Genomic DNA, 72,089 nt, shown 5'->3' with positions numbered 1-72,089 from the left:
AGTAGTAGAGTTATATTCTTGACATCGTTCAGATTTGATCTATTTTACTGTTTTGAAGCTATCTATTTAACTTGAAAGCATGCCTACGTTTCTGCACTATTATTTCTATTTTTAGTTGTGCCAGTTGAGTCTGTCACTACCTTTCAGTCTAAAGGTTGGATTTGTTACTTATTGAGTTGGTTGTACTCTCGCTACACCCTGCACCTCATGTGTAGATCCAGGTGCTTCCGGTCACGGCGGCTGCTGATTGAGGAGTCGGGATTCGGAGACTATCGAGGTAGCTGCATGGCGTTTGCAGGCCTTAACTTTCCTTCATTATCTCTATCTACATTTCAGTTCTTATTCTTTAGACATCATAGTATACTGTATTCTAGTATAAATGGTTATGGACTCGGTGATACCCCGGTTTTAGGATAGATTGTACTGTATTTCAGATTTATTTCTGTTTCAAAAGGGCTTTTTCTTCAATATTAATTGCTTCTGTCTTTATTTTCAAAGTTGTTTACTGTGTTGAGATATTGAGTAGTGGCTTGCTTAGTTCCACGATAGGCGTCATCACAACGGTTTGGGTTATGACAAGTTGGTATCAGAGCCTAGGTTACATAGGTCTCACGAGTCATGACCAGGTTTTGTAGAGTCTTGTGGATCGGTATGGAGACGTCTGTACTTATCTTCGAGAGGCTGTCGAACCCTTAGAAAACTTCACATTCTTGAATTCTTGTCGTGTGAATTTGTTGATTCTAGTAACTAAACTTCTGTTATTCTATTCTCTTACAGATGGTTAGGACACGTACTACCGGGCAGGATGGACATCCACCAGTACCACCAGTTAGGGCTGCGAGAGGTCGAGGTCGCGGTAGGGGCAAAAGTGCAACTCATACAGTATCTAGGGCAGCACCTACAGATCCACCAGTTGCCCTGGTTCAGGAGTAGGTCCCAGTTGTGGATGAGCCTGTGGGGCCAACTTAGGCACCAGCTGTGCCCATCGTGATTCCAGGCCTTCAAGAGGCCTTAGCTCAGATTTTGATCATATGTACTAGTCTTGCTCAGGCAATCTCTGTTCCATCCGCAACAACCATTTCTCAGGCCGGGGGAGGTATTCACACTCGCGTCGCTCGTACACCCGAGCAGGTGATGCAGGGGCTCCAGACACTGGGGGCACTATCAGTCCAGTCGGTGGCAGCTGCTCAGGCCCATGTGGTTCTTATTATGACCGATGATGAGCAACAAAGACTAGAGAGGTTTGGCAGACTCCATCCTCTATCTTTCAACAGGCAGTGTCGGAGGATGCCCAGGGTTTCTTGGACAAATGTCAGAGGATTCTTTGTACAACAGGTATTTTAGAGACCAGCAGGGTCTCGTTCACTACTTTTCAATTTACTGGAGCTGCTTTCAACTGGTAGGAGGCTTATGAGAGGTGTAGGTCGGTCGGTCGGTGCAGCACCACTTATATGGAAATAGTTCTCTGTTATCTTGTTGGAGAAATACATACCACAGTCTCACAAAGAGGAGCTGCGTAGACAGTTTGAGCAGTTACGTCAGGATTATATGATTGTGACGCAGTACGAGATGAGATTTTTTGAGTTAGCCCGTCATGCAATTTGGTTGGTCTCACTGATAGGGAGAGGATCAAGAGGTTCATCGATGGTCTCACATTTTAGTTGCGGGTGCTTATGACTAGAGAGAGGGTGTCAGGTGCTACTTTCGATGTGGTTATCAATATTTTCGATAGATAGAGCTGGTCTGCAGCCAGGAGCGGGTTAAGAGGGAGGCCAAGAGGTCTCGTGGATCAGGTAGTTTTAATGGTGTTCCTTTTGGAGTTCAGTTCTACCACGGTAGGGGTCGTCCCTATAGGCATGCTCAGACGGCTCGTCTAGTTCACCGTGGTGCATCATCTGGCCATGGTTCACACAGTTCTTAGTAGGGTCACTCATTTCAGTGCCCTTCTAGCTCAGAGTTCGTCTCATGCACCATCAGCTCAAGGTTCATCTATGTCGGGTTCTTCTAGTAGTTATCCCAGTTCTCAGGGCTCCCTTCAGTCCCCACCGCCATTCGCAGGGAGATATTGCTTTGAGTGTGGAGATTTGGGTCATATCAGGAGGCATTATCCCCTTCTCTCAGGAGGTTCAACTCAGTAGAGGAGTTATCCTACGACTTCAACACCCGTTACTTCACCACCCACCCAGCTAGCTCGGGGTAGAGCTTAGTCATCTAGGGGTCACCCTAGAGGGGAAGGCCGATCAGGTGGCGGCCAGGCACGATTCTATGCATTCCCTTCTAGACCAGATACTATTGCTTCATACATAGTGATCACATGTATTGTCTCAGTATGTCACCGAGATGCTTATGTATTATTTGACCCTGGTTCTACCTATTCATATGTATCATCAAATTTTGCTCATTATCTGGATATGCCCCGTGAGTCTTTAGTTTCATCTGTTCATGTATCTACGCCGGTGGGCGATACTATTATTATGGATTATGTGTACCGATCGTGTGTAGTGACTATTGAGGAATTGGAGACTATAGTTGATCTCTTGTTGCTTAGTATGGTTTATTTTGACGTGATATTGGGTATGGATTGTTTGTCTGCATGTCATGCTATTTTAGATTGTCACGCTAAGACCGTGACGTTGGCGATGCCGGGCTTGCCACGGATTGAGTGGCAAGGTTCTTTAGAGTATGTTCCTAATAGAGTGATTTCATACTTGAAGTCCCAACGGATGGTTGGGAAGGGTTATCTATATTATTTGGCCTTTGTGAGGGATGTTAGTGCTAAGACCCCTACTATTGATTCTGTTCCAGTGGTGCGAGATTTTCTGGATGTGTTTCCTGCAGACCTGCTGGGCATGCCGCCCGATAGAGGTGTTGACTTAGTGTTGGGCACTCAGCCTATTTCTATTCCAACATAGCATATGGCACCAATTGAGTTGAAAGAGTTGAAGGAGAAGCTTTAGGAACTCCTTGAGAAGGGGTTTATTAGGCCTAGTATGTCACCTTGGGGTGCACCTGTTCTGTTCGTGAAGAAGAAGGATGGTACTATGAGAATGTGCATTGATTATAGGCAGTTGAACAAAGTCACAATCAAGAACAAGTATCCTTTGTCGCGTATTGATGATCTATTTGACCAACTTTAGGGAACGAGGGTATTATCCAAGATTGATTTGAGGTCTGGGTATCACTAGTTGAAGATTTGGGACTCGGATATTCTTAAGACAACTTTCAAGACCTGTTATGGTCATTATGAGTTCCTTGTGATGTCTTTTGAGTTGACCAATGCCCCAACAACGTTCATGCATTTGGTGAACAATATATTTTAGCCTTATCTTGACTCGTTTTTTATTATGTTCATCGATGATATCCTGGTGTACTCTCGTATCAAGGAGGAGCATGCCTAGCATTTGAGGATTATGTTGAAGCGGTTGAGGGAGGAGAAGCTTTATGCCAAGTTCTCTAAGTGTGAGTTTTGGCTTAGTTCAGTAGCGTTCTCTAGGCATGTGGTATCAAGTGAAGGTATGCGTGTGGATCCGAAGAAGATAGAGGCGGTTTAGAGTTAGCCCAGACCATCCTCAGCTACAGAGATTTAGAGCTTTCTAGGGTTGGTTTGTTATTACAGTCACTTCGTGCAGGGTTTCTTGTCTATTGCATCACCCTTGACCAAATTGACCCAAAAGGGTGCTCCTTTCAGATAGTTGGATGAGTGCGAGGAGAGCTTTCAGAAGTTTAAGACTGCCTTGACCACAACTCTAGTTCAAGTTCTACCATCAACTTCTGGTTCTTATACAGTATATTGTGATGCTTCTTGGATAGGCATTGGGTGTGTTTTGATGCAGGAGGGTAGAGTGATTGCTTATGCTTCACGCCAGTTGAATCCTCATGAGAAGAACTATCATGTTCATGATTTGGAGTTGGTTGCCATTGTTCATGCATTGAAGATTTGAAGGCACTATCTCTATGGTGTGTCTTGTGAGGTATTTACTGATCATCGTAGCCTCCAACACTTGTTCAAACAGAAGGATCTAAATTTCAGATAGCGGAGATAGTTAGAGCTGCTAAAGGACTATGATATTACTATTCTATATCATCCGGAGAAGGCCAATGTGGTGGCTAATGCCTTGAGTAGGAAGACAATGAGTATGGGTAGCCTTGAATTCATTCTTGTTAGTGAGAGACCTCTTGCAGTTGATGTTTAGACCTTGGCCAACCAGTTCGCGAGATTAGATGTTTCGGAGCCTAATCGGGTTCTAGACTATGTGGTTTCTCAGTCTTCCTTATTTGATCGCATCAGAGAGTGCCAATATGATGATTCTCACTTATTTGTCCTCAAGGACAAGGTTCAGCATGATAATGCCAGAGATGTTACTATTGGAGATAACGGGGTGTTGAGAATGCAGGGCCATATATGTGTGCCTAATGTAGATAGTCTATGGGAGTTGATTCTTGAGGAGGCCCACAGCTCGCGATATTCTATCTATCCGAGTTCCACGAAGATGTACCATGACCTAAGGCAGCACTATTGGTGGAGGAGAATGAAGAAGGATATATGTTGGGTTTATAGCTCGGTATCTCAACTGTCAGCAGGTAAAACATGAGCATCAGAGACCGGGTGGATTGCTTTAGAGTATAGAGATTCCAGAGTGGACGTGGGAACGGATCACCATGGATTTGGTAGTTGGGCTCCCACGGACTTTGAGGAAGTTCGATGCTATTTGGGTGATTGTGGATTGGTTGACCAAGTCCGCGCACTTCATTCCAGTTGGTACTACTTGTTCTTCAGAACGGTTGGCTAAGATTTACATCTGAGAGCATTCGCCTTCACGATGTGCCAGTTTCCATCATTTAAGATTGAGGCACGCACTTTACATAGTAGTTTTGGAGAGCCGTGCAGCGAGAGTTGGGGACTCAGGTTGAGTTGAACATAACAGGTTGAGTTGGGGACGGACAGTCCGAGCACACTATTCAGATATTGGAGGACATGCTACACGCTTGTGTCATTTATTTTGGAGGTTCATGGGACCAGTTTCTGCCGCTCGGGATTTTGCTTACAACAACAGTTATCAGTCGAGCATTCAGATGGCTCCGTACGAGGCTTTATATGGGAGGCGGTGTAGATCTCCGGTGGATTGGTTTGAGCAGGGTGAGGCTAGGCTATTGGGTACTGACTTGGTTCAGGATTCTTTGGACAAGGTTAAATTGATTCAGGAGCGGCTTCGCGTAGTCTAGACATAAGAGCTATGCTGATAGGAAGGTCTGTGACGTGTCTTACATGGTTGGGGAGAAGGTTCTACTGAAGGTTTCACCCATTAAGGGTGTTATGAGGTTCGGGAAGAAGCGCAAGTTGAGCCCTGGTTCATTGGGCCTTTTGAGGTACTTCAGAGGATTGGGGAGGTGGCTTACAAGCTTGCCTTGCCACCTAGTTTGTCGAGTGGGCATCCAGTATTTCATGTTTCTATGCTCCATAAGTACATCAGCAATTCGTCTCGTATTTTGGATTTCAGCATAGTTCAGTTTGATGGTGATTTGACTTATGATATGGAGCCAATGGCTATTTTGGATCTGCAGGTTCGAAAGTTGAGGTCAAAGGATATAGCTTTAGTGAAGGTGCAGTAGAGAGGTCAGCCCATGCAAGAGGCTACTTGGGAGACCGAGCGGGAGATACGGAGCAAATATCCACACCTATTTGAGACTCCGGGTATGTTTCTAGACCCATTTGAGGACGAACGTTTGTTTAAGAGAGGAAGGATGTAAGACAGTCGTTTCGAGAGTTGTAGCCCCATTCCCCTATTTACTGCTCCTTTTGTTCTCTACGATTTTTATATGACTTACCGGGTTAGTTGGTTTGGGTCTAGAGAAATTTCGGAGTGAATTGAGATACTTACTCTCCTAATTGAAAGATTAAGTTAGAAAAGTTGACTGGATATTGACTTATGTGTAAATGATCTCGGATTTGAATTTTGGTTGTTCCGTTAGCTCTGTTAGATGATTTTGGACTTAGGAGCATGTTCGGATTATGATTTGAAGGTCCGTAGTAGAATTAGGCTTGAAATGACGAAAGTTGGAATTTTAAAAGGTTTGACCGGGAGTGAACTTTCTGATATCGGGGTCGGATTGGATTTTTGGAAGTTGGAGTAGGTTCGTGGTGTCATTTATGACTTGTGTGCAAAATTTAAGGTCAATCGAGGACGTGAGTTGATAGGTTTTGACGTCGTTTGTAGAATTCGAAAATTTCAAAGTTTATTAGGCTTGAATCCATGTGGAATTCGTGTTTTTGATGTTGTTTGAGGTGATTTGAGCATTCGACTAAGTTCGTGTGATGTTTTGGGACTTGATGGTATGTTTGGTTGAGGTCCCAGGGGCCTTGGGTGAGTTTTGGGTCGTTAACGAATCATTTTTGGACTTAGCTTGTTGGCTAATAATTGTTGGTGTATTTCTTCTGATTTCCTCTTACGCGTTTGCGTCTCGCGTTCGCGAAGGGTGTCTGTGGTCTGAGAAAGTTTTGTTCTTCGCATTCACGGAGAAGAGGATGCGAACGCGAAGGTGTGGACTGTGAGTGCATCGCAAACGCGAGAGAGGTGTCGTGTTCGCGAAAAGGAGTTGAGGTAGCTAGGGACCCAGTCTTTTGGTCTACGCGTTCGCGGGGCAGTGGACGCATTCGCGAAGAGTGGGATTGGCAAAGCTTTGCGTTCGCGAAGCTGGGGTCGCATTCATGAAGAGTTAAATTGAGGGGCAGTCAGAATGGTCTACGTGAATGCGAGAGGAAGGTCGCGTTCGCGATAAAGGTGCATCTGGGCAGATTTAAAAGATTCAAAACGAGGGTTTTGAGTTCATATCATAAAATTGAAGGGGGAGGTCGGTAAAAGACGATTTTTGGAGATATTCTTGCATGGGTATTTGGGGTAAGTAATTCCTATCTAATTTTGGTCAAATTACATGATTATGCCTTTAATTCCATCATCTAATTTGTGATTTAGGGTGAAAAATTGGGAAATATGAGGAAGAGTTTTTAGGCTAGAATTTTAAGATTTTGAATAGGATTTTATTATCAGATTTGAGTAAATTTGGTATGGTTTGACTCGTGAGTGAATGGGTTTTTGGGTTTTGTGACTTTTGTCGGATTTCGAGACGTGGGACCGGGGGCAATTTTGAGCCGATGTCAGATTTTGGCTATAATTTTGTATTTTTCTTGTGGAATTAATTCCTTTAGCCTATATTGACTATATTGTACTGCTTGTGGCTAGATTCTGGACGTTTGGAGACCGATTTGAGAGGCAAAGGTATTTTGGAGTAGAGTTTTGCCCGGATGGAGGTAAATAAAACTTTCAAACTTGGTTCTGAGGGTTTGGACCCCGAATTATGTGTTATGTGATTGGTATTGAGGTGACGCACATGCCAATTGACAAGCATGCGGGCGTGCACTGTGAGAATTGTGACTTGGTCGATTCCATGGCACTATATAGTGGTTCTATCTTGTTGATATTCGTGTTTTCATCATGTGATAAAGCAATTAAGTTGTCGATCATGCTAGATATCATGTTTAGGCTTTATGCCGGTACTGTTGGGACCCGTAGTGGTCATTTCTTGCTGTCATCTTACTGATTTCATTGATATTTCGTACTCAGTCATATTCATTCACTTCATATTATATCTCTGTCTCAGTTGTTATTTATTGATACATCATATCATTGTTTCGGGCTAGTTTTCATAACATTGTGAGTCCGTGAGTGAGACTGGAGAGATTGATGACTGAGTGAGGCCGAGAGCCTGATTATGAGTGACAGTTATGGGATCGGGTTACAAGCTAATCACGTCCAAATACACGCCTCTAACGAGGTATGACATGGTCGTTTGCAATAATAAAACCCTACAAGGACCTTTGGAAAGAGTCACCCGGTTCACATAAAAACTACCTTTGGAAAGAACCGTGGCATTAAGAAAACCAAAAGATTATTGACCATTTAAACATGAAAAGAAACTACTAGATTAAAAAGAAGTTATTAGAGTAAACAAAAAGCTATTAAATTAAATATTGACTACTTAAGAAAACAAAATAAAAAAGCTACAAAGCAAGCTACTGAAAGTATAAATGAATATACAAAATGAGAGAGGAAGAGAGAAATTTATACATCAATAGAGATATAGAGAGAGAGAGAAAGAAGAATATGTACATAATAAAAAGAAAAAAGAAAATGTTATCAGTTATTACAAACCAAGTGTCAGATCATCCAAATATCAAATAAACTCCACCCCTCCTCCTCCCCCGAATAAAAATAAGCATTCTACCCAATGCTTAACAAAATAAGAATAAGGAAGGGCAAGAGTAAAGAGGACTCCCTATGTGGCCTTGGACATCTCTGTGTCCATAGCACCGTCACCGCCCTCAGGCTCCTCTAACAGGATCTCATCATCCTCGGCTCTGGGAGTAGCTGGGTTGGCGAACATCTGTCGCACCGCTTCAGTAGTGTCGGCAGCCAGGTCTTGCTACTCAGACTGGCCAACTGGTGCCACTGGTGCTGGTGGTGCCATTGGTTCTATCTCCATCAGCTTATCAAATGGAAGGTCTCCAGCGGTTGCTATCTTGGTGACCTCTCTCCTCAACCTGTCTACTGATTTCTTGGATGCCTAGGATTTCCTCATCTTCTTTACCTGCTTCTAAAGATCCTCAATTACTCACCCATGTGCCACCTAAGTGTCCATGATGGTCTTCTGGTTCTCCAAAATCCTCTTCAAGGTGTCCTTCACTATCGAAGGAATCTGGGGTGCCGGGATAGATGTTTGTGCTACAACAGCACTGGATAAGCCAGACAGCTTTGCAGTAGCTGTCAACGTCCAGTTGTTGAGGCTCGCCAGTGTTTGGGAAACTCGCAGTGCAGAAAGTGGATGAGAAGGTATAGACACCAGCCTCAAAGTCAAAGTGGATGGAACTAATGCTGAAGGACCTGAAGATGGAGGTGGAGGCATGGTAGTTGTACTAGTAGAAGGCCCTGCTGCAGTGGAAGGCATGTCTGCTAAATCTACAACTACCACTGAAGGTTCATCAGACTGGCCTATGGTAGTAGTCGGTTGACCCTTATAATCCAGGTTCCTCGGGTCCTTTAGAGAATACCAAGTGAAGAGCTTATTTGCCCGAACCTTCATGTCAAAACTCTTCGACTCCACCCCCGCAACCGTAAGGTACTCCGTGATAGTATTAGGATATATGTAGGAGCTATCACATTGCCTTCCAACCAAAGATATGTTGGCCTATATCACGGCACCCACATTAATTGTGTACCCAGCCATGATGGAAGCAACTAGAACTACCCGGCGGATTGGGAGATTGGTTTCATTTTGGCATGGGTCTAGGTTGGTACACCCAAATTTCTGCCATAATTTTGCCTCAAAATTGAGGTTGTTCTGCTGAATAGGAAACCCTGCTGTGATTCATGGTGGTGGTGGTCCCGGAGCTGCTAGAATCTCAACTAGCCAAGGGCGAGCGGCATCACCCAGTGCGAACTTCTCCAGGTATTGTACTGGCTCCTCATCCTCAAACCCCAAATATGCATTCATAGTGCTCTAACCAAACCTCACTTTCAAATTCCTCACTTTCGTCACCTTGGTCCCCTTCTTTATATGTGCCACATTGGCATAAACTTCCTGTACCAAGTGCTCTTTGGCATCCACCACACTTTGAGTGAACCATGTCCATCTTTTTCTCTCCCGAAATTGTCTAAACACCGCCAGGTTGTATCTATCCATATCTTTCAATAAAAACTGACGCTCAAGAGTGAGTGATCTCTATGGCCATCACTCTTGAAATCTATTGAATGCAGTCAGGCTAACGAACCTATCTTCCCAAACTTCTTTCTTCATTGACCTCTCAAGGCCGGCAACTCTGGTATCACCCCATCGTCCATCGGCCGAGATATCATCCTCATAGACTGTAGTAGCTGGTACATCGGGGGCATGTATAGATGAGGGTCTTGAATCCTGAACGTCGCCTTCCGAACCCTCAGAAGTGCTCTTTGAGGTGGAAGGCTCATCTCAGAGCTGAAATCTCCCCTGAAGCTGATGTGGATGTGGTTGAGCATCAGGCTGCTCTTGCACAGAGTCGCCATCTGATGTTTCCCTAGACATGACATATGAACGATTCAGCGGGCTCTGCGGCTATACCTCTCCCAACTATCGCCTTTTTAGATATAGCTCTTTGTAAGGCAAGTGGTAAGGTACTCTTTCCTCGGCCTCGAGAGGGTTCAAACCTCCCCTTCGATGTATCGCCACGACCACGTGACCTAACCATTTTCTGCAATAAACAGCAACATGAGTCAGTTCTAGTTTAAGTACGGAATAGCATACAGTTGTTGAACAAAGTATGTTGCATGGTGGGGAAGTATGGTCTGCACAATTGCAAGTGCATGGGATTGTGCGGACCGGATAATTTGAAAGTGCGGTTGCAATGATGAAACTGTGGTCCACATAATTTTGAGTGTGGTCACACAATGGGTATCTCAAAGATGACAACTCACTGAAGATAAAGAATGCCTTGATCTGCGGCCGCGGTTGAATTTCTACGAACCGCACAATTTCAAGTGCGGTCCACACAATTTTGCTATATCAAATGCCCTAACCTAAACATGTGCGGACCGCACAATTCCTTGTACGGTCGCACAATTCAAAATTCATCGGGCATAATTCTTAGGGTATCAATATTTACACATAAATTGGACTTGGTAGTATAGATTAATCATGATAAGCAAATAACAATTTCCCCCAATAACAATTAAGAGTTTACCTTACACAATCTAAAGCCCATATGAATATGAATTTGACAAATGGTCTAATAATAACTTAATAAATTATAAACTAAATTAAGAAAATTAAAAAATTCTAGAGATGATTTGAACATACCACTGGTGAAGTGGTGTTAAGGAAGGATCAAAGATGTTGAATTAAGTGGCAGATAAGTGAATCAGTTATGCAAGATTTTAGCATGTGTTTTAATTTCTCAGAGAGTGTAAAGGTTCAACAATAGCATGAGGGTTGCTATTTATACGTAACGAGTTGGGCCAAAAGTTCAAGGGATGAGTGCGGTAGCAGAATTCCTTCTGCGGTCCGCACTCTGTTACTTGTTGCCTTCACTGACATGCGGTCCGCAGAATTACCTGTGCGGTCGTAGATTTTGGTGCGGACCGCAAATTTCCTTGTGCGGACGCACTTTGGCCATTTCTCTGACAAGCAAATTTTAGAGAGTTTGAATTTTTCCATCCCAAGTTGTGCGGCCGCAATTCCCTTCTGTTGTTGCATTCAAAATTGTGTGGTTCGCACTTTTTTCATACTTAGCCAATTTTTCCGAGCGCAGTTCTTGTAAAGCACAATCATTCTTGCAACACACTTCAAAATCAGTTAGCACAAAATAAGACCTATCTAAAGAAGAAGAAAAATAAAAATAAAAAGAAACATGGGTTGCCTCCCAAGAAGCACATGATTTAATGTCGCGGCACGACGTAACTTACCCTCACTTGAAATGAATTACCGCCACGATGTGGCCATCACCAACTCTTTAAAGATAATGTTTCACCCGGTGACCATTGACTCTAAACACTTCATCATTTTTATTCTTCAAGTCCAATGTACCAAAGGGTGTCACACCCACAACCTCAAATGGGCCACTCCATTTAGACTTTAACTTTCCAGAAAACATCTATAACCAAGAATTGAACAACAACACAAGATTACCTTCTTTAAACTCTTTGTTTTGAATGTACTTGTCATGGAGGTATTTCATCTTTTCTTTGTAAAAGGATGAACTTGTGTATGCATGGTACCAGAACTCATCCAACTCATGCAATTGTACCACCCTTAAGTTGGCGGCGACATCCCACTCAAGATTCAACTTCTTTAAAGCCCACATGGCTTTGTGCTCAAGTTCCACCGAAAGATGACAAGCTTTTCCGAACACCAACCTATATGGAGACATTCTGATATGTGTTTTGTAAGCCGTCCTATAAGCCCATAAAGCATCATCGAGTTTCTTTGACCAATCCATCCGGTTAGCATTCATTGTTTTGGACAAAATACTCTTTATCTCCCAGTTGGAGACTTCCACTTGACCGCTTGCTTGTGGATGATAGGGGGTCGTGACTTTATGAGCTACACCATACTTGGTGAGTAAGGTATTAAAAGCTTTGTTGCAAAAATACAATCCCCCATCACTTATGATAGCCCTTGGAGTACCAAATCTTGTAAAAATATTCTTCTTCAAAAGCGCCACAACACTTCTCGTTTCATTGTTGGGTAAAGCAACAACCTCAACCCATTTGGACACATAATCAACCGCGACCAAGATGTAGGTGTTTCCATAAGAACTCACAAAAGGACCCATGAAGTCAATACCCCACACATCGCAAATATGAATCTCCAAAATGGTAGTGAGGGGCATTTCATTTTTCTTTGAGATTCCACCGACCCTTTGACATTTATCACAATGCTTGACGAGATCACTTGCATCCTTATAAAGAGTGGGCCAATAGTAACCGCAACTTAACACTTTGGTCGCCGTTCTTGCTCCACCATGGTGACCACCATACGGCAAAGAATGACAAGCCCCAAGAATTTCACATTGTTCCTCCTCCGGTACACATCTTCTAATCACTTCATTCGTATAAATCCGGAAAAGGTACGATTCATCCCAATAATAGTCTTGACAATCTCGTTTGAGCTTCTTCCTTTGGTTTGAAGAGAACTCATCCGGGATGATACCACTTACAAGATAATTTGCTAGATACGCGAACCATGGCACCTCTTTTATTAAAATAGCCAAGAGTTGCTCATCGTGGAAGGAGTCATTGATTTCAAGGCTATCATGCGGCCTCCCCTCCTCCTCCAAACAAGACAAGTGGTCTGCCACTTGGTTTTCACTTCCCTTTCGATCTTGGATGTCTATATCAAACTCTTGAAATAGAAGTACCCATCTCATCAACCAGGATTTGGAATCTTTCTTGCTCATAAGATAGCAAAGTGTCGCATGATCCATATGGACAATTACTTTTGCACCCATCAAGTACGGGCGGAACTTCTAAATAGCAAACACAATGGCAAGAAGCTCTTTCTCTGTAAATGTGTAATTGACTTGGGCACTATTCATGGTCTTACTTGCATAATAGAGCGAATGAAAATTCTTATTGATGCATTGTCCCAAAACAACCCCTACCACTACATCGCTTGCGTCGCACATGAGCTCAAAAGGAACACTCCAATTTGGAGCGGTGATGATGGGAGTAGTAGTCAACTTGAGCTTTAGCAATTCAAAGGCACTCATGCAATCATCATTGAAATGGAACTTAGCATCTTTCTCCAAAAGCTTGCACAACGGGTTTACCACTTTAGAGAAATCCTTGATGAAAAGCCGGTAAAATCCCGCGTGGCCTAAGAAACTTCGCACGCCTTTCACTGAAGTTGGAGGTGGAAGTTTAGAAATCACCTCAATCTTTGCCTTTTCGACGTCAATGCCATTCCTTGAGATCTTGTGGCCAAGGACAATGCTTTCCTCGACCATGAAATGACTTTTCTCCCAATTGAGCACCAAGTTTGTTTCTTCATATCTTGCCAACACTTTATCCAAGTTTGCTAGACAATCATCAAAAGAATTCTCGACCGCCGATAAGTTATCTATGAAGACTTAAAGGTAGTCCTCCATCATGTCCGTGAATATCGCCATCATACACCTTTGAAAAGTCATCGATGTATTGCACAACCCAAATGGCACTCCACGAGACGGCAAAAGTACCATAAGGACATGTGAAAATAGTTTTCTCTTGATCCTCCGGAGCAATAAGAATTTGGTTGTAGTCGAAATACCCATCAAGAAAATAATAGAAAGCACGACCGACCAAACTATCAAGCATTTGATCTAGGAAGGGAAGTGGAAATGATCCTTTCTTGTGACTTTGTTGAGCTTACGATAGTCCATACACACTCTCCACCTAATCACTGTTCTTGTAGGAATCAACTCATTCTTATCATTGGTGACCACCGTCATGCCCCTTTCTTTGGGACACATTGAACCGGAGAAGTCCAAAATTCTACTTGCATGTTCATCAAACAAGAGGAAAGAATAACCGGTAAAGTAGAAGAAGGGCCAAGAAATTCATACCGAAGATGTGGAGGCAATGGATTCAACTCCAAGAATGGAGGCTCCTCAATTGAAGGCTTTGTTGGAGGAGTTGTTCTATTTTCAAGATCCAAGGACAATTTTTGAGGCTCATAAGTGTACGACCCCTTCCCGTGCAAAGAGTTCACACATTTTACGTAACCCTACATCCCTTCATCATCACGGTTGAGCAAGACGACCTCCAAAGTATCATCAACATTCATCACAACACTTGTTTCATCCACGATCACATCGGTCACCAAGTCCACGAAAGAGCACACCTCATTACTATTGTGTTGCCTATGGAAAACCACTTTTTTATCACCAACCCGAAAAGTAAGCTCTCCGGCTTTAAAATCAACTAGAGCCTTCCCCGTAGCAAGGAAAGGTCTACCAAGAATAAACGGCACCTCATAGTCAACCTCACAATCAAGAATTACAAAATATACCGGAAGAATGAATTTATCAACACGAACCAATACGTCATCAATTACTCCCAGCGGACTCTTCATGGTACGATCATCCATTTGTAATCTCATAGATGTGGGTCTTGGTTGCCCAATTCCCAAAGTCTTCAAAACCGAATAGGGCATCAAATTGATACGTGCCCCATAATCACAAAGAACTTTAGTAAACTCGGCACTTCCAATGGTACAAAGGATTGTGAAAGCACCGTGATCTTCCAATTTAGGAGCCATTGAAAGCACAATTGCACTCACTTGATGAGTCATCTTTATAGTTTCACAATTCATCGACCACTTCTTTGTCATAAAGTCTTTCATATACTTTGCATAATCGGGCATTTGCTCCAAAGATTCAACCAATGGCACATTGATATATAGACTCTTCATCATGTCAATGAACTTTTTGAATTGATTCTCGCCATTTTGCTTGGCAAGCCTTTGAGGATATAGAGAAGGAGGCTTGCGCATTGGTGCCTTAGATTTTGCACTACCGGTTTCGGTATGTCAACAATGTGCTCTCTAGACGGGTTCACTTCCTCTTGAGCTTCCTCCATATTGTCATCAATATCAATCTGCACTTCATCATTTGCTTGCACCACATTGTTCGAGGTCTCATCTTCTTGTACTATTTGCTCATCATCCACAAGTTTCCTTTGACTTGAGGTGGGTGCATCCCCACCTTTTCTACTTCTTGTAGTAACGGCCATGGCATGTCCCGTGTTGTTCCCACCTTTTGGGTTCACCACTTTGTCACTTGGTAGTGCCCCCTTAGGATGAGTGTTTAGAGCTTGAGAAATTTGTCCCAATTGAACTTCCAAGTTGCGAATTGATGTGTTGTGTGAGGCTAGTTGAGCATCGGAGTCGGCATTCTTCTCCATCATTTGTTCGAACATATTCTCAATTCGTCCCATCTTATTGTTGGAAGAACTTGGACCATGGAAAGGATAAGGAGGCGGGTTGCTCGGTTGTTGATACATCGGGGGCATTTGAAAGCCCGACCCCCTATTGCCTTGATTATTGTTCCATCCCCCTTGGTTGTTGCCTCCCCAATCTCCTTGGTTGTTGCCACTCAAATTGCCTTGTTTATTTCCACCACTCCAATTTCCTTGATTGTTGTTATTATTTCAATTCCCTTGATTGTTACCACCATTCAAGTTATCATGGTTGTTAGAACTCCAATTACCTTGATTACCTTGAGGTCGCCATTGTTGTTGATTTGAGCCTTGAGAGTTGTTTCTTTGCCCTTGGAAGTTGTTCACGTATTGCACTTCCTCCTCTTGTTAATTGTAATATTCATCTTGATCAAACTCACTATCTTCTTACACATAATTCTCTATGCGGTTTTGCACTTGTGGACCTTTTTGCCTTCTCTTGTTTATCATCATACTAACTCCCTTCATTGCATTGACTTGCTTAGGACTTTGCACTTGTTGAGTTGAGCCTTGGCTAATTGATTCATTGTGGTGGTCAACTCAGCAATGACTTGCCCATGATCATGTAATTCTTTATGTAAGTAAATCACGTTTGGATCACCTTGAGGAACATCTGCTCTACTTTTCCATGCCGATGAAGTATCCGCCATCTCATCTAAAATCTCACAAGCTTCCGCATACAGTGTTGTCATGAAATTTCCACCTGCAAGTTGGTTGACCACGCATTGATTGGTAGTATTGATCCCCCGATAGAAAGTTTGTTGAATCATAGCCTCTGTCATGTCTTTATTGGGGCACTCTTTGACCATTATTCGGTACCTCTCCCATAGATCATTGGGATCTTGTTTGAATACTAGAATCTTATCTCTAAGAGTAGCCATATGCCCGAGAGAAAAGAACTTGGAAATAAATTTCTCCGCCAATTCATCCCAAGTATGGATGGAATGGTTTGGCAATCTCTTTAACCAATCCAAGGCTTTCCCCCGTAGATAGAAAGGAAATAGCCTCAACCTTAAAGCATCCTTAGAGACATTCGTCTGTTTACTCCCCCAATAAATGTCCACAAATCCCTTCAAATGTTTGTATGCATTTTGACTCGAAGCCCCAGCGAAGAATCCCCATTACTCTAGCAATGTGAGCATTACATTCGTGATTTGAAAGTTGCTCGCCCTAATACAGGGCGGGACTATGGCACTTGCATATCCTTCATTCGACAATACCTATTGTGGAGCCGCTCTTGGTGGAGGTGGGGGTGGAACTGGGACATTGTCTTGAGGCAGTTGACCTCTTCTATTTGTTTGAGGTTCAAGAGGAACCTCTTCAACTTGGTCATCATTCACGTCCGCATCCCCCAAAGGAATGTTTCCGAGTTGATCATTGTTGAAGGCTATTGTTGTACCTATAATTGATTCACAAAAATCAGTAACATGGAAGGAAAAGAAGACAATTCACACATAAAACTAAATATATAGCTAAATCTATTTTTAGCTCTCCGGCAACGACGTCAAAAATTGATCACGTCCAAATGCATATCCCTAACGAGGTATTACACAGTCGTTTGCAATAATAAAACCCAATAAGAAGTCGGGATCGAATCCACAAGAAGCTAAGATGGGAGTTAGTAGTATATATTCGGAGTACGTACATGAAGTATCTAGATTGCACTTCCATAAACATTGCTTTATTTTTGCTTCTAAAATTAACTAAGGATTGCAAATCTAAAGGTATAAAACTAGAGATGATTGTTTTTGAATATTTTTTAAAGATGTAAAAAGGCCTAGGGTTGTGATGATGACCTAGGTATTTGCCTAATGGGATAAAGACTTTTATGTTGTTTTATTAATTGGGGTGCATTATTGTTCACAACACTACGTTGTCCACTCAATACCTCTCGGTCAGAGAGTGGTTTGGCCAATTTGGCTTTCTCAAGTCCCAATGGGTATCTACCCAAACGGTTGATAAGAGCTCAAGTCGGGTTATTACTATCTCTAGATTGAACCCTTTAATTGGGTTAATCAATCTCTCAATTGACCTAATTCCTTGTTAGCTAAGTTAACTTAGACTAGGTCTCTCTTTCTCAAGAAGAGACTAAGTCAAATAGGCATGAATCAATGTTTGCAACCATTAATTCCACAATTGAAGCATGAACCTAGCTAAATAACAAACACCCTTTCATAAACAAGCATAAAATTAATCACCTATAAGGTTTACACACTAGGGTTGGGTCACAACCTTAGTAAAAACCTAGCTACTCATAATAGGAGTAGAAGAAAATAAAGAAGAAGAGATAATAAAACTCATATTAAAAGATTAAAATATAGAAATCTAATATTAAATCACCAATAAACTAATGTTGCCTAAAGAAGCAAAGAGAAACTGCTACAACACTTTGAATATTCAAAATTTGACATAAAAAAGTGAAACTATTTTATTTATACAAATCTGGAATTTTTGGATTAAAATGCCCATTTCGGAGGTTCTGTGACCGCACAATTCCATGTGCAGTCCGCACTTTGCTTCAGCTTAACATGACTTGGATCTTGCGTCCCTCTCTCATTTTTTGCGGTCCGCATATTTTTGGGAGGCCACACAAGGCTCTTACGCAGACCGCACAAATGCAATTGCGACCGCATAACCTGATCTTCTACAGCCGCACAATAATTATGTGGTCCGCACTTCCGTTGAATTGGATATGCAAACTCTCTGAACTTTTGCTTTTGCTTAGATTTTGCGGCCGCACTTTGCACTTGTCTCTGATAAGCTTTCCATTACAATTTGCGGTCGCAGATGATAATCGGTGGTCCGTATTTTGAGCTTCTGTGCCTATTTTTGTTCTTGAGTTCAGATCACTCCTTCTTGAGTAGGATTTCATCTTAGTAGCTCATTTTTAAATAATATTTCATCAGTTTTCAAGAACATAATTAAACGCTTTTGGACTAAAACGAAAGCTAAAAGGCACTAATAAGTAGTCAAACTCTTCACTTATCACACGCCGCAACAGTTATACTGATTTATGATAGCGCTTGGGCTGACGGAGCCCCTCCGGAGTCTGTACATACCCCTAGTGAGAGCGGTTGATATTATTGAGGGAGGTATCTTCCCTGGACATGGATCTTGTCCGAAACATTATATACTTGGAGATGGATCTTCTCCGCAGGCTGGATTAGCCCTACTTGGTACTGGGTGACTGATGGTTAGTGATATATATATTTTGGGATGGATCTTCCCTGGGCCGTATGTGCCATATATAATATCGAGTGATTGAACATTTGAGAGTGTGAGCACATGAGGTTGTCAGCATGGTGCATCACATACAACATGTGCATTGGCATGTAGAAGTAGAAGAGTTATATTCTTCACATCGTTCAGATTTGATCTATTTTACTATTTTGAGCTATCTATTTAACTTGAAAGCATGCCTACGTTTCTGCACTGTTATTTCTATTTTTAACTATGCCGTTTTAGTCTCTCACTACCTTTCAGTATAAAGGTTGGATTTGTTTCTTATTGAGTTGGTTGCAGTCGTGCTACACCTGCACCACGTGTGTAGATCCAGGTGCTTCTGGTTACAGCGGCTGCTGATTGAGGAGTCAGGATTCAGAGACTATCGAGGTAGTTGCATGGCGTTCGCAGGCCTTAACTCTCTTTCATTATCTATATATGCATTCCAGTTCTTATTCCCCTAGACATTGTAGCAAACTGTATTCTAGTATAGATGCCCATGGACTCGGTGACACCCCGATTTTGGGATAGATTGTATTGTATTTCAAATTTATTTCTATTTCAAAACGGCTTTTTCTTAAATATTAATTGCTTCCATCTTTATTTTCAAAGTTGTTTACTCCGTTGAGATGTTGAGTAGTGGCTTGCCTAGTTGCACGATAGGCGTCATCACGACGACTGATTTTGGGTCATGACAGACCGGTACCTAGCACATCACCAACCCGTGTGAACAACCCATATGATACACTCTACCATATAAATAAAAATCAATTAAATTATGGAAGCTCTTCAAATAATATATGTATATATATATATATATATTCAAGTTAAATCATGGAATATTTTTTCCAATTCGAAATCATACATTAAGCCTTTTATAATCATGCTGAGACTAAGTAAAATAAATATCTTTACATATATGTCGTATATCATCCGATTATTACAAATCATCACAAATATCTATGGAACCTCTAAACCAAGGAATATAACTAAATACTTGGGCCAATGCCCGACAAATATAAAATAAGTAAACAATATGATAGCTATCACGAAATAGGAGTGATGATTCACCATATATCTGTGACGATCCGGCCAGTCGTCTCATGAGTTACCGCTCCGTTTTTCCTCATTTCTGCTTTTTTATGCTTTGTTTATCCGTGTTATATGGTATCGGGTTGGTCGGATCGAATCCAGAATGGATTTGGTAAGGTTTGAGACACTTAGTATCTAAAAGTAGCTTTAGAGTTAGAAAAGTCAACCAAGAGTTGACTTAATGGTAAACGACCTCGGAATGCGGATTTTATGGCTTGGATAGCTTCGTTAGGTGATTTGGAACTTAGGAGTATGTCTGGAATATTTTTGTGATGTCCGGTGTAGAATTAGACTTGAATTGGCGAAAGTTAGTTTTTGGCAATTTTCGGTCGGCAGTGGAAAATAGGATATCGGGGTCGGAATGGAACTTTGACAGTTAGAACAAGTTCATAATGTCATTTTGGATATGTCTACAAAATTTCAGGCCAATCGGAGTTGTTTTGGATAGTTTCGGCGTCGTTGGTGGAATTTAGAAATTTCAAAGTTCATAGGCTTGAATTTGATGTGAATTTGGTGTTTTAATGTTGTTTTTGGTGTTTTGAAGGCTCAACTAAGTTCGAATGATGTTATGGGACGTATTGGTATATTTGTTGAGATTTCCGAGGGCCTCGGTGGATCTCGAAAGGTTAACGGATTAATTTAGACTAGAAGAAAAGCTGCGTGAGCAGTAACTCGGGTGAACAGTAACTCGAGTGAATATTAACTCGAGTAAACAGTACTCAGATGAACAGTAAAACTCATGAGCAGTATTTAAATAAACCCTTCGCGACCATTAAATCCTTTTACACCATTTTTGAACGGGAAAAGAGCTTTGAGGCGATTTTGAAGAGAGGAAATCATTGTTCTTCATTGAGGTAAGGATTTTGGACCCTAAAACTTGATTATTTGTGATTAAGGAACAAAATATCAGTGTTTAATTCATGAAAATCAGTAGAAAAAGGTGGAGTTAGGGCTTGAGATTATGAAACCTTCTAGGGATGATTTGAGGGGTCAAAGAAACTCCGATTTTCGAGTTCTTTATATGTACGGACTTGTGAGATGATGAAAAACATTTTGGTATAAAGTTTGTCCAGTTCTGGGATGCAGGCCCGGGGGTCGGGTTTTGACTGATTTCAGGTTTTCTACTTAAAATCGATATTTTTCAATTGGAATACATTCGTTTAGCATAATTTGATGATAAAAATCTGAACTTGGTAGATTTGGAGCACTCGAAAGTTGGTTCGAGAGGCAAGCGTGTTGCAGAGTAGCTTTTCGGGCTAGCTCGATCTGAGTAATGATTTTAAATGTTGTTATGAGGGTATGAAACCCCGGATTATACAACGTTAGGCTGTGTTGAGGTGATGAACACACTAGATGACGAGCGTGGGGTCGTACACCGTTGGGGATTGTGACTTAGTCCATCCCGAATGACTATTTTTCTGTATATTTGGTAGCTAATTGTTTGATATTATTATACTTTGGGCTAAATATTATATTTGGGCTTCGTGCCAACTGGTTGAACCCTTAGGGGATCGTTAATGATATTTTTCTCAATGTTTGATTTCATACTTGTGCTCAATCATGCCGAATCTTTCAATATTTTCAAAACTCAGCTATGTTAATCTGTTTTAGAAACCTTAAATGATATTTTAAAGATATTTTGAGTTGGGCTGCATATTTTTACTATTGCCCGAAGGGCTTATGAGATTTTGACTGAGTAAGGCCGAGGGCATGTATTGTGAGGATACTTTTGGGTCGGGATGCACGCTGCAGCAGTGATACACTAATTATGATAATGGGGCCGAGGGCCTGAGATTGTACGCCACGAGGTGGCTTGATGTTGATATGAGGCCGAGAGCTTGTTTATGATACCACGAGATGGCTTGATATTGCGCTTGGGCCGTAAGGGGCCCCTCCAGGAGTCTGCACACCCTCAGTGAGCGCGAGTCCCCATTGTGATATGAGATATAGCCCGAGGGGCTGGTATTGTTCTGTGATATTGCCCGAGTGACTGATTTGATGTTATTGTGCCCGAGGGACAATTCTTATATTTTTACCATTCCTAGTTGGTTTTCCTATCTATTGTTGACTTCTTAAAAAGGTGCTTTTATGAGATTTCATTGTTAAATTGTGTTACTGATTTTGTTATGTCCCTAATAGCTAAATGTTGTGTTTAACGTGATTTTTATCGTTCAGTCTTCATTTATTGTTATTACTCACTAAGTTGGAAGTACTCGCTTTACTCTCTGCATCTCTATGTGCAGATTCGGGCGCTACAGGTCCTGCTACCGAGGGTTGACAGTTCCAGCAGATCTTCGAAGGTTTACTAAGTAGTTGTTTGGCGATTCGCAGCCTAGTGCAACTTTCATCTATCTTATTTCTTTTTTGATTCAGTTATTTAGTAGTGGAGTAGACTTTCAGACTGGTAGTATTGTTTTAGATGCTCATGACTAGTGACACCCCGGTATCGGGTTGTGATGGGTTGTATAAATCATGCTATTATATGCTTAGCTTTGAATTATTTTATCACGTTTTAGATTTATTCCTTATGGTTTAACTGTTAATACTTGAAAATGGGAAGTGTCAGCTGGCCTTGTCTTCACGAGAGGCGCCATCACGACCGGGTTTGGGTTTAGGATCGTGACAATATCTCGGGAAGAGAGTCATCTTAGCCGTGTTTGTATATCACATATCATACTTCATACTTCATCCTGAAATATGTAAAGTAAGCGGGACCCTAGAGAAGGGCCCCTAAGGGCTTTGTACACTACCATGGTACTCAATAAGTGTCATAGACTCTTTCTAACTTCCTAGGACAACACTTTATAAATATAATGTAACCAACATTTGATACAAAACGACAACAGTTATATCAATTCATGCCCTTTAACATTTTAATAAAAAGACGAGTGAAATGTAAACCATGATATAAACTTCTAAAATATTAATATCAATCCATGATCTTAACAAAAAGCATTTAAAACCATTTCAATAACATTAAGTCATTAAATCACTTTCGGCTCCTTAGGCCTAAAAATAATAAAATTATTCTTTATCTTTCACCGGGAGTACTATACCATCACTGACACAAAAAAATTTACTAGGTTATATACCTAACGGCAAGCATCATATACCCTACTTACTTGATCGTCTCATCGTAGTGACATACGAGTCAACTCAGCCATAATAATAATAGTACAAAATAGTATCCTCTCGAAGGAGAGCACTCTACCACAGTCTATGCCACAAAGTGACCATCTATGCCTGCATCGGCACGCGTAGTTTCATAACGACGAAAAAGATATATCCGAAGCCAATCTCGGTAAATACAAGTAACTCCCAAAATATTTGATATTCCAAAAATAGTTTCATAGCATAGTAGTCTCAAAGGATCTATTTTTCTCAAATCATAGCTCATGGCCAAACTAAATATTATTTTTTTCATGTTAAATCCTTTAGCAATTTAACATATATCTTCTAAAGATACAACGAGTGATATCAACTAATCAAAGTCCAAAAGAAATATTTTTCATGAAAACATTTAATATTCTTTCCAATATAAGTTATAATAAAACTTATAACATTTGCCTTAAGGGTTCACTTACCATAAAGTATTTGAAAACAACATTTACATTTTATAAAATAACAAGATTTATTATATGTAACGCAACTCAAACACATGACAATTTTTTCGCTTGTCCCCACGAGTAAGTACGTATGCAATTTCAACGTTTATGATCCATTTCAAAGATGATTTACCTATATTCAAGAAAATAGTTCATTTTCATGTATGTATATTTTCAAGATATATTTATGAGAATGATATTGGGTTATATATTTTTCGTTTGGATTTTTGGTGAATATTTGTGATTTACAGGGAATTTTAAGTTCTTTTGTTTAGTGCGTTGTGTAAATTATTTTTTAAATTTTTTTCCCTTTAGTAGGGGTTGTGAATATTTGTTTCCCCTCCTTTTGATCAATGAGTTATATAAATTGGTTCTCTTTCTAATATTATAACAATAATAATCATATATATATATATATATATATATATATATATATATATATATATATATATATATGGGAGCAAATCTAGAAGAGTTAGAGATTAGAAGAGAAGAAGAGGTGGTAAATTTGTTAGTATCTTCACTGAGCTATTCTTTAAAGCTAATATCTATCTTGTTTTTCCTCTTTTTGCTATCTTTATAATCATGAGTTATTTTTTAAGGCAGAATAGCCTAATAGACACCTCTACTTGGTCGGTTTTGACATCCCGGTCCTTATATTTAACGAAATTTCATTTAGGCACATCTACTCGTTCAAACATAATATTTTAAACCCTTTCGACTATGCGTGTTCTTCAATCGTCTTACTGTTTTATCCATGTCAGATAAAAATATTCCACTTCATTATTTTATTCACAAAATCTATTTTTGAAAAAAAAAATGGATCCTAAAGTTTTCTCTCACATTCACGCCTTCCTCTTTCTAAAAATCAGTCATCAGCCATTTGAGAACCAAAATTCATCATCTCTATTCTCTTTCAACACTAAACTCAAATCTATCATTTCTCTTTCTTAATATTTGCAAAATTAAATTTGCCGGTTTTCCATAGAAATCCATTGAATATTTCATTTTGTTCATTTCCATTGAAATCAGAAATAACAAAAGTATCCAATTCAATCTGTGTAAAATTCATATCACAGGCAATACTTTCAGATCATGACCTCTAAAAAGAAAAAAAGAAAAAAAAGACCATAGACGAGACGATCCCTGAAAAATGGCTGGAAAATCCATAGCAACCCTTCCTCCATTTTTCTCTCTTTCGTACTTTCCAGAAATAATGCCAAAAACCCAACTCCTCTATATAGTAGACCTTTAGACTAGTTAAAAAGAACCTTCAAATTAGCGAAAAATCAAAATCACATCTCCTAAATCTAGTCACCAGAAAATTCACCATTTTTAAAACCCCAAGTCTCTTTATTTTTTACAAAAAATCTCTTTGTTGCCCATGTTCGACTTGATTTAGAGGCTAATTAGAAGAGACAATGAAGAGGAAAAAGGGCAGAAAGAAAAGAAAATTTGGAAGGCGTAAGAAGAGATAGGTTGATGTGTGTGTGTTTGGGGGGATGGGGGAGGAGGGTGAAAAAGAGTACACAATTTGGAGCGGGAAAGGACCTCGGTGGGGGTAAATGTTTTGTGCATTTTTTTTAATATTTTTTCTTTTCTCTTTAATTTTTTGTATTTTTAATTAGAATCATCAAATCTTACTCGCTTCTTAAAGCGTGTAATCACACGTTTTATCCAACTCAGCAAAAAAATGCCACATAGGCTTGGCCAATGGTCAGAAGGATTTAAAATATTACGTTTGAACAATTAAATATGTCTAAATGAAACTTCATTAAGTATGGGGATCAGGATGTCAAAACCGAACAAGTAAAGGTGTCTATTGAGCTATTCTATCTTTTTTAATAATTTATCAAGGTTAAAGTTATAACCACTTCATTTTGTACTTAGTTCAACCTTTTTGCTCTCTCCCCCAGCCCAATATATTCATTCTATGTGTTTCTTTCGTCCTGTAATTTTCCTTTTGACATGATTTAGTGATGATGGATGATATCAAGTCATTATATAGGATCTATTTTATAATCCCATAATCAGTAGTTATAACTTATATAATAATTTAATTTGTGTCAATGTATAATATATATTATTTAATTAAATGAACATTGTAATTATTCCGATATTAATTTTTATTATACATAGTTCATTCTCATTTTATACACTTTATATTGATAGAATAAAATATAAGTGCAATACATATATACTAAAGTTACATACTTAAAATTAGAGAAAAAGTTTAATCACAAAAGTTAGGAGGTGCAGACGATTCACACCATTTTTTTAGCATGTGGGGTGTGTTTGGTACGAAGGAAAACATTTTTCGGAAAATATTTTCCAATTTAGACTATGTTTGGTTGGGTCAAATAGTTTGGAAAATATTTTCCTTATAAACTCATTTTCCTCCAATTGGAGGAAAATATTTTCCTTATCAAGATAAGGGAAAATATTTTCCAAAACTCCTTCTCAACCTTCCACACCCTTACCAATTCACCTGCCCCATCTCTCCAAAAAAGATTTTTTTTTAAAATTTCAGTTTTTTCGTTACCATCCACCCTACTACCCCTCCACCCCACCCCACCCCACCTCCTCTCCAGCAAAAAATTATTTTACAACAATAACAACAACAACAACGACCCAGTATAATCCCACAAGTGGGGTTTGGGGAGGGTAATATGTACGCAGACCTTACCCCTGCCCCGAAGGGTAGAGAGGCTGTTTCCAGGAGACCCTCGGCTCAAAAAAAACAATAGGAGCCAATATATTAGTACCATAAAAATGCATAATAAAATAACAGCAGTATAAGAGATATGAAATACAGAATACGAAATACGAAATAGATGGCTGGTATAGTAAAACTAGCAGGTAAAGCCCTGCATCAATAGCCGACCAATGACATTCTTAGTCTAACTCCTAACTGGCTAGTCTCACTCTATTGTGTTGTAGAAATATTCACAACTTTCCCCTAACCTACAATCTTAATGCTCGACCTCCATAATTCCCTGTCAAGGGTCATGTCCTCCGTAATCCTAAGTCGCGCCATGTCCTATCTGATCACCTCTCCCCAATACTTCTTAGGTCTCCCTCTACCTCTCCGCGTGCCCACTACAGCCAGTCGCTCACACCTCCTCACCGGTGCATCAGTGCTCCTCCTCTGAATGTGCCCGAACCATCTGAGTCTCACTTCCCGCATCTTGTCCTCCATGGGGGCCACACCCACCTTCTCTCGAATATCTTCATTCCTAATCTTATCCATCCTTGTATGCCCGCACATCCACCTCAACATTCTCATCTCTGCTACTTTCATCTTCTGGATGTGTGAGTTCTTTACCGGCCAACATTCAGTTCCATATAACATGGCAGGCCTAACCACTGCTCTATAAAACTTACCTTTTAGTAACAGTGGCACTTTCTTGTCACACAAGACTCCCGACGCTAACCTCCACTTCATCCACCCCACCCCTATACGGTGTGTGACATCCTCGTCAATCTCCCCGATCCCCTGAATAATCGATCCAAGGTACTTGATACTACCCCTCTTGGGAATGACTTGAGAGTCAAGCCTCACTTCAACTCCCGCTTTCGTCAGCTCAACTCCAAATTTGCACTCGAGGTATTCCGTCTTCGTCCTGCTCAACTTGAAACCTTTAGACTCAAGAGCATGTCTCCAAATCTCTAGCCTCTAGTTGATGCCGCCTCGTGTCTCGTCAATTAGAATAATGTCATCAGCAAATAGCATGCACCATGGCACCTCCCATTGAATATGATGAGTCAGTGCATCCATCACCAGGGCAAATAGGAATGGGCTGAGCGCAGACCCTTGGTGCAACCCCGTAATAACTGGGAAGTATTCAGAGTCGCCTCCTACTGTCCTAACCCGAGTCTTAGCTCCAGCATACATGTCTTTAATCACCCTAATATAGTCAATCGGTACCCCTTTATCCTCTAAGCATCTCCATAAGACCTCCCTAGGAACCCTATCGTACGCTTTCTCCAGATCAATAAACACCATGTGGAGATACTTCTTCCTATCCAGCAAAAAATTATTTTATTAACTTAATTTTTTTTTTCGATTTCAAATTTATGTTTTTTCGTTCTTCTGAACCACTCCCACCCACCCCAACCCCCTCACCTGCCCCCCATTTGTTTTTTACTTTTTTTTGTAATTTAAATTTCTATTATTTTTTTTCATTTACTGTCACGGCCTAGACCCCCCCCCCCTCCAGAAAAAAATATTTTTTAAATATATTTTTCAGCTTTAATTTTTTTATTTATCGGTTAAAAGGTTCAAAATTTTACAAATTCCAAAATTATGAGTTCGGAGGTTTATGTGTTTGGAAGTTTACGGGTTTAGGAATTATAAAGTTTACGTGTTCGAAATTCCGCTATTTTAAAAGTTTAGCGGTTCGAAAGTTTATGAAATTTGTTGGTTCGAAAGGCTGTTGGTTTGAAAATTTATGGCTGTCACGACCCAGACCCCGATCCGGTCGTGATGGCGCCTCTCGTGAAAACAAGGCCAGCAACCAACCCATTTCGCCTTTTCAGAATAGTTAATATTAATAAACAGTTTTAGCATAATTAAATAACCACATTCTAAACAAAAGTTTTCTTTATTAAGTTCGGAATACAACCCAAACACAGCCCCAACCGGGGTGTCACAAGTCACGAGCATCTATTAGAGTATAAATACAACTGCAAGGCCTGAAACATATGAAATAGGACTGATAAACAAAAGGAAGAAATGTGGTGCTGTGAACGCTGGCAGTCACCTCACTAAACTCCGATAACTTAGCCTCCGACCAGCTAAAAACCCGCTACCGGGTGAACAAATACCTGCATCTGCGCACGAGGTGCAAGGAGTAAAGTGAGCACTCCAACTCAGTGAGTAATAAAGGTAAATAATAACTGAGCAGTAAGAAATCACGGAAAATAAACCATCATGCTGTATAGAGCAGTCTAAACCCCTTTGAGTAAAAGCAGTGAAACTGTAAAATCCTTGGAAAAACATCTTAGTTCAATTTAAACCTCTTTTAAAAATGACTTTTTCAACGGTTACGCAAATGAGTGCAAAACAAACAGTGCAGATAAGCACGGAAATCCGCCCCTCGGGCACAACACTCAATTAACAGAAAATGCCAGACAATCAGATAGATATCACATGAAGTAGCACAAACAACAGATAATGGCAGACAAATGTAATAAAGTAAACACATAGAACAGTACCAGCACCGTTACAGTGTGCAGCCCGATCCATATATCGCTGCGGCGTGCAACCCGATCCATATATCTCGTCGGCGGCGCTCACTGGGGGTATGCAGACTCCAGGAGGGGGCCCTTACGGCCCAAGGGCAATATCAAGCCATATCATGGCATCAAAATCTAGGCCCTCGGCCTCATATCAGTATCAGTATAGCACTGCTGCGGCGCGCAACCCGATCCCTTAGTATTCTCACATCTGACCATCGGCCATACTTAGTCCAGAAATCACATAAGCCCCTCAGGCATTAGTAAAAACAGTAGTTCTCAAACCAAAATATCATTTACTATATCATTTTAGTTTCAAAACCGAGTAAAAGTGGCTGAGTTGTAAAACAATAGAAAACAGTACGACTGAGTTCAAGCAGTAGGTCAAAACAGTGATAAAAATTCCCGGAGGGTTCAAATAGTTGGCTCGAAGCCCAAATATGGCAATCAGTCCAAATAATGATGATAACAAATAAGTTTCAATCAAATACGCGCTAAAAGCGTCAATCGGGACGGACCAAGTCACAATCCCCAATAGTAAATGACCCCACGCTCATCATCAAGCGCGTGTCTCACCTCAATATAGCACTACGAAGTGCGAATCTGGGGTTTCAAACCCTCATGATATCATTTACAATCATTACTCACCTCGAACCGGTGAAATCTCTAGCTTGCGACGCCTTTTCCCCTCAAATCGGCCTCCACGCGCGTCGAATCTATCCAAAATCAGAACGAATACATCACAATATGCTGAGGGAACAAAACCCAAGAGAAAACCATCAATAACGGGCACAAATTCCGAAATTACCAAAATACGAGCCCGGGTCCACTTCTCGAAACTCAGAAATTTTTACATCATTAGATTACTTATCACCCCATGTGTTCATACATACCAAAAGTTCTCAGTTCCGACCTCAAATGGTCCCTCAAATCCCAACTCAAAAGTTTAAAATCCCAAACCCTAGTTCTTCCATTTTTAGCTTGAATTTCATGAATTTCTAGGTTAATTTCACAATAGAATCACGTTTTAGGTTCAAAAATCTTACCTCCAATCAATTCTCCATGAAACCCTCTTTAATTTCCCTCAAAGAGCTCTCAAAATACTCAGCTATGGAGGAATAATGGCTCAAAATCGCGGATGAAATGTTTTATAAACTTTCTGCCTAGCTCTGAACTTCCTTTATCGCGATCGCGACCAAGGTCTCGCGATCGCGAAGCACTAAATTCCGGCTTCTCAAAATAACACTATGCGAACGCGATGCTTTAACTTCCCAGAGCTGCGCGAACGCGACCCCACATACGCGAACGCGAAGAGCAATTGCCCTGCGACCTGATTCCTTATACGCGAACACGAACTCTCTCCTGCGAACGCGAAGCACAAGCTGCTCACTCTCCGCGAACGCGAGACCTCAGACGCAAACACGAAGCACAAACTCAGGCCCACCCAAATTCCTTTTACGCGATCTCGAGGGCCTTCACGCGATCGCGAAGGCCAAAAATCCTCTGCAACTGCTGCTCAAATTCTGCAACCTCTCAACATAGAAATTGGTCCGATTGACCATCCGAAACTCACCCGAGGCCCCCGTGACCTCAACCAAAAGCACCAACACATCCTAAAACCTCATTCAAACTTGTTTCCAATCATCAAAACACCACAAACAACACCAAAACCACCAATTCACATTGAATTCAAGCCTAAGTTTTCTAAATACTTCCGAAACACACTTTTGATCAAAAACCCAACCAAACCACATCTAAATGACCTGAAATTTTGCACACACATCCCAAATGACATAACGAAGCTACAACAACTCTCGGAATTCCATTCCGATCCTTGGATCGAAATCTCACATATCAACTGGAATTCGCCAAAATACTAATTTCGCCAATTGAAGCCTAATTCTACACCGGACCCCCAAAACCAAATTCCAATCACGCTCCTAAGTCATAAATCACCCAGCAAAGCTAACCAAATCATAAAAATTCCGATCCGAGCTCATATACAAATAAGTCAACTCTTGGTCAAACCTTTCAACTAAGACTGTTCTTTCAAATTCATACCGATTTCCGTGAAAACCAAAATCAACGATTTACATCAGTCATAATACATCATACGGGGCAAGTCATGCCCGAGAACTGGCGATCAAAGTGCAAAAGCTCAAAATGACTGGTCGGGTCGTTACATCCTCCCCCACTTAAACACATGTTCGTCCTCGAACGTACCCAGAGTTGTTCTAAAAGCCAACCCGTAGCTGAATAACTTTACCATGCATATACCCGGGGGTGATCCCACATCACCCTATCTCATATAGGTCTGATAGCACATTGCAATTGAAATTACACAATCCAGTCTGGCCCATAAGCCATAGAACCACATTTCCACTTTTGAAACCATAAATACGATCAAAACCTCACACCTATACTCTGAATAGACCCGAACCAGCTGTAATAACCCATGCCTGCAACCTCGGGAGCAATCCCATGATATACCACATAACTCAAACACATGTAGCGATAACTTCTATTCACAACAGCTGCCCACAACAACCGAATACTGGTAGAAAACCTCTTATCAACTAAAGTCTCATTCCAACACTTTCATATACTGCCAACGATAAATGTACGCACTAAACCACGACCATTCTTTAGGTCAACCATTCATGAAGTTACTTCTCCCCTGACAAATACCATAGCAAATTTCTGAACCGAACCTCGATCTTACCCTTCCAACATGTTGAAATTGAATCCATTCGTATTCATTAATGATCCTAACGATATCCTCTAATCCAACACACCACTATGGTGACATGACGCATCAATAGAGGCCTAAGCCACAACTAGCATAATACGCGCACCAATAAGCAACAATCCTAACATACTCAAATCATGAAAATGACTCAATGAAAGAGTTGTACCCCAAGCTCACCCGTACCACCACAACACAAGACTGAGGACCCGCCTCACATCATAGAAATAGAACACCCGAATCTAACCCGCAAGGTCATATCTCCACATAGTTTCGCTGCAAAATGCGCGATCCTATCCAAACACTGTTCCACATGAAACACCTCAAGTAACTATGCTCGAAATTGACAACCACACACAATTTGACGCCTGGAACCAAAGCAAATCACTATACCCATGGTGAAACAAGGAACATATACCACGCAGACCCGATAGGACGTAACCGATACGTCATCCACCGAGCAACACCCAATTACTTTTCCCGCTCGACTTCCACTATGAACCCTAATAGAACCGCACCATATGTGCCCATAACCAACAAATCATAACGTCTCGCAACACAGAAAGACAACTCATAGATCTCTCAGATCACTAGTAAGCTCAATAACGGTCGAATCAACCTGTCCCTCATAATACAGTTTGGGGCCAACTAAGCCGACTCAGCTAGAACACGCATCCACATTGGCCTGCCAACGAACTCCTTATCAAGGAAGCCTAAAGCTGCTCCTTCCATTACTATAACTCATGCTGGAGCCATACGATACGGTGCTCGGCACCAAATCAATACCGAAATCAACAACCCTGCCTGACGACATGCCCGACCACAAGAAACACATTCGTAGAGTCCCTTAACACCGGAACTGAATCAGTGGTAAAATCTTCAGCACTGACATCCATCACGAAGGATTAATTAAGAAAGACAATCCTTCCCAGTCGTTCGTTGGGTCTTTGAAATATAAACCACTATACTAGAACATAATCCGCCGCACCTCGCCACTCAACCCGTGGCATATCTGGCATAGCCCATAGCGTAATAGTCCAGAATAACCCAACACTGAGACAACCAGTCTGAACTCCAACATCACATCCAACATCTAACATACCAACAAAGAAAGATCCACTCGAGCCTCCAAGTCCTGATAGTCGCTAAACAGTGCCGATACACACGATCCACAACCACAACATAGCCTGAATATGAGAACTTCCATCTCCAAATCCACACGGCCCATGAATCACCATATCCGATCCCAATTTTGTCGTCCGAATACATGTTACGCCTCAAATACCCCATCATTCCACGATATATACTAAAAAAATTCCCTGTGCCACCAAGCAAACTCGAATATCACCAGTCGTTCTAACAAAAAAGTGTCGCAATACTACCGAAGTACCATCAACTTAATCACATTGTCTTTTCTGAAACATATACCCTTGTCAGATCACCCCAATTAGCACTACCACTTCCTTAATCATCTGAAACTGCCCGTGCTGCCTAAGAATTCATGACTTTCCGTTCAGAACTGAACCGTAACCTTCCACATGCAGTTGTCAATCCTCTACAACCTACCGCATATACCATACCATCTCAGGATAACACGAGAACTTCATCTTCCTTCCGAGCCACAAACATTTACGTACTCAATTGGTCAAGAACTTTCTATTGGTCCCAATCTAGAAGAAAAATCACTATACATCCCATGCTCCGCATGCCCATAGAAAATATACATCTCCAAAACGTGGTAAAAACCATCAAGAACTCTCCGAGTTCCCTTTGCACAAATCAGACATGTTAGGACTGAATCCTTCTAACTCGATCAAGCTAAGCAAGCCATCAAAACCTAAGAGCATCGTCGCAAAATACCTGAAAGAACTCATTACCTCAAACACACACAAGGAATTAATCATATCCTTACCATACCAATTCGGTCTACTATCAAACTATTATATCTATCTAAATTTCCTTCTGATTCATTTTCAACTTGATATTCTCTCTTGCTGTAGCACCACAATTTCTCAACCCAGGCTCACCACACGAGACCCAAGCACAAGACCACACTATCTAAGACCTATAAGTTGCTGAATACTCACTCAATTACTCCCAGAAACACCACATTCCAGAACACTTTACTCTAAGGAACTTCCTGCGAATCAAAATCTGTTACCTTTGCTTTCCTGATACTGATACATAGAATCCTATAATCAATATAGAAATATCACAAGTCTTGACCTCTTCCAATGAAAGCACAGTTTCTAACCACATATACAACTTTAAGATACCCAATGGTTACATGTAGAACCTCGGACACATTAGAACCATTCTCGAGAGTCGCTCACTCTCTTCAAATTGCAATTAGCCTGATCAAATGAATATAACCACCCGTGCCTCATTAGTACTCTGACACTGCAGAATGAAATCCTCATCCCAACACATCCAAGCAACTTCCTGCTCTATGCACCGAACATTCTTTACCAACAACAACTTAAGACATCACGTGATTTTTCTTACTCTATGAAGCATAATATAACCTTTGTCAAAAAAAATTTCCTCTACTCGAGTCATCCTCAGTCTCAATTTTCGCAAGCCATAATTGATTCGCCCCCACGCCTCAAACTGGAACCAACATAGCGCCTAGTCGTGCAACCAACTACTCACAGCAGACTCCCCCACTAGGCTAGGAGCCATAGATCAAAATACACTCGATAACTCATAACACTTATACTCTATTGATGCCACAATACCATAGTGAGCTTAAGATCAAATCTTTTTGTAAGTTTGTGAAAACATAGATCATCTAGTACTTTAAATCTTCTGCAAATCTCGCATTCATCCCCGCAACAGTTAAGCCCACTCTTTTAAGCGACCCGAAATTTCAAATTTCAACACGTACTTTTCACTTACACATGAGATCTTCTAACATAAACATAAGGATCACACCACTTCAGAACACTCCACCGGAGATAACCCACCCACTTCGCCTCAATCTAACATTTCTGTATACCTTCCACTGTCATACACATTACACAGTCGCTTAGTCTTCCTGAGTCTGAACTCGTACCGCAACATAAAATTTACTTCACTCTCGATTGGAAAACATGAAAAGATCCTTCACGCGCCCATAACTCAGGGCTATACTTCGAATCAAGATGGAATTCAAGAACCAAATAGTTCTTCTATCCTCCAGCCAGCCTTCCTCGTTACTTCCAAGTTGTATAGATATATCTCACAGTACTAACATACTCACCACAAAGTTATCCAGTCGTCACTTCCACTAATAGGGACAATACTGAATATATAAGTGCAACACACTTGCTCACACAATCAGCACCTAGGTGCTCAAGCCATAGGCAAAGATCCGGCCTCAAGTTCTCCAGACTGGCCCAACATCAAACTCACAGAGATCACATCTGGAATCACAAGCCATCAAGGCACATCTGATACTGAGCGTTCATACGCGCATGCGAACGCGTGGAAGGAATTTCAAGAGTTACTTTTTAAGCTGGATCAAGGACACACGATAAGAATTCAAGAATGTGAAGTTTTTCCTAAAGGTTCTGCAGCCTCTCGAGGATAAATACAGACGTCTCCGTACCGATCCGCGAGACTCTACTAAACTTGCTCATGACTCGTGAGACCTATGTAACCTAGGCTCTAATACCAACTTGTCACGACCCAGACTCCGATCCGGTCGTGATGGCGCCTCTCGTGAAGACAAGGCCAGCCAACCAACCCATTTCGCCTTTTTAGAATAGTTAATATTAATAAACAGTTTTAGCCTAATTAAATAACCGCAGGCTAAACAAAAGTTTTCTTTATTAAGTGCGGAATACAACCCAAACACATCCCCAACTGGGGTGTCACAAGTCACGAGCATCTATTAGAGTATAAATACAACTGCAAGGCCTGAAACATATGAAATAGGACTGATAAACAAAAGGAAGAAATGCGGTGCTGCGAAGCTAACAGTCACATCACTAAACTCCGATAACTTAGCCTCCGACCAGCTCAAAACCCACTACCGGGTGAACAAATACCTGCATCTGCGCACGAGGTGCAGGGAGTAAAGTGAGCACTCCAACTCAGTGAGTAATAAAGGTAAATAATAACTGAGTAGTAAGAAATCACTTAAAACAAACCATCATGCTGTATAGAGCAGTCTAAAACCCTTTGAGTAAAAGCAGTGAAACTATGAAATCCTTGGAAAAACATCTTAGCGTAGTTTAAACCTCTTTTAAAAATAACTTTTTCAACGGTTACGCAAATGAGTGCAAAACAAATAGTGCAGATAATCACGGAAATCCGCCCCTCGGGCACAACACTCAATTAACAGATAATGCGAGGCAATCAGATAGATATCACATGAAATAGCACAAACAACAGATAATGACAGACAAATAAAGTAAAGTAAACACATAGAACAATACCAGCACCGTTGCGGCGTGCAGCCCGATCCATATATCGCTGCGGCGTTCAGTCCGATCCATATATCTCGTCGACGACGCTCACTAGGGGTGTGCAAACTCCGGGAGAGGCCACTTACGGTCCAAGCGCAATATCAAACCATATTGTGGCATCAAAATCTAGGCCCTCGGCCTCATATCAGTATCAGTATAACATTGTTGCGGCGCGCAACCCGATCCCTTAGTATCGTCACATCTGGCCCTCGGCCATACTCATTCCAGAAATCACATAAGCCCCTCAGGCATTAGTAAAAACAATAGTTCTCAGCCCAAAACATCATTTACTATATCATTTTAGTTTCAAAACCGAGTAAAAATGGTTGAGTTGTAAAACAGTGGAAAAGAATACGACTGAGTTCAAGTTGTAGGTCAAAACAGTAAGGAAATAGTGATAAAAATCCCCGGAGGGTTCAAATAGTTGGCTCGAAGCCCAAATATGACAATCAGTCCAAATAATGATGATAACAAATAAGTTTCAATCAAATACGCGGTAAAAGCGTCAATCGGGACGGACCAAGTCACAATCCCCAATAGCAAACGACTCCACGCTCATCATCAAGCGCGTGTCTCACCTCAATATAGCATTACGATGTGCGAATCCTGGGTTTCAAACCCTCAGGATATCATTTATAATCATTACTCACCTCGAACCGGCGAAATAACTAGCTCGCAACGCCTTTGCCCCTCAAATCGGCCTCCACGCGCGTCAAATCTATCCAAAATCAGAACGAATACATCACAATATGCTAAGGGAACAAAGCCCAAGCGAAAACAATCAATAACTGGCACAAATCCCGAAATTACCAAAATCCGAGCCCAGGCCCACTTCTCAAAACTCAGAAATTTTCACATCATTAGATTTCTTTTCACCCCACGAGTTTATACATACCACAAGTTCTCAATTCCGACCTCAAATGGTCCCTCAAATCCCAACTCAAAAGTTCAAAATTCCAAGCCCTAGTTCTTCCATTTTTAGCTTAAATACCATGAGTTTCTAGGTTAATTTCACAATAGAATCACGTTTTAGGTACAAAAATCTTACCTTCAATCAATTCTCCATGAATCCCTCTTCAATTTCCCTCAAAGAGCTCTCAAAATACTCAGCTATGGAGGAATAATGGCTCAAAATCGCGGATGAAATATTTTATAAACTTTCTGCCCAGCTCTGAACTTCCTTCATCGCGATCGCGACCAAGGTCTCGCGATCGCGAAGCACTAAATTCCGGCTTCTCAAAATAACACTATGCGAACGCGATGCTGCTGCGAACGCGATGCTTTAACTTCCCAGAGTTGCGCGAACGCGACCCCACATACGCGAACGCGAAGAGCAATTGCCATGGGACCTGATTCCTTATACGCGAATACGAACTCTCTCCTGTGAACGCGAAGCACAAGCTGCTCACTCTCCGCGAACGCGACCCTCAGGCGCAAACGTGAAGCACAAACTCAGGCCCACCCAAATTCCTTCTACGCGATTGCGAAGGCCAAAAATCCTCTGCAACTGTTGCTCAAATTGTGCAACCTCTCAACATAAAAATTGGTCCGATTGACCATCTGAAACTCACCCGAGGCCCCCAAGACCTCAACCAAAAGCACTAACACATCCTAAAACCTCATTCAAACTTGTTCCAATCATCAAAACACCACAAACAACACCAAAACCACCAATTCATATCGAATTCAAGCCTAAGTTTTCTAAAAACTTTCGAAGCACGCTTTTGATAAAAAACCCAACTAAACCACATCGAAATGACCTGGAATTTTGCACACACATCCCAAATGACATAACGAAGCTACAACAATTGTCGGAATTCATTCCGACCCTCAGATCGAAATCTCACCTATCAACCGAAATTCTCTAAAGTACTATTCGCCAATTCAAGCCTAATTCTACACCGGACCTCCAAAACCAAATTTCGATCACGCATCTAAGTCATAAATCACCCAACAAAGCTAACCAAATCATAAAAATTCCGATCCGAGCTCATATACAAATAAGTCAACTTTTGGTCAAACCTTTCAACTGAGACTGTTCTTTTAAATTCATACCGATTTTCGTGAAAACCAAAATCAACGATTTACATCAATCATAATACATCATACGAGACAAGTCATGCCCGAGAGCTGGCGATCAAAGTGCAAAAACTCAAACCGACCGGTCGGGTCGTTACAATGACTTCATGTTTATTATATTTAAATTATTTATGAATACTCTTGAGAAGCTATTTTTCTTAATTTGTGTACCAAATATTGAAAAATGAATAAAATTACTACTTATTTTTCAAGAAAAACATTTTCTTGGAAAATATTTTACACCAAAAACATTTGCGGTTATACCAAACACACCCGTGATGAAAAAGGGTTAAAAAGTAAGAATGTATAAGAAAACAAAAATCACGCCAACCATGGTTTGATCAATGAAGACGCAAGTAACCCAAGGTAATAGCAACGTGTCAGCAGTTGCAATACGAATTCCCCATTATACCCTCTATTCGGTCACCTATTTTCCTTTTTCGTCGTCCCATTTCCATATACGACGTACAATACCATTACTGCGGTCTTTTCTCTCTCTTTCTCGCTCTGTCATCCACCGCCACACACAAACCCACTTTCTCTCTCTAAATGCAAAATTCGAATGTAGAGAGCAGCAACTTTGTATGTGCAACTCCGCCGATTCCGATGCTCCGCTCTCCGTCGACCGCCCATTCACCGCCGGCGAAGTTCTTGTCATATCTTTCCTCTGAGTTCTAGGTTTTTTCATTCGTTAACCGCAGTTGCAATTGTGGACGGTGCTCTTTTTCAATCGAATTCTGAAGACGAAAAAAGCACAGTGGCGGAAAGTTCGTAACCGGAAGTATAGATAGGTTTTCTATTTCCGGCTTTGTTTGTGATCGGACGGCAAAAGGAGACCTGGTGCGGGAGAGTAGTATATATATCTAGGGTTTTGATAGAATTAGGGGATGGCTCCAGGGCGTAGACGTGGAGCTAAAGGAGTGAAAACGACGAGCGAGTTGAGTCTGGGTGATCTTGTCCTTGCTAAGGTTAAAGGCTTCCCTGCTTGGCCTGCTAAGGTAAAGAAACAAAACCCCCGATGCAATGCTCATCAATTTTTCATCTCAATGTACTTTGTTATATGAAGGAGCGTTTAGTTAAATTTATTGATTGTTGTTGCTTTAATCTTAATCTTTTGACTGTAGTTGATTATTGTTTTTCGAGCTTGATAATAATCTCGGAAAGTGGTTCTTGAAGTGTGTGGAGTGAATTTAGTGGTGAAAAGATATCAAGTTTCATTTAGTTGATATGTACATAAGTATTATTTAACTTTTGAGATTTTATCTCGACTTTTCTTGGAAATTTAGGTCTGGTTGACATATGAATGAGGTTTTGTTCTATCTTTGTTTTAGAGAATCGTAAAACTGGATGTGAGTTCTTATTAAGGAGTTATATTGGATTTCTTTAAATAATGGATCTTGTGGGTTGTCTAGTATGTTTCAGTTCATGAAGTTTCAGATGAGAACTCTATTTGAAAGGATGAAGGCAAATCAGCAATGCATTTGCTTAGTTTCTTGACCTCTTATCACGGGTATTAAATACCCATGAATGCTTGTCTGTTTCCTTTTTGTTTGTAATTGATGTCATTTGATAAGTTCCTACATCTCCTGTTGTTCTTGAGAGTTTTGTTTCTGCTGTGAATTGTGCTAGAAAAGCTCTTTGTAAGGGACTTGTGTGTCTGTCCCTTTTTGTGTTCCTGTTTTCCAAGTTATGTTGACCAGTACAGTAAGTGGTCTTCGTTCATTTGTTTCAGAGACTTTGAAATGTGGTGTTTGCTTGCTTATTCAATGCGCTTTTTGCTTTTTGACACGTTGCTATTTTGTTTAACAATCTCATTGATTTCTGTTTCTCAGTTAGATCTTGGGGTTGTCCTTTTTGGTAGTACAGGACATTCGGGAGATTGTTTTGTCAGTTCTGGTGCTTTTGTCTTGGTGCTCGTCGCGTTGTCGTTTTGCCATTTTCTCTCTTTGTGTTGTGGTTTTATTTATGTTACCTTCAATTTTTCCAGATTAGCAAACCAGAAGATTGGGATCGAGCTCCTGATCCTAAAAAGTATTTTGTCCAGTTCTATGGTACAGAGGAAATGTAAGTGCTTCCTGCATCTGTTTTCCACGCTTCTTTGTGAAGATAAATGGTTTATTATAGGATTTCCTTTTACACTATAACATTCTTTGCTTAACTTCACTGAAATATGGAAGCAAGGCAAGCTTTGTAAACTTCTTCTGGTATATGGGAGTACCTGTCCATGCCAGTTATTGGGAAAAAGGAAAGAGAAGGGTGTATGCTAACATTTATTTAACCCTCAGGGGTTGGCCTGGTGGCAATTGACTTGAGCCTTGGGGTTTGCTCCCTTTCAAGGTCTCAAGTTCGAAACCCACTGGGTGCAAACAATTTCTGAGGGCCATCGGACTGGGTAAAACCTGAATTAACCGTGGTGCACTTGCGGGAAACTCCTTGCCGAGGGCCTGTGCACCCTCGGGATTAGTCGGGGCTCGAAGAGACTCGGACACCCGGTGCAAATAAAAAAAAAGAATTTCTCATTATGTTCCTTATGGAACGATGCTTTACAAAATGCTACTGCAGCTCAAGTTACATCCGCTACCATTCTTTTAACTGACATTCAAATGTCGTGCTCGTTGAGCTGTGAAATCTGGGGCGTGGTTGGATGCTTATTCAACAGGTGCATACATAGTTAGAGAGGTTCTGTGTTGGTTACCTTTGAAAATGTCTTAGCTTCAGACCTCCTAGCAGAATTAGTAAAGGTTATTTTTCACGTCGGCTTGCTGCGTTGTTACCTGTCGATGTGTTTAGGATAACTCATTTTGTTAGGTGCTGATATGAGTATTGATGTGTCGTTCTTTTGTATAGTCATGCCCTTTTGGTTCTTTTTTCTCGTTCAGTAGTCTAACTACATGGTTTTTTTCATAGTTGGTAGTCAATTTGGCTGGTGCGGATTTACTTTTGATTTATCCCTATGCTTTGTGATCTTTCCATTTATTACATTCATTTTTAGTAACATATTCAAGTAGCCTAAAGCCCTTAACATTGTGGTATCATTGTAATATTTAAGTCTTGTTGTATCCTTTTTTTGGTTTTTGGTTTTTGATATGATGATTTTGTGTTTCTGTGCTTATTTAAGGAATTGTTATGTGAAATTGGCAACAAATATGAAGTTGTCTACAATTTGAATACCCTTATGTGAAAACTGTATTATGCCTTTCTAGATTCCGTTCATCATTGAAGCATGCTTTCTTCCCTTTCTTTTACTTTGTCAACAGAGCATTTGTCGCCCCAGCAGATATTCAGGCAATTACTGTTGAGGTTAAAAACAAACTGTCAGCTCGATGTCAGGGTAAAACAGTTAAATATTTTGCCCAAGCAGTGAAGGAAATCTGTGAAGAATTCGAAGAGTTACAACGGAAAGACTCAAGTTTTTCAGGAGATGAGGCCTATAAAACAGCTCCAAACTGTGGAATAGCTTCTTTTGGAAGGGTGGATGCTGCTGCTGAGTTGGACCAAATGGATGGGGATAAAACGTCTAAGCAAGAAACAGATAATATCAAAAACCTGGTAGAAGGATCTGGACTAGAGCGCTGCTCGATGATAAAAAATGAGACAGCTGATTTCGTTTCACATGATTCAGAGGGTAATATGTCTCCATCGACATCTTCTAAAAAGAAGGTTTCAATTACCAGTAGGACTTCTAACTCAGGAAAGGAGTTCGCTTCGCTGCCTAGTCCAGAAAGCACTTATGATAACCAAAGTGAGGACAATAGAGATCCTGAGGAGCATGATAAGCAATTGATCCACAAGGATAGCTTGAGAACTGTTGAGAGGAGGAGTCATTTTCCTGATCCAGATTTACTTCCTTCTACATCATCTTATGATGTGAAGCAGCTTGATGGTGGTCGGAAGCAACTGGCAAATGGGCACAAAGCAATGCTGGCAAAGAGGAAGCCTGGGGGTGCAGATGAAGAGCAAAGAATAAGTGATACTGCCAGTGATCTGACTGTTAAAAAAGAAAGTACAAAAAAATTATTGCCAGAGCTTAAGTCAGGTACAAATGGTAGGAAAAAGGCAAAAAAGCAGAATGATAGTAAACCTGAGACGGTGGATACTGGTTTAGACCATGTTGAGGCGAAAAAACTTCAGTTGTCAAGCAAGAAGTTGAAAGTTGAACCTGGACAGGTGTTGCGACGCAATGAAATAGCAGATCCTTCTAAGAAGATAAAATCTGCTGATGGGGCCATTGTTGCCACTAAGGTAGTCCACTCAAACAAAAATTATGATGAGGCTAAAGTGGTGAAATCAGAGGTTAAAAAATCAACACCAGTGGGAAAAGCCGAGTACCGCACTACACTGAAATTCCAGGAAGGTGCTATTGGTTCAAATAATTGTGGTGAAGAAGATATTCTCCCACCATCAAAGCGCCATCGACGGGCAATGGAGGCTATGTCCAGCTCCTCTCCTGTTCCTCAACTGCCCACTAAGCGGAAAGCTGTTCGTTTGTGTGAGGATGAAGAAAATGAAGAGCCCAAAACTCCAATTCATGGAGGATCTATTAAAAGGGATGCCGTTTCCTGCGTCCCTAATTCGGTGAAGAAGCCTGACCTGTCTATCGGAACAGCTAGTAATGATCAACTGGGTGTGAAAGATTCAGGCACAATTGACAATAGCTCTATCAAGGAACATCTACCATCTGCCAGACTACACAAAGAACTTTCTGTGCGTATTTCTCAGAAAAATGTTGAGAAAAAGCGTGTACCTACTGATACAAGTGTTTCATGTAGTCCTGGGAAATTGGGAACTCCGAAAACAGCGATCAGGGAAGGTAAAAGTGATACTGTTTCCCCTAAAAAATCCCCTGGGTCCACTGCAAAGCCAGTCGCAGAGCCACAAAAAGGTGCTAAAGTACCTGGTAAAGCACAGGGCGATCATAGAAAATTGGTAGCTGAATCTAATACAGGCACTACTGCTGATAACTTAAATCCTTCTCATGATCAACCTATTAATGAAAGAAGTAAGATGTCTTCTACCGGTGAAAAGAAAAAAACTCCTCGGTCCAGTTCCTCCATGAATGAACCTGCTCTTGTGCCTGGTAATCCTGTGGAAAGTATGTCTACACGGGCAGAAAGGTACATTTGGTATTTGATTTTTCTTTGATGCCTCTTATGTATTTTTTTTTTTTTTTTTTTTTGATAAGGGAAATGTTTTACACCAGCCAGGAAACAACTTCGGTGCCTCTTATTGACAGTTCATTCTAATGTGATGTTCCACTTTTGTGGCAAAAGCAGGCTGGAAGTTGTGAGAGATGACAAGCTTAATTTTTCCATAGATTCCAAAGTTCTGGACCCTCAAATGTCCATGAAAAATCTCATAGCAGCTGCTCAGGCTAAAAGGCGGCAAGCTCACTTACAGAGCATTCATGGTAATAACCTTGGTGCTTTGGCCCCCTATACTGAATCACAGGGAGGGAGTCCCTATCCAGCTCTTGGTTCTCAACCATTAAGCTCTGGCATTATGCTGCACCCCGAAGTCCAAGTGTTTCCTCGCTCATCTCCTTCGTCTGAGATTCAGCAGTTACCATCAACTAATCCACCTGAGCCTGAAGAAAATGAGGAGAAGAGAGTGAGTTCAGGCCTGGTGGCCGCTGGGGGCTCACTCAGTGGCGATACTGAGGCAGCTGTTGCTCGGGATGCTTTTGAAGGAATGATAGAAACATTATCACGGACCAAAGAGAGTATTGGACGTGCAACCCGTCTAGCAATTGATTGTGCAAAGTATGGCATTGCTAATGAGGTAAGCAACGCTTTTCTCCCTTTCTAACTGATATAATAATAAGTTTAATGAGTTTCTTCTACGATTTTTATGTTTTCGTGTTTTATTTGTTTTCGGCATTGATGTCCACTAGGAAAATATTGGGAGAATCTGTGTTGATCCTTGAATGAAAAATTAGGTGATGTACTTGTAGATACCTAAAGTTTGCGACAACTGTTTTTGTGACAAAAAGTTTCATACTAGTCCTGCGATATTGCCTTTTGGGCTTCTCATTGCGTGAGAAATTCTGATCTGGTCGTTCTTCACCTCTTTGCCTGTCATTGTGCTGATACAAGATCTAGAAATGTTTATGGGTTCACAATATATAATATGCAAGTTTATTCATGTTATGTTCGTGTTTTCCATCCTTTTCCATCTGCATGCCTTCTGTTCGCCCTTTTTTATTCTTTTATATCATGGGGTTAAAGGGTGCACAGGGTGGTGTGTCAAGGCATAGTTGGTGTGTTTGATTGAGCCTTTCCTTCTGCGTCATTATTGGGAGGCTCTGTGTTGACATTTCTCATTAAATAGATGTCTAATACGAGGTTAATAGCAGAGCTTCCATGTACAAGTATGCCTTATGGATCGAAAATATGAGAGTTGTTTCTTTGTGTGCATCTCTGCATGATAAGATCAGTCCAGTTATCAAGATGGCATCAAGGGCGATTAGGTGTGACTTGCTTGATAAGGGAAAGAGAAGACGTCCCTCAAAGCCCCATTAACGCAAAAGAAGTCGTTTCGGATCTGCTGTGGATAATTCCAGTTCCAAATTGGGCTTCTCTTCTCCTAGGAATCCTAACTTGGTATGCAAGCTCAAGAAAGCGATTTATGTTACGGCCTCCGGCAAGCTAAAGCAGGCACCAAGAGCTTGGTTTGAAAGGTGACAGCAGCATGTATAAGAGCCGAAATAGGAGTAGAGGAAGGAGCCGGTTTTCAAATGCAAAGATCCGCCAGTAGCAGTTCCTATCCCAGTTCCCATTCAACATTCATTCAAAGTATTCTCCCCTTGCCATGCTTCAACCAGCTGCTTTGCGCACTCCCACTTCTACTGGATCTCAATCTATACACTTAATGGAGCGCGAGCTTTCTAACTATTTTATGTGAGATGGGTGCCTTCACCTCTGTAAGAACCTTTATCTTTGTGGGAGCTGAGGCCACATTCACTACCATCGCAGTCTGGGTCCAACTAGGATCTATATTTAGAACTACTGGATCAACTACTCCGGCTTTTAGCCTTTGGAACCTGTGGAACCCTAAAGTCACTCGCCCGTTCAAACTCTTCTGTCCATCCCATCTAAAACCCTTGAATCAGTGAATCCGGGGACAGAGACCTAGCCCCTGCTTTATTTAAACAGCTAAGATAAGGTCTAAGACCGTCTCTTCTTTTCCCAAAGCTTGACTTTACTAAACAAGCAAGAAAGGCTCTTTCTATCTTATTAGTCAAGCGCTAACGAGCCTTTTCGACTAGCAAGTTTACGTAGGTCCTAAGTTTCTCATTACTCGGTGAAGTCTGATTTGAGCCCTGGTCAAACTGAAGTAACTGAACTAAACAGTAAACAGGAGGCATAGTAGCAGAAATATAAAGATGCCCATCCCATTGTATTTGGATTTGGAAAGAAAGAAGAAGATAGGCTCTTTATTCTTTTATAGAATCTTTTCTTAAAGTTAAGTTAATCCGAAATGGCTTTTTTTCTTACGATATTTAGTAAGGCTAGGTTCAATAGAGACAGTAATTACAAGCTTAGCTAGCGCCATACCTGTAGTAGGAGATACCATAGTGACTTGGCTTTGGGGTGGGTTCTCCGTGGACAATGCCACCTTAAATCGTTTTTTTAGTCTTCATCATTTACTCCCCTTTATTTTAGTTACTCTACCCTACGTCGAGCAAGAGTTTGCTTCCTTTTTACTGGCCTTCCTGCTCATGACTTGATAATTTTTGCCGGCGGGACTGATGTAACACCAAGAAGGGAACAAGGGAGAAAATGCAGGGAAAGAAATGAGAAAGGGGAGAAAGGGAGGGAAAAAACTGAAACAGAAGAAGGTAGGAAGGGATAGACATAAACTGTAAGAAACAGTTCAATTCATCAGAGAAAGAGAGTTAGATAGAGAAGAGGGAAAGAAAAAGAGGAGTAATCTGGTTGTTTTGGTTAGAGTGTATAAAATTTAAATGGAGATTTTAGGAGAACAAATCTTAAATTCCCTTGTGGTTCATCTAGTGGAATGAAGTGTCAGTGGCTAATTGAGGTAAAAGCGATGGTGCAAGAGTGATGTGACCAGAAATAGTTGAAGTGCTTAGTGATGAGTCTGATGACTGTATGAAGTTTAAGAGCTTGTAGTCATGTTCTCATTATCGTTGATTCTTGTGGGATAAATTTCTTCTGTTAATTATTCCAAGGACATTCTGGGCATGTTTTTGCTATATGAGTTTATCATTCTTGTAAATCGGGAAAACTTTTTCAAAATGGCTTTTTAGAGCTTGGCTTCTTTCATGAAAATCTTCTTTCTAACCAAAGCTTAAAGAGTTGCATAGTGTCATGAACCAGGACAAATGATGGTCTCGTGGTTCTTTTTCAAACCTAATAAGCTATGATAATTAAGACTTAAACAGCAAGATAACTGGGTGAGAGGCTGGCTTCACAGGTAAAACAAACTCTCTTTACTTGCAAAATCAAGTCAGTTTGATCTTAGCAATTCATGTAATATTGATCTGAATTTTAAAAATGTTTAACCAGTAAAAGTAAAGGACTTCCCTGTGTTGGCTGAAATGGTTAAAACTTTGTGGTTAAATCTGGTACCTGCCCTTTGTCAAAGCTAAAAAAGGAAGGAAGGGAAAATTGAAGGGGAGTAGTGAGCAGGGAGAAAACAACAAATGAATGTGCTTTTGACTTGCCTGCCCGGAGACCTTTTACGAGTCTAACTTTGCTACACATCTCATATCGTAGGCCTTCTTGGAAAAACCTAAAACAAGATTTAGTTGGCAACACTGCTCTTTTTCTTATATAATTTCAAGTCAGTTTTACTGAAGTTCTTTCTTAAATATTTTGAAATTTGAACCACTTAAATGAGCTTTGAATCTTTCTTATTAAGTAAATTGTGGGTTCTGTGGAGTGACTTTGTAGGAACTAAGATTTTAACTTGTCAAACTCTCTAAATAATCATCATAAATAAAAATATATGCATATTGCAACTTTTGTGATGGGTACATTTATTGTCACATTTTGTAGTCTTCTTGAGCATTCAACCCTCTTTAATGCAGGTCGTGGAACTTCTTATCCGGAAGTTGGAAAATGAAGCTAGTTTTCATCGCAGAGTGGACCTGTTTTTTTTGGTGGATTCTATAACTCAGTGCTCTCATAGTCATAAAGGTGAAGATTCTTGTCAAAGAACACTACCTTTATGATTCTTAATTTTGTTTTCATCTCCTCTCATATTTCATCAATTCCTTCTCCACCCACCTCCCTTCATTAAGTGAGATCTCCGAATCCATCTCTGCACATAGTTTTGTGGGATTGCACAGGTTAACGAGATCTTCCCTGATTTTCATTTTCTCAAATCTTTTAGGGTATTTGCTATAGCATGTGGGTACCAATACTTTACAGATGCATTCTCTATTAATTCAGTCTGTGTGACCAGGATGATTTGTGCTAATTTAGTAGCAACATTACATTGTGGAATTGGATGTTGCTTAAGGTATCATTCCTGCACTGCACAATGTTACCAGGTTTACAAAAGCGTTTAACTTATATAATTGGACAGAGAATTGAAAATTTTACACTATCAAAAAAGATATCTGGTAACCCTTCATAAAAAATGAGATTTGTAATTTTGAAAATAAGGCAGATTGTCTGCTATTCTTCAGTTTGGTTTGCAAATTTTTCTGATCCAAGAAGATAGAAACAAGGACCTAAGTCATCTCCTTAAATTACGGAGGTTATGGGAGTCCAGTTTGTATGGAGATTGGTGGATGCTTTCTGTGGTAAGATCAAATCATCTAACCGCCCCAGTGGATCAGGTTAAGAAACACTCCCTCCTTTCAATTTATGTGAACCTATTTGACTAGGTACGTAGTTTAAGAAAAAAGAGAAAGACTTTTGAACTTGTGGTATAAAGTGAGATATATATTTTGTGTGGCTATAAATTATTGCATAAAGGTAAATTTTTTCCAAAAACGGAACAATGTCACTCTTTTTGGCACGGACTAAAAAGGAAATAGGCTCACATAAATTGAAACAGAGGGAGTATTATTTTGTAATTTCTCAATCTATTTACTTGCTAGAATCTTGAAAAAAATTGTGAAATTTGTGCTTCAATTAGATTTGATTCTCTTTGCCTTGCTATGTGTATTTTTGTTTAGGCATAGCAGGAGCGTCATATATTCCTGCTGTTCAAGCAGCATTGCCTCGTCTTTTGGGAGCTGCTGCTCCGCCAGGAGTGGGTGCCCGAGAAAACCGTCGTCAGTGTCTCAAGGTGATTGTGCAAACACTAAAACCAGTTGGTCATTTAAAGAAAATCCTGCATGATGTTGATTTCATCTCCTCTGCCAGGTTTTGCGATTATGGCTTGAGAGGAAAATATATCCTGATTCTCTTCTTCGCCGTCATATGGATGATATCGGTGCGGCAAATGATGATTCATCTGGTGGTTTATCCTTTAGACGACCATCTCGAGCTGAGCGTGCTATTGATGATCCTATTAGAGAGATGGAAGGCATGCTTGTTGATGAGTATGGCAGGTTGGCAACTTACTTTTATCCTTGTTCTTTTGAAATATTTTTGGCTATGAATTTTATTAAAAAATTCTATCAACTTTCGTTTGGTTGTCATGGGAGTCTGGGAAATAGTGCCCCATTGTTTTATTGGTTGTTCTGGAAAAAAGCCAAGCACTGTAACTTGCTATGTTGTTATCGTTACCGCTGCGATTCATGATCTGAATTCGGTATAATTCTTTGTGTTGATGTTGATGTGGACTAGTTAAAGATAGGGCACAATGGAAGAAAAAGATCCATATAGGTGATACTTACTAGTTAGGAATAGGCTTTAAATTTGTTAGAGAACCTTTAATGTTATTATTGTTATATATATATATATATATATATATATATATTATTTTCACTACTATTATTTTATTTTAGCATGGTGATAATATGAGTTGAGCTTAGAGAAAGAAGTGAGGATTCATATCGCCGATCCAACTTTGTTTGGGACTGAAAGAAGTTTTGGATGTGAATCTACGAACCACTTATGAGTTTCGGATAGGGGATGAAGGCGATTATTCGTACCTCTTTGAAGTGGTCTGTCCCATGTGTAGGACTGTAACTTGTAGGTTCTCTTTTCCTTGGAATGGTTAGAAACTGGCTCTAAAGCTAAAAACCAGTCTTATTAAAACTTAAAAGTCAATTGACAAAGAGACGTGAGCTAGGGGTCATTATTTCTTAGGACACGACGCAACTTCGAAGAAGCATGTGCTTTGGACAGTGAGGCGCAAAGCGCATGCTTAGTCTTCTGCTTTTCATTTCTTGCTTAAATCCCCAGGAACTTTGTCGGCTTTTGCTTTTCACTTTTAGAGAAACTCTCTAAAAGCCGTAAATCCACCCTTTTTCCTTGTTTTTTTTCCAAATTTTAAATTGTGTTTTCCTCCAGCTAACTCATGGAACCATACTCTTAACAGTTGAGATCGGGTTTATCCCACTGCCATCCTTGCGAGTGCATTTGCTGTAAATATTTGGATATGTTGGAATAGCACTGAATATATGTTGGTAGTTGATAAAGGAATTTTATTATTTGCTCCATAATGCTTCTTTAATTTGTTCGAGCCTTTCAATTTCATTTTTGATTCATGAAATAGGTATTTGATTCTTGTTTCAGATTCCAATTCGAATGTTAGGAGAATGTTTGAGACAGGAATCAGATTGCAATATTTGTTTTTCTCTGTTTTGGAAGTGTTAATTGAATTTCTGAAAATCTGAATCCCTGCTTTTCATTGGACCACAAATTTCAGAGATGGATTTTCTGAAACTTCTCGTTTGTCAAGTTTTTGTTATTGGGTCTGAGCACACCACATGATTATTATGCTCTCTGTCTGCTGTCGATGCAAATGGTAATCTCAGGGTGGGAGTAAGACCACAGATTTGACTAGTTGTGGGAGTAAGACCTTGACTGTTGGGCCATAAACTAATTTGAGATCATTGTTTAAGATTGTAGCCAATTGTGTTTTGCCACAAACTCCATCTATCAGCCCATCAAAATTTCTCCTTTCCACTTCTATAATTATCTGATAATCTGTGGCATTCTGTTTATGTGCTTATCGGTAGCAACGTTTGCTTTTTCGGTGTCAGTAAAGTGATAATATTGTTATTGCTGCTGTTTTTACTTTAATATCTGACATATTTTATTCCCATTTGCGTTTCCAGCAATGCTACATTTCAGTTGCCTGGCTTTTTATCTTCTCACGTTTTTGACGAGGAGGAGGAAGAAGATGTTCTTTGTAATTTTCAAAAAGAAGCTGCTGAGGAATTAGCATGGGAACGTACACCTGCAACTTGTGATAATGCTGGAAGATGTATGGTCATTCCTAGTGACAGGCGTCATTGTATCTTGGAGGATGTTGATGGTGAGCTTGAAATGGAAGATGTGTCTGGTCACCCAAAAGATGAAAGACCTTTATTTGCAGATGATGTGAACCAGTCTGGCTCTGATAGAACCCTGGAATCATGTTTAGATAATATATCTGATTTGCCTCCTCTACCTATGGGATCCCCTCCATTACCTCCTTGTTCTCCTCCTCCCACTCCACCTTTGCCTTCTTCACCCCTTCCATCACCTGCGCCACCTCCACCTCCATCATCTCCATTGCCACCTCCACCACCACCACCACTTCCTATATCACAACCCCCACCACCTCCATCTCAGCCACATACTTTCCCTCCCCTGCCCACCGGACCGCCCCCGCTGATGTTCCCTCAACCATCTTTTCCACTTCAACACGAAGTAGGGACACAACACTTGCACTCTCTCACTCCAGCAGTACCATCATCATCACCTGTAGTGGCATATCCGCTACCTCCTCTTGCAAATGAAGTTGGTAGCTTGCCTAGTGTAAGGCTTCTTGCTTTGAGTTATTTATGTTCTCTCATTATATAACACTGAGGTTAATATTCCTTTACAGGGTCATCGGCTACCACAGATAGCTGGAACTATGCCTCATGGTCCTTGTATCAATGCTTCTATTAGGAATGAGGTATTCCCATTGCAACCACCTTCTTTTACACCAGCAGGAGTTAGTAGTTCACGGGAACCTTCTGGATATAGTTCACGGCCTTTAGAATATGGTTATAATGATGCATATATAAACCCACCAGTTTCTCAGTCCGCACAGAAATTTCAACCTGGTAGTGCACCTTTTGCCCCAAGGCCCGTGCATCTTAACCCTCCACATCAAATCCCCTCCAATAGTTTTTCGTATCCAAGGGCCCCAGTGCAGCAGCATCCACAGCAAGCATATCCTGCACCATGCTCATTACCAGAGCGCCCTGATGGATCAAGACGTTATATTGGTGATGAACAATGGAGAGTGCAATCCAATGAGTTTAATGTTGACCACCAGCGATGTATATGGATTGGTACAGGAAGAGCATGTCCTGGTCCAACTATTGCTCAGGAAGGTTTGTCTCTTTCTTTGTGCTTTCATTAATTTACATGGGAAGCAAAGTGGCAGGAGTTGGATTAAATAAATTTCTACTAGCTCTTGGCAAATTTCCCATACTCATGAAATTTGTTAGGAAATATTATTCAAATTCTTGAGCCTGCATATGATGCTCATACTGGCTGTCTTTCATCTGCGTTGTTAAATGGGTTAGTGCTGAAACTAGTACAAGCTCTAAGTTTGGTGAAGTGTTGAACTGGATCAGTTGAAACACAACGCCATTCAAGTGACTTACCAAAACCTAGCTGTTGCCTGTCACTGGTCGGGGCATAGTTAAGATTTGTCTGTTATTGCCACTGAGACATGTAATTCGAGTTAGGTGTTGCTGCTTGTTCATTGTTGACAAATGATACTATGCACCTGTGATGTCTGATTGTGCGCTTTTAGTAGAGAGTCATGTTTTGTATGATAAGTATCTAGTTTGGATACATCTTGTATGCGGGAATTCTTCGGTAAAATTTATTTTTAATTAAAAGAGAACTGACTAAGTTGCTCGGACTCGGGTGCGGGTATCCGATGCGAGCACGGATCTGAGTGTAGGTTTCGGCAAAATCTAAAATTTAAGATACGGGGGCGCGGATCCAGGTATGGATATGGGTGCAGTGATTCAGCTAAGAAAATTCAAAATTATAAAAAATGTATAAAGAGAAAAAGAAAGCCATTCAAGGCCTTCTACCAACTCTCCATCTATATTGCTGCTACTGTCTACCAGAAGTCCCAACTTAGAACACGATCCCTTGAATTTTTGGTTTTTCTGAAACACAAAGCAGCAAATATGAGACAAAAGTACTACAATATTGAAGGTAGGGCATTTCCCGTATCTTAAATCTGTTTTATTTTTAGTTTGGAGAAATCAAAATATCAACCCCCCCCCCCCACCAAATTTGTCGGTGGACTCAGGTCAAAGTATCCGAAGTTAGTTGACCGAATTTGGGACGTATCCCGCACCCGTCCCGTGTCGAGACGGGTGCGGCACCAAAAACGAAGAGTCCGCGCAACTTAGAGAAGTGATAGTGTATTTGGCATTCCACCACAGTTGAGGATGGTAATACAGCTCTCCCATATACTTATCATGATCGGCAACAGACATCTATATATTTGGAGAAATATTGCCGTGTTACAATTTAACCTTCGATATTTATGGCAGATGCTCGGCTCAATCCCTTTTGTGGCATGGCATTTGATGGAAATGTATTTAAATGATTCATATGACGGCGTGGCAACTCACTTATAGTTTTAGTAGGCCCTGCCTCTTTCCTTCTTTTCTCGTTCCAATTCCACTCCGTCTCTATGCCCGGTTTTAATGTGGAGTTTTGTACTTTCTTCACATTTGTGGACCTACATTACATACCTATGTTCTTTACTTGGTAAAATGTTGAAGTTGTTGCTGGAAAAAGTTCTGTACGTTTCTGTTAACTAAAAAGAAAACATGGAGCAATCTTGAATTTGATTTGTCAGTCATGGTATAGCCATTCTGCGATAGGCCAGTTTGACGAGTGACTTCCATGGCAGGTTATTTTAGACCTCCTGATAGACCATCTGTGAGTAATGTTGGATTCCAACCTTCTGGATCAAATGCTTTCCCTACTGGTCCTCCAATTTCAGGTGATATATTGGTCAAGAATTTCTGTTATAGTTCAATTTGCTTCTCGATTCATAGTCTCAGCTTTGTGGGAGAAGGAACTGACCTGCTGGTGTGGTAGGTCATGGAATGCCTTGCCGGCCGGATGTAACTGCCCTCAACTGGAGGCCAGCATGAGAGTTGTTGGAGTAGATTTTGATCTTTGGTGAGTTTTTGGTTTATCAAGATTTTTTATTTTGGGACAGGACTTAGTTGACACATCTCTACATCTGAGCCTTGTGCATGTAGAGTGCTTTGGCTCTTCAGGATATGTCATTTACTGCACTTCTATCTTAAATTCTCTTCTTTCTTGGTGAAATATAACCTTTGTGTTTCTTCTTTGCAGTATCTAATGGTGACTCAAGTAGGATTCAGGATTGGTATCTGGACGAAAGTCAGTCATTTAAGCAATTGCTGTAAAGTTGGGTGACCCTTGGCAGGATTTTGTACTATTGTAATTTTCCTGACAAATGCATCTGACAGACATATACTTAACAAAGTGTAAGCCCTGTTGACCCTTGTAATTATTCTCACTATACTGAGTTATAGGGTTCGGTTCAGATGAGAAGTACTTGTATTAGCTGGTCATCCTCCTTTTATTTTGTTTCTAACATAAAAGTGTTTTTTTTAAACTCCTGGTTAATCTTGTTTGATTTGGTGATGCCATTTAGTCTCCGGGTGATGCAGAATAAATCACTATGATATATTAGCAATGAGTAACTGACCCTGTACATGTACAATGAGGATCCTTCATAATTCAAAAAATATGTTTACCACTGAGCGATATAAATTTTTAGCTGCCATACATCATAGATAACTGAGGATTTGGGAGACGCATAACCGATATAGGCTCTACCAGACTTTTCCTTTTTCAGATTCTTATTTTAAGCATTTCCATGTTGGCATTCTTAATAATTGCTCACATTTCATTGAACCTAACCTTGTAAAAGTTAAGAAGTTAATCAGACTCTCTTTTGTTTTACAGTTGAAGACTTATGATACCTATCTATTCAAAATTTCTAATTGGACATCCACGTGAACATTAGGGTTGGGGCTCCCAAGGTACCATATGGCCAGCCCCTTCGGGTGTCTCTTGATGCAAACAAAGAAAAGTCGACGGGTTTTAACATAACCTTTCAAAGCAACCCCTCATCGCATGGCTAAGAACATCTATGTGGATAGGATTGGATTCATAGTGCAAATTAGGAGTAGGTACAAACCTTCATTCATCTTCTCCGTTCTCTTCCTTGGAATATCCATCATCTTGGTGAAAAATGTTTTGATTTTGCCTCGTGTTATTTATTATCTATAAATATAATATTTTCATTAGTTCTCTCTGACTTAAAGGGTAACAAGTTGGTAATCTCTCTCTTTTTTGTTTTCTGACATTAAACTGTTTCACAGTAATCTGTATCAAGGGTCCGGTACATTGCCCCTCCCCCTCCCCCCCAAAGAATAGTTGAGCTAAAATCTTAACATGCACCGTTATTGAGATGTTGTCATCAATGTTATCAAAGGCACGCTTAAGCCCTGAAGCGAGGATCAAAACATGTTGAGCGCTTCGCGTCGCTTAACGGGAGCTTCAGGTGTTGTCATCACGACTCTAAGGCATACTTTTCCTTGCCAACATGCTTAATCCGGAAGAGGCGACAAACACTAAACAATTGATATTTCACTTTATCGTAAATTTTCTTTAATTTCTTTGTCCATGTATTTGGTATTCTTGCTTATAGATAGTAGTCTTGGACTATGCATATATATTTATATATACATTTTTTTTTTGATAAGGTAAGATTTTATTAATAGAAGTACCAAGATGGTACAAAAGCGTACAATCCAGCTGGATTACAAAAAAGAACTTCTACATATAAACTAATTCCAAATCCCCTAAATCCATATCACCTAACTCCTTTATAAAGTTTAAACATTGTTCCAGATTTTCCGTAATACTTCTTTTACACCAAAAATACAAATATAGTAAACATCTATTTTTAATCCTGGAGATATTCTGTCTTCGCCCTTCAAAACGGGCCCTATTCCTTTCTAGCAAATATAGTCCATGTCACACATAAAAGAATTGTCCTCCATACAGACAACTTATCCTTTGCCATCTTCTGAAGTTGCTAAGTTTCCAGCAAGCGCTTTACATTTGAAGGCATTGCCCATCTGACATCATGTAAATTTAGAAAGAAATCCCAACATTGTCTTGCCACTGTACAATGAATAAATAGATGGTTGACAGTTTCAAGATCTTCTTCACACATAGAATCTGTTGGTAAGAACCATTCCTCTTTTTTGCAAGTTTCCTGAGTCAAATAAATTCTTTTGCTGCCACCCATCCAAAGCAAGCTACTTTGACAGGTGCTTTTGATTTCCAGATCATTTCCATGGCCAGTCGGGCTCATACATTCCCTGTTGTTTCTGTAACAAAGTGTAGTATCTGCTAATTGTAAATTTTCCATCTCTGTTTGCTGCCCATACTATTGAATCTCTCCTACTATCCTCCAATATAACGTTGTCCAGCAACTGCATCATCTGTGCATATTCATCTATTTCCCGGTCATTGAGGCTCCTCCTGAACATAAGCTGCCACCCATTGATTGAGTAGAAATCTGCTACCTTTCCTTTTTTATTTGTGGAGCAACTATATAAAACTAGATATCTTGATTTGAAGCTTTCATTTCCCAGCCATACATCAGACCAGAACAAAATAGTGTTGTCACTCCCCAATCTGAATTTCACAAGCTGACTGTACTCTTTCCATAGATTACTAATGGTACTCCAAACTCCCCCAGAGAAGAGGATTTTATTGCACGTGGAGCCCAATAATTCTTTTCTCCCATATTTAGCTTCTACAAGTTGCTTCCATAACCTTTTGATTCCATCATTATACCTCCATAGCCATTTAAACAATAGGCTTTTATTATGTAGCCTCAAATTTCTAACAATAGGCTCTGGGTGTGGCTCCTATTGAGGACAAGATGCGGGAAGCGCGTCTTAGGTGGTTTGGTCATGTGAGGAGCACAGACGCCCCGGTGAGGAGATGTGAGAGGTTGACATTGGAGGGCCTACGGAGAGGTAGAGGTTGGCCAAAGAAAAGGTGGGGAGAGGTGATTAGGCAAGACATGGCGCAACTTCAGCTGACCGAGGACATGATCCCTGATAGGAAAGTGTGGAGGTCGAGGATTAGGGTTGTAGAGTAGGTAGTCTAGAAACAGTAGTATTGGCAGAGTCTCGCTTTCTATGGGTAGTAGGTTTTTATGACTAACCGTTTTTTCCTTTCATTGTGGATTACCTTATTACATTGTTGTTTTTATTCTGCTTTTATATGGCTTTTTGGTACTGTCCCTTGTCTATATTTTTATTAATGTGGTGCTTATGCTTTCCTGAGTCGAGGGTCTATTGGAAACAACCTCTCTATCTTCACAAGGTAGGGGTAAGGTCTGCGTACACATTACCCTCCCCAGACCCCGTGTTGTGGGATAAGATTGGCTATGTTGTTGTTGTTGTCACCTCCTGGCACTTATTCAAATGGAACTTCCAGCTGTTAAGAGTTACCTTCCAACAAGAATTTACTTCTCATTGCATTCAACCTCCTTTCCACTGTTACTGGCATCTTGAAAAGAGACATCAGATAGGTTGGTATACAATCCAACACCCTATTAACCAATGTAAGTCTTCCCCCAAAAGACAAGTATTGTCTCTTCCATGGTACCGGTTTACTGCTACACCTATCTAGGACTCCTTGCCACAGCTTTTGATCATTCTTTTTAGCCCCTAGTAGTAGGCCTAGATAAGTAGTAGGCAGTTGCTCCACCTTACACCCCATAATAAGATGTACTTAATAGATGCACTATAAGTCTTCGATAGAACCCCAAAAAAGGTGCTTTTCGGTCACCATATATTTATATATCACCAATGCAATAATCTGCATTAATGCTAAACACACTACTCTTTGCCAAGTTCACTGTCAATCCAGATACAACTTCAAAAGCTAATAATGCTCCTCTCAAGTATAGAAATCGACATATCATCGGCATATAGTATGTGTGAGACAGTTAACTCGTCTGCCTGATTCCTTCTGCATTTCAATCCTCTAATCCACCCCAAATTTTCAGCTCTTTAAAGATAGATAAGGAGACAAGGGGTCCCCTGTCTTAGTCCCTTATAAGATTTAAAATATGCATGTGGGCATCCATTAATTAATACGGAGAAGCTGACTGTGGAGATACAATATTTTATCCACCCAATCAATCTCTCACCAAAATTCATTTGCTTCAAGATATTTAATAGACATGCCAATTAACATGGTCATATGCTTTTTCCAAGTCAAGCTTGCAAGCCACACTTTTTATCTTTCTCTTGAATAAGTATTCCAGACACTCATTAGCTACCATAGCAGCATCAACAATTTGTCTGCTTTTAACAAGGGCATTTTGATTATCTGAGATTAACCTTCCAATTACCCTCTTCAGTCTTTCAGCCATCAGCTTTGCAAAAATTTTGTAGACACTACACAAAAGCTAATTGGCCTGAATCTTTCACCTCCACTGCTCCCCTCTTCTTAGGAATTAAAACAATAAAAGTTGAATTGATGCTTCTTGTAACAGTGCCCTTTTGGTAAAACCAATCCACTGCTCTCTACACATCACCCTTGACTATGCTCCAACACTTTTGGAAAAAAGACATGTTAAAACCATCCGGCCCAGGTGCCTTGTCACCCTTGAATAACCTAATAACAGTTTCCACCTCCTCCATTAAAAAAGGTCTGTGTATCCTTTCCTTTTCCTTATCTGTTAATTTTTCGATCCCTTCTTCCACCCACAGTGGTCTCCAGCTCTCAGATTCTGAAAACAGTTTTTTCATAAAAACCCACTGTGTGATCTTTAACGAGTTTTTCGTCCTCCACTAGTTCTTCCTCTATCATCATTTTATCAATATTGTTAAATCTCTTATGTGCATTTGCTTGTCTATAAATTTTTTTTGTATTCCTATCACCTTGTTCAACCCATAAACATCTGGATTTTTTGTCTCCAACTTATCTCTTCAGCAATAGCAATCTCCTCCAGCTCTTTTATGACAGATACCCTTTCAGAACCATCCTCGTTATTTTGACTGTGTGCTCTTTCTTCATCCATTCTCTCCAATCTGGACGTAGCCCTTGCTTTCCTTTCTTCCAGATTCCCATATACTTCTTTATTCCACTTCTTCAAATCAGACTTTAGCAGCGTTCAGTTTTTTTGCTAAAATCTCATCAGGATTGCCCTTGATGCAATATGAGCTCCACCAATTTTCCACCAACTCATAAAAATCTTTATGCTCACCCCACATATTTTCAAACTTTTTTTTTTTTTTTGATGAAGTAAGATGTTATATTAACAAAAGCATCAAGAAGATGCATAGTTACAAAATCTTTATGCTCGCACCACATATTTTCAAACTTGAAATAGCTCTTGCCCTTATTCCATTCGCCACATTCCAAAATAATGGGGCAATGGTCAGATGTCACCCTGGGTAAAGTTCTTTGCTTTATAAACTTAAACGGTTCATCCCATCTTTCCGAAATTAGAAATCTGTCAAGTCTCGAAGCACATTGATTATCAATACTCCTATACCATGTGAACTCATCCCCATGAAGTGGTAAATCCAATAAAGATAGATCCTGGATTGTTTTATTGAACTCTCTAATGGCTTTTGTATTTCTAGCTCTACCCAATTTTTCGTCTTCAAATCTGATAACATTAAAATCACCTCCAATACCCATGGCTGTAAAATTAGCCCAGAGACTGCACCCAACTCTTTTCAAAGAGTTCTTCTTTCTTTCCTATCACATGGTGCATAAACACCTGTGAAGGCACATTGAAACCACCAGTATTTTCTTCTACTAGAAACATGGTAATTGAGTGTTTCCCTATGTGATTGTCTAGGCAACTCCATATTCTCTTGTCCCAGTAAACCAAGATCCCACCACTACTTCCTATTGCCTCCAATTCAACCCAATCTGTCCATCTCGACCCCCCTACATGCCCAATACCTCGAATCCTTGATTGTTTTTCTGCATTTGCGCCTTTCTTCATTAAAGCCCACGCTTTATTTGCGTTTTGCGCTTAAAGCCTCAACAGACCTTAGAGTTTTTTTGCGCTTATCGCCTTTGATAACACGGGTTGTCATGCTGCTTAATGCATTTCTTACCCCTCAGTCCCATCCTAGGCTGTATACTTTTTAGTTCATTCTACCCTAAGAAGTTGTCCCAATTGCATAAATTGCAATTATTTTCCCTCTAATGAGTAATGACTGAAGTTAGTGCAAGCTAGAATTATTTATTAGTTCAACTTTGATGCGACATCTGGTAACCAACTTTTTGAATTTTACAGAATTCAAACTATTATTTTAAACATGTATCTACGAGACTCCATATAGTTCACTCAAACATAAGGATGAAGGGAGTCTCTTTTTATCATTTTCCTCTTGTCTATAGAGTTAATTTTTGGCCTCTTAGTCTGCGTCAATCTCCTTGGGTAAATTATTATCTGATGGGGTTCTTTAGAGCTAAAAGATTTGATTGAACTTTGGAATCCATTGAAGAAAACCATCACTTGTGCTGTAAACAACATTGTTTCCCGCAACCGAGCTGTAAAACAATAAAAATGGCATATTTGATATGGTCAATGAGTAATAGTCTACCATTTGTTTTTGTAGAGAAATAATGTCTTCACATGTTCTTCCCATGGGCTATAAAATGCAGTATCCCATCTTCGCGGCCATTTTTTTCATCCTCGGCCAACATAGCTGGCAAAGAGTCACTTCTCTATTTGGTCGATAGTTTAATTTTAGAATTTGGAACCTTACCTGAAGTTGATTTAGAAAATATAGCCTAATAATTATCATAACAAAATTTCGGGACAAAAATGGAAGCATGTGTAACTAAATTTCGTTACATATCAGATTACGGTGATGATAAGTCTCTGTAATCTAATTCTCTGAAGCTGCAGCTACCACCGTACTGACTTTTAGAATTGAATCTGAATGGTTAGTGCATTATCTGATTATTCGCGTAATCTGATTCTCAGAAGCTGCAGTTACCACCATAGTAAGTATTAAAATAAGCTGTTCAGATGGTTAGTTCTTACGATCATAATCTTTGAAGAATCTGAAAAGGCCTACCTGGCCATCGGAAATGCTTTGATTTTACTAGTTGTGTTGTCGGCATTTCAGCATTTTATTTCGTACATTTATTGAAACAGCTCCTCCATTTGGCATTGCCTTGAAACTGTTGTTATTTGGCATTCAAATCATTCATAGTATTGGCTGGTCTTGTTCTTAAACCTGCTGGGCGTGACAGAAATTGCCAAGTACCTAATTGCTCTTAATTTTAATGCATAGTTGTGAATGTCAAAAATTACAGGCTCCATTTCAACCTATTGTGAAGTATGGATCTGGTAGAACTATTAATACTTAAAACATTCTGCGCGAACCAATGGAATTAAATCATGTAACTTTATGAACATTGAAATTAAGAGAAAGCATTTCAAGTCCAATTAAGCTACTGTGGTGCAGTCTAGTCTAGAAAGAATTCTGGTCTTAGAAGCTCAAATCAAACCGATGCCTCAATGCTTTTTATCTAGTGTTTCCCCTCTTTCTTTTTATGTAGTGTTATTTGCTTAGGTTTCTTAATGTGTAATATGTTGTAGCAGTTAAATTAGAGTAGGGTGAGTAGAAATGGCATCAAGAAAAGGTGGTCTCAGCACAGGATTTTAAAGACAGTTTGAGCGACTAAACTCCTATAATCACACATACAAATGTTTCAGAGAATGATTGTGCCTCTTGTTCTGTTGGCTCCCAGATCCACTTATTCAGAACACATTAGCATACTTGGACATGTTTTCTCTGCATCTCGCTTAGAGAGAGCATGGTTTATAATAAGTATGAGATTTGCCACTTTTCTCTGGTTGAAGCGGGATCACCAAAACCATCTTGTTCTTGAAACCCCTATTGGAGCCTTCAAGAATGTGGGTTCTATTCTTTCAAATACTTTTCTTCCAGGAATCACAAAGAAGATGCTGCATAAAGATTGTTCTTATCAGAATACTTTACCTACTTCTATAGATTCATCCATATACAAGTAGATAACAGTTTTTGATTGGTTTAGCATTAATTTGTTGCTAGTGGCACACATTTGCTGACAATTACATTATCCTTCCACAAGAAAGCAGCTTCTATTTGGGTATCCTGTGAATTTTGATGGTTAACAGATGTGATATGCCTTAGTGGTTTAGGGGGTGATTATATTGTTCTACTCATGGTTTTCAGGGAGATTTCGTCCGTCCTATCTTGTGGTAAGTACAAAAGCCAGGAAGGTTTACCTGAAAAGTGTAATCATTCTAGGATGATTATTGTAGTTTGACATCTCGTGGCTAGTGTGGGAACTGGCAAATATGACTAGGATTCTTTATTAGTGCTTTTGCAAGAGTGTCCTAATTTTCGCCAAACTATGCACAACATTAAAAAAAAAAACTATGTTATCCCCCCCCCCCCCCCCCCCCGACCTCATTCAGACCCCGAGTAGCTTGTTGTTCACTTTTAAAGTCTGAAAAGAAATCTGGTATCACCTAAAGGAGACACCTTCAACCCAGTGTTTAAACCCCAATCTTCTGCCGTCCGATTTCTGACTGCTTCTGGAGAGCCGACACACTTTACAAAGCTCCCAACCTGACAAGTACTAAAGAATTTCTTCTTTCTTTGTATATGTGTGTGTGAAAGTCGAAATGTGGTTCTTTGCATGCATCCAATTTCCTACTGTTGGCTTCAATTTCAAGAGCCGGCCAAGCCAAAGGAAGACTTTTGAAACTTGTGGTCTAAAATGAGCTATAGATATTTGTGTGGGTATAAATTATCTCATTATGGATGAAGTGGAGATTTTAAAGTTAAATTGCTACTAAATATAGAAATGTGTCATTCTTTTAGGCTAACCAAAAAACGAGTCACAGTGTCACACATAAATTAGGACAGAGGGAGTACTATTTATTACCACCACTCAAACATTGCATTAGTTGTATAGGGATTTTTTTCTTATACGCCAACCAAACGTTGCATTAGTTATGTAGAGATTATTTTCTTAATCCATCCAACCAAATATTGTATTATTTTATGTGAGATTTTATGCCGGGACTGTTTTTCCTAATCCCTTCAACCAAACGACCTCTAAGTGAAATAACAACATTTTGGTGTGGGAACTCTGAAAGAAATGTGCTTTTTAGCATTTATATTCAAATGTGTATATGAAGGCAGATGTGTGTGAAGCTAGATGGAAAAGTACCATTTGATATTCAGTTGGCAAAAGAGTTTGCTAAGTTTCTCTAATAACTACATGTGCTCTGTGGAAAAGTATAAGTTAGTGTCACTGAGGGAGCATGTCAGCCATGCCCTTACTTGTGTAAGCAGATGCAGTACAGCTATTGGAAACACATCAAAATTTTAATGTGCTGCTTGAGCATGCATTTTTGCGGTGTATGTTTATTTTCATGGGTAAGATTTGGTACAAAAGTCCTTAAAAGATTTAGTATAGAAGTATCTATTATTGTTTGCAGAGTGCATGAAATTAGTTGTTGCTTCAAGCAACAAATTGCAGGTCCTGGCTAATGAAAGACCTACTTGTGTGATTCAGCAGGCATCGTAAGCCTTTTTTTTAAATCTCATAGGTGCCTTAAGCTTTTGTTCTGCTCTTGTTTAAAGTTGTGGTGTGCCTTGGTCTATTGGGGCATGAGACAAAGTTTGCTTTAGTAGGAAATGATGAACTTCTTGATGTGTTCGCTCAGTTTATAAAATGATGTCTTAGAATGTATAGAATAATGGGCTGGTCTAGTAACTTTGCTGATTTAGTTTCATCTGTCAGAGCTTCTCGTTGATGTACTTTTCTCAGCATCCTAACACTTAGAGGACACTCTTGAAATATTATTTTTCATGTGGAGTTTGAAGTTGCTTTGGGCTATGTCCCGAAATGAACTTCACCCTTGCATGGCTCGTTATGTGAGATAGGCCCAATGATTCACTCGCTTTTATTATTGGGGTGGAAATTTGTTAGTATTGCATGGTAAAATCATGACATAGGGTATATTGCATTGTCTCGGTAAGATTTGGTGTTTGTGATGTGTAACATAATAAAGGCTATCAGTGTGTATGTCCGTGTCATGTTGGGTATCAAATGATGTGTGATATGTGTTAGTGTTACAAAATGATTATTACGGTGTTTTGTGGGGTTGCATGCTTTCAGCTTGAGAACCTAGGTTCTTATAAATGTTAAACGAAAAGGGTCATATTTACCCTTGTACTATTTAATATTAGTTATATATACCCTTTGTTATACTTTTCGACGTTAATTACCCTTGCCATTACACTTTTGAACACAAATACCCCTCCCACTAACGGAAAACTTGGACTCACCTTCAAAATAACACATGGAGGTCATCTGTTAATCTGGGTGATTAGCCAACCCATACCCTTAGAAATAATCCATCTTCCCGGAACCAAAAATCCATCAAAGAGACCCAAAAAGAAAAACCAAGAGACCCCTTTCCCCTCTCGGATATGCCGGAAAGGCCGAAAGACGACTAGACTCTTAAGAGAAAGAAAGGATGACTATAGTTGTTTTTTGCTTCTTAGAGAGGAGGGTTAGCAATAATGGGATCCTTGTCTGAGGAAAATCAAAACTGGAATGGAGAATGCTCGAAGCATGTTGAAGATGAAATCTTTGCCCCTGTTCTCAAAATTGAATGAAGTTTAGCCTGAGAGGGATAGCATCTAATATCATCTTATTTTGTACTTTGACAAGTATTGCTCTTTTTCTAAGAGAACTAGTTCTCTTCTGTTATTGATTGATGCATTTGTAAACAGCTATTCATTATTGGCCCATGGATGGGAGGTGTAATGTGTTCAAAATTTTGGAAATAGATTCTATCACCTCTATCTCCCCATCCTCCTTTATTGCTTGTTGAGATAATACTATCAAACAGCCTGTTGATGTGAAATGTTTGATAGGTTTTGAGTTTTTTTTGCACTGATCTCTCTCTTGGCTGCATAATTTCCTTGAGAAACATTGTTTTATCACCCAAGAAAGAACTGTTTTCAAGGCATAACATTATAAGCCTTCTATACTGGAATGTGTTTGATAATCCCTTGGAGAGGAAGTGTTGACAGAAGTCATGTGCGCTACTTCTGTACAATTGTATTTCAGCAATTACTCAACTATGTTACTCTGCCTAGCTTAAAGAACATTATGTATTTGCGAGTAAATGTGTCCTTGTAACTGCAACAATTGTTACCCAGGGTTGTACATGATTTGTTCCTTTGGAATCTTTCGAAGAGGTAACTTCAATTTAATAATAGACTAATTGCAGCACAAATTTAATGAAACTCCCTTAAAGGGAATGCTATTAGAGTAACTATTTATAACGATTTATTTGTTCTTTGTAAAAGTGACTTGTGTATGCTTCGTAAGGAAGATCTAAAAGTTCTTTTTCTTAAATTGGTTTCCTGACTTGAGTGATTCTTATTCCAATTTTCCTTTTTTCCCTCTTGGGGTTTTTGCAACGCTAGAAATATATCTCTTATTGTGTTTACATGATGGAGATCATCTAATTTGAGAGTGATTTTGTTAGCAAATGTCAATTGTTTCAGGTATTTACAGAAGGTAGCTAGTCAGAATGCAACATTGTAGCTCTTTATTGGTCAGCGGTACTCAAATAAGGTCTGATTGATCCTGGCAGATTTTTCTGCTGCAAAATTATGAGGTAATTGTGTAATCAGATCCCTGAACTGTAGCAGTGATACTGCTCCCCTTTTTGTCCTTTCACCACAAAATGGCAATCATTTTTGTGAAAGAGCATTTGCAGTTCATATGACACTGGTAGCTTCTATAAAGTAAGAGTTGATAGTTTGACCAAGAAAGTACAGCTTATGTAAAATTTTCATGTATATCTGTCATCGAATGAGTTAAAATTTTGGAGAAAAAAGGTAATTCTGTAAATAATTTGAAATATTATATAAATAGGATATCCAGAATATTTATTCTTTTCCACCTGGCAAATCTTTGCACTTCTATGTTGTTGATTGACCAATTGACGTTGAGCAATCTGCTTTAGTGAGGTTTTTCTTTTTGGGTCCTTTTAGCAGTGATTTTGCGTTATGGATATTAATCTTACACATCTGAGCTTCATTAACTGCAACTGCTTATGGATGTTGACTAGCGTACATGTCTAAACAGTGATGTTGTATTCGGGAGTTTGCATCTGTAGTATTCATGATTATTATATAATCAATCACTTCAGGATGTTATTCATTGAGACCATGGTAACTTTTGGGTTATGTTTGTTAAATTTTGAAGTGATCTGATTCACTCTCACTGCTGTTTAGTGCTGAACGTTTAACTTATGATCTGTGCTTGAATTCTGGCAAGGATGAAGGGAATGCCACAAGAGAGTTGAGAAAGGAGAAACGTTGAGGGAGAAGGTAGAGGGAAAGCAAATTGCTTTGTGTTTACTTAAGAAAGTTTTTGGGTTATGTGAAATAAAGGCCCAAAAAACCGAAATTGTAGGAAATTTGTTTGCTATTTGTTTTTTTAAAATCTATAATAATAATACATGTGAAGTGTTGGAGCTGAGGTGAACAATCAAGATGGCTGCTTGGACCCAGATTAACATGCTCCCCGGAATGGACGCTGAATAACGGCCCTTGTAACAGAGAGCCATGCGTTCATAGAGACAAGGTGGTATGGACGTTTTCTACCTCTCTTGTGTTCTAAGCTAAAACAAATAAATTATTGGTATTTTACCTTATAATGATTATGATTGTAAAATGCTGCATAATATATCCAAATATTTTTGTGAAAGCATTTCTAATCTAGGTAGCTGCTATTTTGTGTTCATTGTTGTCCTAGTCTGCATTTCTTACTCAAAAAGAAAAGAAAAACGGAAAGCACAGAAGACCAATAAGTATTATCCTAGTAACATGTAGGCGTGAGCCACAGTGCTTTATGCAAAATCTGTATCGTTTAAGAGGCTGTTGCAATGGATATCTGTTTTAACCTTGTGTTGTGTATTTTTTTCTGATAATGCTCTGTCGGAATAAGATCTTAAAGAGTTTTTAGATGAAACTACACGAAGAGTAAATTGGAGATAACATGCTCAAGTAATTTACAGTCGATCATTGGAAGCTCATCTCTAGGTCTTCTAACCTTGACAACATTTGAGGTTAATGGAGTTGTGAAGTAATTTTTTTTTTTCTTGACAACATTTGATTTCTCTTACTTTGGGCCAACATCTGAGCTCGCCACCCAAAAAGAAGAAAAAAATGAGAAAACAACCAACAAGATTTTGCAAAGATCAATTTTAGCCTATGGTTGAAACTTTTATATCCGGTAGTTGAAAAAATGGATAAAATTTGTATATTTTTTATGTATAATATATATATATATATATATATATATATATATATATATATATATATATATATATATATATGCTGTACCTTTTTAAGGTAAAATACATTTTGAGAAAATAACATTTTGGATAACATAACATTTTTTTTAGGTTATTATTTTGAGAAATGCTGTACTGTGTTTAGCATTTCCGTATAAGATTCAGTTTTCAGCATTGACCTACTAGAGGACTACAGAAGCCGGATGTTTACCTTTTTATTTTTAGTGCTTAGGGTGTGTTTGGTACGGAAAATGTTTTTTAATTTTTCTATGTTTGAATGGTTTAAATGTTTTGGAAAATATTTTCCTCCGATTAGAGGAAAATGTTTTCCCAATCAAGAAAAGGAAAACATTTTTTAAAACTATGTTTCAGCCTTTCCCACCTTATTCTCCATCCATACCAATCCCCATCCCACTCCCGCCCACTGCCACCAACCCCTGCCCCACCCTTACCCCCACCTCGCCCCACACCTTAAATAGAAATAGTACTTTTTTTTCGTGTCGTAGATATAATATTATTTTTTTTCATTTCAACAAATTAGTATTTTCTTTTAATGATATGAAAAAGTATTTTTTTAATTTAACGAAAAAAAGTACTTTCTTTTCTTGATGCAAACTAAGTATTTTTTTTTTATTTTAACAAAATGTAATAAAAAATATTTTCTTTCATTTCAACAAAATGAGTATTTTCTTTTTATGATATATAATTTTTTTTATTTCAACAAAATGATGTAGTAAAAAGTTACTTTCATTTCAACAAAATGAGTTTCTTTTCATGATGTAGAAAAAGTCTTTTTTTTCATGTCAACAAAATGAATACTTTATTTTCATGTTGTAGAAAGAGTATTTTTTTTTCAACCAAAAAGGAGTGTTTTTTTAGTTATGGAGAACAATTCCAATGTTGTTTTTGCGTAGAAAAAGTAAAGCGGCACATTAGTTCCTTTAGGTTTGTGTGAAATTTTAGAAGAATAATTTAATTCTTGAAGAAATAGAGTACGAAAAACGTTGGGTGTAGGAAAACATGGGGTACTTGGGGGAAAGGGGTGAGGAGAATAGCATAAAAAAATTATTTTCCTATAAAATATTTTCTACTCTCTAACCAAACACTAGGAAATATTTTTTTGGAAAGTTTTTCGCTCACCAACCAAACAAAAGAAAATAAATAATAAAATCACTCATTTTCTTTCGTGCCAAACACACCCTTAATCATCGACATTGGAGAGTGGGTACTTTAACTAAATAGAAGCTACGGTTTGTAAGTATAAATACAAACCCCTTCTCTCCCAACAAAAAGATTAAAAAGGAAAAAGCAAAAGAATAGAGCAAAAGGTAAAGTTGGTCTTTTGTCCGTTTGATTTTGTGGAGTTGTAAGCGAAGTGTTGACTGTTACTAAAAATCGTCGTTCTTGCTTCTGTTTCACAGGTAATAAAGACGTGGGAAGCAACCTTAATTTCAAGAAATCGACATTTACGCGGCAGGCACCTCTTCAAACCCTTTTGTTTTATTCTCGTATTGAGCTTTCTCAACCTAAAATAAATAAATAAGGAACTACTCCTGGAAATTAACTTAAGGATACACACAAATCAATATTAATTGTAGTAAACGTTCGCTTAAACGTTCTTCCATCATTAAATCATCTGACTATTTTGAGTCAAACACTTCATTTCCAAGTTGATAAATTTTGCAGCACAAATGAAAAAGGTTTGAAGCAGCTTTTGCTTTGTTTTCCTTACCTGGTATGACTTTTCGAGCTATAAACATTAGCAGTTGGACAACATGATTTAATGATTGTTATAACAAAGGAATTAGAGTTGGGTATCAAAATTGACAAAAAAGGAGAAAGCGAAAGGTGACAGAAAACAACCAATGAGGAGTTGTGATAGAGGGAAAATCGCTGTCATTGAAATCATCAGCTTTCTGATAAGTAAGTATTACAGAAGAAACTGTAAAATGCTTACGATAATCTGCCTCACATTCTGCATTCTTCATCACGCGAAACATGAAAGTGCCCCACTGGCAACACATTGAGGCTCCTTATTGAAAAATATTAGCAATTCAACGTAAATTAATTATCAAGCATAAGGGATGAAATAAAACACAAACCATGTCAAATAATTATATATTTTAATATAATATAGGTATGAACAATATCCTTTCTCCCCATTTCAGATCAATGAACTTAAATGCCCTAATATACATATGCTGTGAGTCACAATTTGCACAATGCATCAGCATGCTATAGCAAAATTTGATTATAAACGTTGCTGCTATAACTCTTCCAACTTCCGAGACCAGTTCAACTTTGAACCTGTGCCAATCAAAATTGATAAACCAAAGGAAGCTATAATCCATGAGAAGACCAAAGTCTTTGCTTCTATCTTCAGTTCTCCAGTTACCACTTCACCGGAGGATGCTCCGTCTAAAGTATTTAAGGAACTTGTAAAAGTGTTATGTAGAAAGAATAAGCTAATCGAGCGCAGTCTTGTTTCTTCGACCTGTAATTGGTTTAGGTAGGCCATCAAAGATTGGCTTAGTAATGGCTGCAGTAGAGATTGCTTGAAAATCTGGCTTCAAATTCCACAGGGAAGACAATGTACTGCTATCTGAATCCTGCAAATTTGATGTACTTGATGACTTCCGAACTACGGATGCACTGTCATTTAGGAAAGAATCCCCCAAGCCAATAGGAATAGGACTTATTGAACTTGCTTCAGCATCCGCTCCAGAGAGAGTTCGATTAGCTGACTTGGGTCTCAAAGCTAAGCCCTTGCCGCCGACAGCTGAAAACCAGCCACTGTTGCTGTTATCTTCCTTCAACAGCATTTCTGGTGTACGCGTGAAATCAGTCTCCGACTTTTGACGCCTTCTCACTAATTTCTCAAACCATCTATCTGAACCATTGTCTCTACTGTCTTCAGTAGATAGATGATTGGCAGGAACTCCATTCTCTGACATAAAACCATTAGCTACACTTTTAGATTTTCTCTGCAGACTAAGTGGTGGATTTGAAAGAGGAGAGGATTTGACAAATGGGCCGTCTTCCAGATAATGTGATCCTCCCTTTCGATACACTGCCATTTCAAATCCTTCAGATGCACGTTTCTGATCTGGTGGTTTAAGCCCATAATAACCTTGTAAGCTGCTCATGGCTGGCGAAACTTTTGACTGGGGAGAGGATTTCAGTTTCAGGGACTGAAACGAATTGAAAAAATCAGAGTGTCGACAGCTTGAAGAGGTCTGCTCAGAGCAGCTAGGTCTGAAAAGAAATAAGTCACACTTAGCCACTGTTGCAGATCATAGGGTGAAAAGGTAAAAGAACCAAGTGACAAGCTTTGCATATTTGAAAAGAAGGTTTCAGGGTTTTTCGCGTTGAATAAGCCAAATAAATAAAAATCAACTCTGCATGTAGTTCCACAGTTCTACAAATACACAATGCAGAGGTAAATCAAGTTAATAAAACTAAGCAACCCTCATAAGCGTAATTTCAACAGGTACATATAACAGTTCCTGCAGAAACTTGTAAGTTCAAAAACATGAGCTTCAGACACAGTTCAGGTTCTCCCCTCAACTTGTCATAGGCCGGATTAGTGATAAATTCCTATGATCTCTCATAATCATATAGTGTTTATATTTTAGTGACTTTGAATTCCGAACCTGAAACTGCACACAACAAGTTCCCTACATTTTCTCAGGGGCCTAATTCCATCTGCCTCTAGTTGATAGATAACATATATAACATGTTTTTAAGAGATGTCCCATGTAAGACACTAATTCCCACTTTAAGAAATATCCCATGTAAGAACGCAATTCCCCCTTCAGTATGGATATTTCCTAAATCGAGGGAAGAACTAACTGAACTTGTGAAGGTGTATGACAACAGTTATAAGTGCAAGAAACATCTCCCAAGTAAGCTTATCAATCTTGAAACAGGAAAAAATAAAAGCATTCTCTTTGTAATTGATATGAATCTCTGCTATTCTCTTTAAAACTAAGGCCATGAGAACACCACGTAAAATAATCACTTATTAAGCATGAATCATCAATAAATAAATCTTAAGTACCTCAAGCTGATCTCAATTATCAAAAAGAAAAAATGAGCTGAAGTAATCATTCATGAACAGCTTGGTTTCTTTGCCACCCTATCTCTACTTATTTCTACAGCTAATGCCAAATAATGCTGGATAGTACTATTTACTTTTATTCAGGAAACTGATTGAAACCACAATCTCCACACCAAAACACAGTCCATTAGAACAAGTGTATGGAAGAGTTCTAACCTAAGCTAAATGGATTTGTTAGAAGCTTTACTTTGACAGAGTCCATCAAACAAAACCTAGACCAAGCACGCCCTGTATAAATTCAGAAGCAAATAAAGGTCGGTTGACCTCAATATACAACACAGGACCAATAAGAGATGGCTCGAGTAGCTAGAGATTAAAACACAAACATAAATAATAATCTGTAGATGGATAAAGTATTATACTAATAAATAGGGAGTAAATACAATTTGGCGGAGGGGAACATCATGATTTCACCGTAAATGTCACGAAAACCAAAACTTTGTGCACCTCAATTTTTGGAAGAAATTTTCATGAACTATATTAACCGGAGTGCAGCAAGTAATTGAAAGTCATGAATTTTGGACTTCATCTCACATGCATGAAATATAAGTTGCTCGGACACGGGTGCGGGTGTCCGATACGGGGCGGATCTAGAAGTTAGATCCTTCAAGATGTAAATCCTAAGATTCGGGGATACAGATTCTAATACAGATACGGGTATGGGAATCCGGCTAAAAATAATCAAATAAAGGATTGTATATGGATACAGGTGCAGGGATCCGGCTAAAATTAATTCAAAAAAAATAAAAATATATCTAAATTTGTAAGAAATCTAGTGGAATACTTATGTATAGCTTGTAAAGTGTGGATTTCTTTTTTATTCTTAAGTTGTAAATAAGTAAAGGATTGATGACGTAGATAAGGTATGTTATTTTCTTCAAATTTATCCTAGTTTTGGTTTTGATTTCGGGAATCAAATAGTATCTGATGTCTGACTTTTTTCGTCCGTCCTGGTCAAAATATCCAAAATTGTTTGACCAAATCTGATACGAATCCCATACCTACACACATACTAGTGTCGTGTCGACACGGGTGCGGCACCTAAATTGCTGTTGGAGCAACTTAAATGAAAATAACAATCAATTTCCTAATACTGTGTGCACATGCTAAAATGCAGCTGGGCACAATGCAAAATAGAGGAAGTATACAGTTTCCATACCAGTATGCAGCACAGATTTTATAATATCAATTGGTCATGCATAGACAAGAAATAAAACACACATCTAAACCAGAAATGCAAAACATAAATTTATAGTTCCTGAGACAGGAAAGCCTAGTTGAAAGAGGAAGGAAAGAAACATTAACAGAAGTTTTTGGGCAATACCCTTGTGTGTCTTGACCATTTGATAAGACTGGAGATGGGGGATGCCTCCCAGGTAACGGTATATGAAGTGTTTTTAGAGCAAACATTTGGAGATCTGATAC

General features: G+C 39.6%; 3 protein-coding genes across 13 annotated transcripts in view; 1 reads left to right on the top strand and 2 right to left on the bottom strand.

Annotated features, from left to right (window-relative positions):
- The first annotated feature begins 38,412 nt into the window (after positions 1 to 38,412).
- LOC107816651 (ENHANCER OF AG-4 protein 2-like) lies at positions 38,413 to 65,154 on the top strand. Of its 11 annotated transcripts, none has more exons than XM_075233076.1 (14): positions 38,413 to 38,952; positions 39,942 to 40,018; positions 41,212 to 43,068; positions 43,228 to 43,732; positions 47,007 to 47,115; positions 48,105 to 48,217; positions 48,295 to 48,482; positions 50,160 to 50,844; positions 50,915 to 51,410; positions 52,964 to 53,056; positions 53,155 to 53,238; positions 53,419 to 53,573; positions 54,119 to 54,280; positions 64,746 to 65,154. In XM_075233076.1, exons 1-11 carry the CDS (start codon positions 38,842 to 38,844, stop codon positions 53,208 to 53,210), a joined length of 4,290 nt encoding a protein of 1,429 aa, XP_075089177.1. In that variant the 5' UTR covers positions 38,413 to 38,841; the 3' UTR covers positions 53,211 to 53,238; positions 53,419 to 53,573; positions 54,119 to 54,280; positions 64,746 to 65,154. The 11 variants fall into 11 exon arrangements, with proteins under 11 accessions (XP_075089177.1, XP_075089176.1, XP_075089174.1 ...); XM_075233075.1 differs by having other exon boundaries at positions 54,119 to 54,284; XM_075233073.1 differs by having other exon boundaries at positions 54,058 to 54,284.
- Positions 57,714 to 58,836, bottom strand: LOC142170330 (uncharacterized). Its single transcript, XM_075232217.1, has 3 exons — positions 58,453 to 58,836; positions 58,111 to 58,279; positions 57,714 to 57,919 (listed from the first exon to the last, which is right to left on the bottom strand). Exons 1-3 carry the CDS (start codon positions 58,834 to 58,836, stop codon positions 57,714 to 57,716), a joined length of 759 nt encoding a protein of 252 aa, XP_075088318.1.
- Positions 65,155 to 68,648: 3,494 nt separating the features above from the next.
- LOC107816652 (uncharacterized) overlaps positions 68,649 to 72,089 on the bottom strand; it is a 4,232-nt gene continuing 791 nt past the window's right edge. The window contains exons 2-3 of the mRNA XM_016642387.2: positions 71,989 to 72,089; positions 68,649 to 69,799 (exon numbers count right to left, since the gene is read on the bottom strand). The exon at positions 71,989 to 72,089 is cut by the window's right edge and continues 30 nt beyond it. Coding sequence (XP_016497873.1) covers positions 69,010 to 69,799; positions 71,989 to 72,089 — 891 coding nt within the window. The 3' untranslated portion in view covers positions 68,649 to 69,009. The remainder of the gene's footprint in view (positions 69,800 to 71,988) is intronic.

This window comes from Nicotiana tabacum, chromosome 16, assembly GCF_000715075.1.
Source record: "Nicotiana tabacum cultivar K326 chromosome 16, ASM71507v2, whole genome shotgun sequence".
Classification (NCBI taxonomy): domain Eukaryota; kingdom Viridiplantae; phylum Streptophyta; class Magnoliopsida; order Solanales; family Solanaceae; genus Nicotiana; species Nicotiana tabacum.
The sequence above is the reverse complement of the archived record's forward strand: the minus strand, read 5'-3'. Positions and strand labels throughout refer to the sequence as shown.

Excerpts from the sequence above, each read along its gene's own strand:
- LOC142170330 (XM_075232217.1), bottom strand. The coding sequence starts at position 58,836 with ATGGGTATTGGAGGTGATTTTAATGTTATCAGATTTGAAGACGAAAAA. Across the intron at positions 58,280-58,452 it reads TGCATCTTCTTGATGCTTTT|AAGTGGAATAAAGAAGTATA; the intron begins GTTAATATAACA and ends TCTGATTTGAAG. Across the intron at positions 57,920-58,110 it reads TGCTATTGCTGAAGAGATAA|AATCTGAGAGCTGGAGACCA; the intron begins GTTGGAGACAAA and ends AACTGTTTTCAG.
- LOC107816651 (XM_075233070.1), top strand. The coding sequence starts at position 38,842 with ATGGCTCCAGGGCGTAGACGTGGAGCTAAAGGAGTGAAAACGACGAGC. Across the intron at positions 48,218-48,294 it reads ACCGTCGTCAGTGTCTCAAG|GTTTTGCGATTATGGCTTGA; the intron begins GTGATTGTGCAA and ends CTCCTCTGCCAG. Across the intron at positions 51,411-52,963 it reads TCCAACTATTGCTCAGGAAG|GTTATTTTAGACCTCCTGAT; the intron begins GTTTGTCTCTTT and ends CTTCCATGGCAG.